General features: G+C 38.6%; 2 protein-coding genes and 2 non-coding genes across 4 annotated transcripts; 2 read left to right on the top strand and 2 right to left on the bottom strand.

The window, feature by feature from the left end:
- Positions 1-1,985: 1,985 nt before the first annotated feature.
- On the bottom strand, positions 1,986-2,092 carry LOC141616336 (small nucleolar RNA R71). Its single transcript, XR_012530691.1, has one exon. It is a non-coding gene; the product is annotated as a small nucleolar RNA R71 (small nucleolar RNA).
- Positions 2,093-14,955: 12,863 nt separating this feature from the next.
- Positions 14,956-15,838, top strand: LOC141613900 (uncharacterized). The gene is made up of 2 exons (XM_074432642.1): positions 14,956-15,076; positions 15,438-15,838. Exons 1-2 carry the CDS (start codon positions 14,956-14,958, stop codon positions 15,836-15,838), a joined length of 522 nt encoding a protein of 173 aa, XP_074288743.1.
- A 16,127-nt stretch (positions 15,839-31,965) lies between these two features.
- Positions 31,966-67,751, bottom strand: LOC141613899 (uncharacterized). Its single transcript, XM_074432641.1, has 4 exons — positions 67,561-67,751; positions 67,225-67,437; positions 36,527-37,007; positions 31,966-32,127 (listed from the first exon to the last, which is right to left on the bottom strand). Exons 1-4 carry the CDS (start codon positions 67,749-67,751, stop codon positions 31,966-31,968), a joined length of 1,047 nt encoding a protein of 348 aa, XP_074288742.1.
- On the top strand, positions 49,336-49,441 carry LOC141615993 (small nucleolar RNA R71). The gene has a single exon (XR_012530374.1). It is a non-coding gene; the product is annotated as a small nucleolar RNA R71 (small nucleolar RNA).
- Positions 67,752-72,089: the final 4,338 nt, after the last annotated feature.

The raw sequence follows: 72,089 nt of genomic DNA, 5'->3' as shown, positions 1-72,089 counted from the left end.
GAATCCGGCCATCCCGTGCCTAAGACGCACGGATTCCAAGACAGCAAGATTTCGTTTCTTCAAGCTTCAATGAAAGATGCCCATCCTTCGAAAAATACCGGCGTTTCCCTGCTCAAATCTCAAAAGTGTAATTACTAGTTTAGCCCTTAGTTAACCCTAATGCATCCACCTAATTTCCACTATAAATACCTCATTAGTCTAATTAGAAGAGGATGTTCTTCTTATCAATTCTTAGAGTAGTTAATACCAATCAAATCTCTCTTTAGTTTTGTAATCAACAATTAATCAAGTTTTAATACAAGTTTTATTTCCTTAAATCTCTCTTTTGTTCATCCTTTATTTTGGGTAATTGAAGATTATTTGGGTTATTATTGGGAGATTGACAACCTCTCAATCAAGCATCAAGTACTTCTTTTATTCTTTGCTTTATTATTGGAATCATTAGTAGGTATAATTCTCTTAATCCCTTTTTAATTATTGTTAATTACTTTAATTTGTTCATCATGTTTTACTTTGTTGGTATGATTGACAACCTTGATAGCATGATCAACATGATAATGAGTGAGTAGTCACCTAGCTAGGGTTAATGGGTAATTAGGAGAAACCAACATGGGGAATGATTCATGCTTAAATTAATATGCTTTCATGGTTTATTTGCTTGCTTGTTTTGATCTCAACTCATGCACATATTATGTTTGATGAAATGCGAGCCTATGAATCCTTGCATTTTTTACCCATCACCTATCTTTTCAATGAGACTTGTAAGACATAAACCAACTCGAGTCTCATTAGACCATGCATGTTGTTGAGTAGGGAAGACTAAGTCGACTTGTAGCTGTTGTACAATCTAATCGATTCGGCTCCGGGACCCAAACTTTCCTAGGATTGTAAGATATAACCCAACTCAATTCATCACAACAATAATTGCTTGCTTATAATTTGAGAACATGTTTGTATGATCAATTCCCATGAATCCCCTATGACCCCATGACACCCTAGTGCTTTTTATCAATTGCTTACAACCCTTTTAATTCATCTTGCTTGTATATTTTCATTGCTATTTAGTTTAGTGACCTTCTACATCAACCCAAATTATGACACCCCTAAGACACCACTAGTTTCAATAGAAATCTCATCTCAATTCCCGTCCCTTGGGATCCGACCTTTACTTGCCTCTTTACTAATTGTAGAGTTGTTTGTGAAGTTATAAATTGTGTTTTGGTCTAGGTGCTCCTAACGACAAGTTACAGAAAAGATTTAGTCCGACCAAAAATGGCGCCGTTGCCGGGGACGGTGTTATCTTGATTTAGATTTTCTTATATTGTTATTAGTTGTGTCTTTATTTGCCTTGAGGAAGTAAAACTCCTCAAGGTTTGTTCTAATTGTTTTCGAGTTGTTTGATATTTTGCATGTCTAGAAGGTCACAAGGCGATTTGTTACCTTTTGATCGTGAAATTGAAGGAACTTTGACAACCAATAGAAGACTTGCTAGGAGAAATTTTAGAGGTATTAGTGAGGTTGTAGATATTCAACCAACTATTGAGTTTATTAACCCTTTTGCAAGAGAAGGTGAGGAGAACCCAACACAAAATACAACACAAAATCAACCCACAATGCCTAAGTTTTCATCACATTCCGTACCCACCGAGGAGAACCTACCCAATGGTACTCCCACACCACAACATTTGACCGGAAATTTTATTGCCAAATCCTCCTTTATCCAATTAGTCGAAAGGAGCCAATTTGGGGGGATGCCTAGTGAAGACCCTCATTCTCATATGGAAACCTTTTGTGACTATTGTGATGCGATTTCTCAAACCGGTGTAACTCAAGACCAAATTCGATGGGTCTTATTTCCTTTTTCTCTAATTGGCACCCCGAAACAATGGTTGAAGGGCCTTGATAAGGCCACTCTCGGAATTGATTCTTGGAAGAAGTTGGCTCTAGCTTTCTACAAAAAATTCTACCCACCGGAAAAGACTAACATGCTAAGAGCTCAAATTACGGGTTTTAAGCAAAGGGATGAAGAATCTTTGTATGAAGCTTGGGAGCGGTTCAAGGGAATTTGTCGCTCATGTCCTCACCATGGACTTAGCGAGTGGTTCTTGGTACAACAATTTTGGAACGGTCTATATGAAGATTCAAGGAACATTCTCAACATGGGATCAAATGGAATGTTCACCGAATTTGATGACAATCAAACATGGAACAAAATTGAGGAAATGGCGGTCCATAACTCACAATATAGTAGACCTCGCAAGGCTAATAGAGGAGGAAAGTATGAAGTGGACTCCGTTACTCAATTGGGTGCTCAACTTAGTGCTCACATTGATACAATCAATTTGAAGTTTGAAAAAGCTATGGCTAGACTTGAAGAAGCCTCAAAATCACCAAAGCATCATGTTAATGCCATGACGGCATCTTCATCAATCCCAAGTGGGATATGTGAGAATTGTGGAACTTTGGGACATGACCAAAGTGAATGTAGGGGAACAAATGAACAAGTGAACGCTTTCCAAGCATACAAGAGTGGTACCCCTTATTCCAACTATTACAATGAGAACACCAAATTCCATCCAAATCTCTCATACAAAAGCCAAAATGTTCAAAACCCTCAAACAACATATACCCCACCTCCCATGAGAAACCAAAATCAAAGACCCTTTTACAACCAAAATCAAGGTTACCAAAATCAAAACCCATACAATCAACAAAACGACCAAGGTTTTGATGTTCAAAAAGCGGTCCTCCAAATGCAAAAGAATCAACAAGAATTTTTCACTCAAATGCAAAAAGATAGTCAAGCAAAGGAAACCACCATCAACAACATTCTAGCTCACACCAAAATGTTAGAAACCCAATTGACTCAACTAGCATCTTCAAGCTCACAAAGCCAAAAGGGGCAATTACCACCTCAAAGTAATCCCCCAAGACATGAAACGGTTAGTGCCATTCACTTAAGAAGTGGTACAAGGTATGAAGCACCAAAGAAGCAAGTTGAGGATGAGGTTGTGGAAGCTAGTGATAAGGAAGAAATTGTGCAAAACTCCAAGGATGGAGAATCATCAAAAGAAGAAATTTCAAAGAAAAATGAAGACAAGGTCAAGGAGAAGGAGCCCATCGTGATTAGACTTCCTTTTCCAATTCGTCAAGCCAAGCCCAAATTTGATGACCAACTTGGAAAGTTTATGGAAATTGTGAAGAATTTGGAAGTCTCAATTCCTTTCACGGAATTAATCAATCACGTGCCGGCCTATGCAAAATACATGAAAGACATCCTCACAAAGAAGAAGTCGATCCGGAAGCTTGAGACTATCCCCTTCACTAAGGTGAGTAGTGCAATACTTCAAGGGAGTTCACCTCCAAAACTAAAAGATTCGGGAAGCTTCTCAATACCGAGTACAATTGGCGACACCACGATCAACAAAGCCTTATGTGATCTAGGGGCTAGTGTGAGTGTTATGCCGTACTCGGTGAGTAAAAGGTTGGGGATGGGAGAGCTTAAATGCACCAATATCACACTCCAAATGGCCGATAGATCGACGAATACACCATTAGGGATATGGGAAGATGTTCCCATACGAATTGGGAAATTTTTCATCCCGGTGGACTTTGTCATTATTGATATGGAAGAAGATTCCAACATTCCAATCATTCTAGGAAGACCTTTCTTACACACCGCGGGTGCGGTGATTGATGTAAAACATGGAGAGCTCACTCTAGAAGTGGGAGATGAGAGTATAACTTTCAATCTTGACAAGACTATGAGAGCTCCCCGTTTACATGAACCGTGTTTTATGATCGATCATTATAGCCGGAAGGATGATAGGAAGAAGTCGGAACTCCAACGGAAGAAGAAAATTGAAGATGCTCCATTGAAAGAGCAAGTGAATTGTAACAAAGAGAGCTTGCAAAGCTCACCAAAGTCAAGCAATGAAGAAGATGGCCTTATTGGCCAAGAAAACAAAATGGGAAAGTTGTCTCCATCAAATCAACAGATTTTTAATGATCAACTTAATGAAGTTTGTGGTCTTTGGGACGACGAATTTGAAGGGATTTTCAATCCATACATTGGTAATGCCATCGATCAAGATCGACAACAAGGGCAAAGGTCTATTGAAGAACTTTATCATGACAATTAACAAGCTTTTGATTACTTTTTCAAGGTGTTGAGCAACATCAACAACACCTTGAACATGCCCCCTTGACATCTCATCAAGAATGAGAGTTTGGTGGAGTCCTCCCTAAACCACTATTTGTAAATATTTCTAACTCCCTAACTCGCATTTCAATTCTTAATTTGCATTTTTTGTCATCTTTGGATTTTTATACTTTGATCAAGATAATTATCATGTTTGAGAGAAGTGAGGGAGGGACTAATAATTTCAATTGATGTGTAGTGCTTTAGCTTAGTGTGGGGATAGCAATTGCCTAGGCTATCCATGCCTTAGTAGTGCCCACACAATGAAGAACACGAGACTTTGAAGAATGGAAAAATGACAAGGGATATGCAAGGTACACGGATGGAACTGAATCCGGGTAAAAGGGGTCGAATCCGAGTGGTTTCAGGAGAATCCGCCCGTCTTCAGACAATCCGGGCATATTGGGCAGAAGACGCCCGTCCTTCTAAGCTGAATTTTTGAAATTTTTTGACTGTTAACGAATCCGGGCGTCCTGCAGTAGAATCTGCCCATCTTCATAAAGACGCCGTCCTGAAGGGAATCCGCCCGTCTTTTCGGCTGAGGAAAAGAAGAAAAATACCTGGAGAGGAATCCGCCCGTCTTCTCTGAAAGACGCCCGTCCCGTGTTTTCAAATCCGCCCGTCTTTGTTCAAATCCGCCCGTCTTTAGGCGAGAATTCCGAAACCCAGAACAGGCAGAATCCGGGCGTCTTAAAGGAAATCCGCCCGTCTTCCCCCTGCATTTCAAATTTTTCGGGTTTATTATAAACCCCCTCCCACATTCATTTCTTCATTTCTTCATTCAAAACACTACCCATAAACCCCATAACTCCAAAACCCTCATCCTCTCCATCACAAAAACAAGATTCCTCAAAACCATTCACCAAAATCAAATCAAAACATCCTTTTAACAACAAATCAATCACCCCTCTTTCAACAAAAATCAAAACCAAGCACAAAATCTTCAACCTTTGAGTCGATTTTTGAATTTATAAAGGCAAAGCCTTTCATCTTTAAATTGATTTGGGTGCACTAGAAATTGAAGATTTTTCACTCTTTTCTTGGTTTATTCATCAATGGCAAGGACAAAGGGAGCAACAAAAGCAACAAAGGCACCAAAGGCAAAGGCACTCTCATCAAGACAAAAGAGTCTTCAAGCAAAGAAAGCATTGGCTATGGTGGTAGCTAGCCCAAACTTGGAAATACAACAATAACAACCTCCCATGGAAGCAACAACATCTACTACCCCGGAAATTGCCCAACTTTCGAATTATCCGGAGGTAATTTTCATTTCCAAATCCCATAGGGACACTTTTGCCAAGTTTGCTAGTAAATCATTTATATCCACCAACTTTATTTGTGAAGATGCCTTAGATAAGTTGGGTGTCCTTGAGCAAACTAGAGCCTTCTTTAAAGCCATGGGGTTGGAGAAATTGTTTACAACAAAAGAATTGACATACTCCTCCCTTAACTTAGAATTTTTGAGTTCTTTGAAAGTTAACAAGGTTGAGACTATGGAAAGCATTGAGTTTCGCCTAGCTAATGTTAGTAGGCGCATCTCCTTTGAGGAAATGGGTAAAGCTTTGGGTCTTAGCGATTCACCGAGTTATTTTAAGAATGTTGGCAAGTATGACCCCGACCCTCTTTGGGAGGCGATTTCCGGAAGGAAATTCGAGAGCTTTTATGCTAGTCGCGCTCTATTAGTCCACCATCCGGGCATTAGAGTGTGGCACAAGGTTATAGGGAACACCATCATTGCAAGAAAAGACACCAACCATTTCACCAAACTCGATTTTGTTCTTCTTGAGTCGGCCTTGAACATTGTAAGGGAATTCACCAAGCCTTTCAACTCTCTAAGGCTTTTGGTGGATAGATGGCTAAACATTGATTGTGGGAAGCAAGGCACTACCGTTATTGTTAATGGAGGTCTAGTCACTATCTTAGCTAAATACTTTGATCCGAACTTCAACAAGGATAACAAGTATGTGGCGAAGAAGGGTGGTCATTTCATTGATATTGATACTATGATGAACAAATACAAGTGGGTCTCTCATAACCCTCTTGACACCAACTATGGATGGCTTACTAGTGAGGCTAGATCTTTCACTTTGCCTTCGAAGATTTGTCGTTTAAGTGTCCACCGGACCAACTATCTCCTTCCCCTTTCAAAAGAGGCCGAATACATTATCCGACAACAAAAGGGTGAAATTGAAATGCCCTCCTCTTCCATTGTCACACCACCCTATCCTTTCGAGTACCAAGAGTTCAAACCCAAAGGTGTTGAAGCAAGCAATGATTATATGACTCTTCTTATGCAAGAGATGCACAAGCAAGCCTTCAAGGATCGGAAAGATGCTTACTTAGCCCAATATCCACTCCTCCTTCACTTAGCTAGGCAAGGACTACTTGACCCTTCATGTCCTTTGCCTAGTTGGGCGGATAGGGAAGTCTTCTTTCCGAGTGCATCTAGGGGTGAGTTTCCGGGTGATAATGAGGTTGTTGGTAATGAAGAGGTTGATGATAACATTGATGAAGAAGCTAGTGAAGAAGGAGAAGAGGATGATGAGCAAGGTGAACAAGAAAGTGAAGAAGAAAGTGGTGATGAGTCCATTTCTAGTGAGGATGATGATGATAGTGATGATATGATGGAAGATTAGCAAGCTTTGGAGGCTCCTACCCTCTTGAGGTTTGTCTATTTCTCTCTTTGCTTTGTTTTATTAATCTTGATCATTGTTGGAGTAGTCCTAGCACCATAGAGGACTAACACCTCGGCCCCATTGAGGTGTTCTCATTTTATTGTTCCCATCTTTTGAAAATCCAAAATGACAAATTTAGTTTCATGCATTGCATCGTGTGTGCATGAACTACACCCAACCTTAGGACATTAGCAATAATGTCTAAATCGGTTTGGGGAAGTACATGCATACACAACGGGAGGTAATCTAAATTATCCTCTCCGTCATAAACAAAAACCATGCATCATGTAGTGTAGATTAGTGTAGCTTGCATTTAGTGTAGAAATCATGCATCATTTTTGCATAATTTCCCATCATTTTGGCCATTGAGGACAATGCCCATATTAGTGTGGGGATGGGGAATTCTAACTTAACTTTTATTTAAAAATCCAAAAAAATTGAAAACTTTCGAAAAATCATAAAAATTTGAAAATTTGAAAAACCAAAAACATGTTCTTTTCTTTTGTAGTGTAGTCATGTATATATTATTGTATATATTGTGTTTGTTCTATCCTTGTTCACATTCATTGACTACGCCACATCCGAGACATGAGGATCATGAAGATCGCATGGTATGATCTTTCCAATCTCCTTTTTCCTCTTTATGTTAATGACTATGTGGCTTTATTTTGATTGATGCGGTATAACAATGTGAACTTAGGATTTGCATTTAGTTTATATGACATATTAGTTGGTAGAATCACTTGCATTAGGATGTATATAATAGTTGCATCATAGCATTTAGTTGCATTTAGATAAAATATTTTGAAAAGTGCCTAATTGGGAACTTTGACAAGAGCAACTAAGCCATTACAAATACTTTTTCAACTTAAGACTTCGCCTACTAGAATGGTTGTAAAACACCCTAGATTGTGTCATACTAGTGTCTTTCGACCCATGACCCAAAGCCTAGTCAAGGGTTTGCATGTGAGTCACCTATTCCAACCCCGTGATGCGATATGGACTTGGTTAACTTGTCTAGGTGACCTTGATTGACCTTGTGGTATGGCAACCCAAAATACTTTCTATCAATAAGTTTGAAGTGCTCATTTCAAAGATTTTGTACGTGGAAACGTTTTATTGCCAAAGAAACCTCAAATGTTATGAAATGTTGAAATGTTGAGAATTTTAGTTGTTTTGATGGAGGCGTACCACTTCGATGTGCTTTCGAGAGGGATCCATTGAATTGGGCCCCCACACGGTTGTGAATTCAACCGCCCAGAGACAGAGTGACTATCACCCCGAAAAGTTATTGTCTAGAGGTTAACCGGTTGCCTAATAAGCGATTGGCGAAAGCAAAGGACATTAGCACAGAAGGGACAAACCCCATCTCTAATTTTTGAAATGTGAAAGTTGAATGAGGTCAATTTTTGAATACTAGTCATATCTACCCTTGTTTACGACGATTTGAGCATTTCATTCCCAAAAAGACTTTTTGTCAAGCCACTTTGTCGAGCTTGGGACGATCCATGACCTTTACTTTTGTAGAGAACTTGAGACTTGTCATGTCATATGCTACTAGCATCATGGGGATCATCATTCCACACCATCCGATCGCTCTTGACGAAAGCATTTGGAAATTGAGGACGAAAGTAGTCTAGTTTAACACCATTTGGAGGTGATTTAGTGCCATCCTCTTAGCCTTAGTGATTTGTTGAACTAGTATTTGTGACGGATTATATGCTCTTAAATTTGTTCTCTTTTAGTTGCCTCCGCCACTTGATGAGGAAGTGGCTATTCCTTTTGTAGATGCATCCATTATTTGATTTTGTGTGCTTAATGTTTGGATATGTTGCCATTTTGGCAAGACCCACCTTGCCTTGCAAGAAGGCATCCTACCTCATGGTTGTCTTGTTGTGAGTTGAAGGGGCGGAGTGAGACCCGCTAATTATCTTATATCGGCTATGTTATTAGGTTAGTTTAAATAATGGTCCTAGTCTTTGTCACCACTTTACTCGGGACGAGCAAAGGTTCGGTTTAGGGATATTTGATGTGACCATAATTAGCGCATATTTAGTCCCCGAATTAGCCTTGTTCCCATGCTTTTTAGTGCATATTTGGGTCATTTATTGTCTTTAGTTCTTTGTTTTGCATATTCTTTGAGGTTTTGTGTCCTTGATAGGAAAGGAGTGCAAACCTTGCATTTTCATGGCAAAATGAGACTAAATTGATTGAATTCAATGACCAAGCATCAAGGAGAGACAAGATTAGAAGGCCTTTATACATATTATAGTAGTTGGGCAATGATGAGAAAGGATCCTTGCATCCCCGAGGAAATCCCCAAGGATTTTCTGAAGGAAAGGAAGAAAAGAAGAAAGAAGTGAAGTTGTCCAGCAATCCGTGCGGATTGACTGGAAGACGCCCGTCCTCCACCTCCACAATCCGGCCGTCTTCTCCCAAAGACGCCCGGGCAGCAAGCCCAGAAGACGCCCGGATTCCCTTGAAGACGCCCGGGCAGAGACTGCTGAATTCGGCCGTCCCGTTCCTAAGACGCACGGATTCCAAGACAACAAGATTTCATTTCTTCAAGCTTCAATGAAAGATGCCCATCCTTCGAAAAATACCGGCGTTTCCCTACTCAAATCTCAAAAGTGTAATTACTAGTTTAGCCCTTAGTTAACCCTAATGCATCCACCTAATCTCCACTATAAATACCACATTAGTCTAATTAGAAGAGGATGTTCTTATTATCAATTCTTAGAGTAGTTAATACCAATCAAATCTCTTTTTAGTTTTGTAATCAACAATTAATCAAGTTTTAATACAAGTTTTATTTCCTTAAATCTCTCTTTTGTTCATCCTTTATTTTGGGTAATTGAAGATTATTTGGGTTATTATTGGGAGATTGACAACCTCTCAATCAAGCATCAAGTACTTCTTTTATTCTTTGCTTTATTATTGGAATCATTAGTAGGTATAATTCTCTTAATCCCTTTTTAATTATTGTTAATTACTTTCATTTGTTCATCATGTTTTACTTTGTTGGTATGATTGACAACCTTGCTAGCATGATCAACATGATAATGAGTGAGTAGTCACCTAGCTAGGGTTAATGGGTAATTAGGGGAAACCAACATTGGGAATGATTCATGCATAAATTAATATGCTTTCATGGTTTATTTGCTTGCTTGTTTTGATCTCAACTCATGCACATATTATGTTTGATGAAATGCGAGCCTATGAATCCTTGCATTTTTTACCCATCACCTATCTTTTCAATGAGACTTGTAAGACATAAACCAACTCGAGTCTCATTAGACCATGCATGTTGTTGAGTAGGGAAGACTAAGCCGACTTGTAGCTGTTGTACAATCTAATCGATTCGGCTCCGGGACCCAAACTTTCCTAGGATTGTAAGATATAACCCAACTAAATCCATCACAACAATAATTGCTTGCTTATAATTTGAGAACATGTTTGTATGATCAATTACCATGAATCCCCTATGACCCCATGACACCCTAGTGCTTTTTATCAATTGTTTACAACCCTTTTAATTCATCTTGCTTGTTTATTTTCATTGCTATTTAGTTTAGTGACCTTCTACATCAACCCAAATTATGACACCCCTAAGACACCACTAGTTTCAATAGAAATCTCATCTCAATTCCCGTCCCTTGGGATCCGACCTTTACTTGCCTCTTTACTAATTGTAGAGTTGTTTGTGAAGTTATAAATTGTGTTTTGGTCTAGGTGCTCCTAACGACAAGTTACCGAAAAGATTTAGTCCGACCATATACAAGCCAGGAAAACCCTTTTGTGGCTTGCATAACATGAATGGGTCATAAGCCCTCCAGACAGGCAAGGGACATAAGCCCTCCAGACAGGCAATAACCCCACCCATGACATAAAGAGCTGGCAGATCCAAGTAAAATCGCCCAATCCGGTCGAATAATCGGCGATCCAAGACACATCCAACACTACAAATATACCTTATCAAAACACAAAAAGAAACAAAGACCAAATATTTATTCAAAACCGAAAGAAAATATCCATCCAAAAAAGCTAGCCTTACCACATACCTAATAAATATTCATTCCAGGGACATCCCCCCTGGATGGGCCAAAACAAAAAGGAAAAATAAAAATCTAAGCAGGCTTTGAGCCAGTAACCGACTCACAACCATCCACCATTTCCTGATCACCAGATTTCTCCTTGGAAGGAGGAGAATCCACTTCTTCTTCTTCTTGACCCATATTGGCCAAATCAGGATACTGGGTGTCCAGAGCTGTCTCATCCCGGTCCGGATCCCAATTAGCCCGATCAGATTCCGGATCCCTCATGGCATCAACCCGGCCTTTCCCAAAGAAGTACTGAGCGGCATCATCAAGCCGCGCCTCTACTAGTTCCTTTTCAGCACCAAGCTCTTCATTTTTTCTCAGTTGATCCTGCATTGCCTGCTTCTCGGCAGCTAGCTCTTCCTTGACAGTCCTCAGTTCTTCCCCTACAGCCTCCAACTCTTGCCTGACAACCTTCTCAGCGTTTTTTGCAGCCACCTCACAAACTATAGCAGCCCTGGTTGCCTCTCTAGCTGTCCCCAACTGAGATTGAAGTACTACCTCATTACCCCTGGATGTGTGAAGCTCACGGTTAACATTATCCACTTTCTCTTCCAAGCTAGAAACCCTAGCCTGGGCATCCCTGAGCTGACAAGCAGTGGCCAACCCGGCATCCAATCCCTACAAAAAACAAAAGAAAGTCAATCAGCTAAATATAAAGCAACACAAAGAACACATAACAATAAAAAAAATAAAAATCCCTTTACAACTAACCTCCTTAGCTTGAGAAGCAAGTTCAGCAGCCTTTGTCACAAGAGAAGACAAGATAGAAACCACTTTATTAGAAGACTCAAGGGTATTAGCAGATAAAAGCTGGTCGCTCATACTAGCATAAAATTCATTTATCCGTGTCCGGGCAGCATCCATATCGTCCATCCTAGCAGACACTTGCCTGATACTCCTGATTGGTTGAGCCTGAATAGGCTCTTTCTCTCCCCCTTCCTCTTCAGGAATAACATATTCCCTTCTCCTTTTAGAAGCCTGAACGACCTCTCAGTGATACTAGCACAGGCGGTTCTGGGGAGAGCCGGACATCATAAACCAAAATGTCAAGCGTCTTGTCACTCCCACTAGCCTCCTGGCTCTTGGACTGTTCAGCAATTCTAGCAACCCCTAGCCAACCTAGCAGAAGACCTGAATACTGAATATACAAAGAATATACATAAATATCAGAAGAGAAGTGATAAAAAGAAATCAATTGACATAAAGACATACAGAAGACATACAGGAAAGAGCAGTGGAGCTAGGCTTGCCTTTGGGTACTTTGACCACACTCAGCTTGGTCTTCATATACCGGGGCAATAAATTCCTGCCCAGACTAGCACGCCAGGCCCTCTCTTCCTCAGGAATAGAAAGGAAAGCCTCTATCCTCGAAATAGCTTCCTCGTCAAGAGGATCAAAGTTCCAATCAGGAGCTGCAAAAATCACCAAAAATATACAGGTGAAACTGAAACATCCTAATTTCGTTTAATATAAATTGCAAAATTAAGTGTACAGGAAACCTACCACTCTCCAAAGGCGGATATCTCAAGTAATCAAAGCGACCCCAGGACTCTCGGTCCGGATAAACAGGAAAGTTTTCGCCCAGCTTTTATCATCTCCAGAGTCCAGGTTAGTAATTAATGGAGACATTGTTTACTTAATTCTCAAATTAAAACGACCAGTAGAAGGATTTTTCATATGATATACTGCCTTGATATCATTAATATTAATTACAAGATTATGCTTAGCACATAAATTTTCAATAGAATGGACAAGTTTCCAAACCATTGGCATGATCTGGAAAGGTGATACTTCCATAGCACGAATAGTATCAATCATCAAAGGAGTAAAAGGTAACTTACAACCTGCCTTGAACGCCCATTCATAAATACAGAACCAACCAGGTGACACCCAACTAGCTCTGACTGGACAAGACTCAGGAATCCATACCTCAGTCGAATCAGGAATTAATTTTTTCTCTCTTAAAACCCTATCATAGTTCGTTTTCAATAAGTTTTCTTCAGGGAAATAAGGATCCAGAGATTGAAGAGCAGAAAAAATAGAATCTTGATATTTAAAAGCTATAGCACGAGCAGGAGGATCAACTTCAACCACCTCCTCCTCTTGGACATCTTTGGGTTCAGGCTCAGCAGCAGCTTTCTGGGGTGCATGACGCTTTTTAGCTCCCATATCCTTTATTATTTTGTTTATTGTGATGAATTTTATTTAATGGAAAATTATAAGTTAGCAGAATGAAACTCCTGGGAAATAGGGGAGAATTTTAGAGAAAATTTAGCAAGGTAAGTGGAAGAAATTTGGTGAAAAACAAACTCATCGCAAATACCATATTTATAGAAGGGGAGTAACGGTGCAAAAACCCTAGAAAATGCAATACTGTCAGCATGACATCATACAGTTAGCCGTTGTAGTATTTAACGGTAACTAGGAGTCTAAGAGTCATTGAGCAAATATAATTCTTTTTATTGTTTAACCCGGTAAAATTGACATCTCACCCCTGGCCTGATCCAGCACGGGTAAAATGTCAAGGGGCAATTGTTAGGCCCAGTTTAGCCTGGTCTGACTCTAACCTGGCTTGACCTTACTAGGCTGATTAAGGAAACCAGGGACCGGACAAATCTAACTACTATTTGGCAGATGAAGAGTATTACAGGATAAGCAGGTTACTAAATCCTGGAAGAAGAGCCTGATAGTAAGTACAGAATAGCCTGGCAGGGCATTTAAACAAACTGGATTAAGAAGATAAACAAGAAATGCAGTTGTATGAACTAATAATCACGTCCTATTCTCAAGGAAGACCAAGTCTAACTATAAGATTATATCATCCATGAATCAAGACGAGTAAAAGAAGAAAAGCTGAAGATTGGTTAAGAGTAGAACAAGTCAACCGGATTAATAGGGAGTGTGCCCTATTAATCCGGTAACAGCTCCGACAATGGGGAGGGACGTTGAGATCAATGCAACGTTAATATTTGTAGAACTATAAATAGCATTTGTAAATGGATTATTATTCATTGATTATTTCCTTAGTTATTTCACAATTTACCTCTCATTATTTCCCGAATATTCAATTATATACAAAAATTTGTACTCAGCTTATCCAAATAATACAAGCGATATTCTTTATACTTAGTCTTTCCTTATTATTTACTCATCATATTTTTCCAAGCTTATAGAACTAGATACCCAAATTACTCTTTAATCAAGCCGGATCCATTTTGGGAAAATCCTACTAAAACAATACTAATGATGGTAATTCTTGGAAGTTGATTGATCAAATAGTTACTCACACAGCTGAGTATGGTAACCCAAGAGGTAGTAAGAGATGAATTGGTTCAGATACTGTCGTCGCGGAACAATTGGAAGCCATACTTGCTCAGATAGCCAAGTTGAAGACTGCTCAGTCTTTGGGAAAGCAAGAAACAAGCCATATGGTTCAACTTTTTAAGAAGTGTCCTGCGAGGGATGTGGGACGGATGGCCACACTGCGGCCAACTATATGAGTACTATTGAACAAGTTCATGCCTTCCAATCTTTCAAGCAAGGTACTCCTTATTCTAATTTCTTCCCTGAAAGGAGTCAGAATGCTTTTGCTCAACCTCCGCCAGAAGGTGCTTATATTATTCCTCCACATCGTGGTAACCAACCACAAGGAAATTTTATTCGGCAAAATCAAGGTGGTTTTCAACAACTTCAACCTCCTCCTCAACCTCCTAATAATGAGATGGCCGAGTTGAAAGCTCTTTTACAACAAACTTTATCAATGCAACAAAAGCAAACGGCTAAAATATCCGAACTCGTGGCTCATAATAGAATATTGGATACTCAAGTTGCTTAAAAGGCGGCTCAAAATCCATCAAACCAGTCTGGTCTCCCTCCTCAAGGAAAAAAAGCTCATGAGCACGTTAATTCTATTTATGTAAGGAGCGGTACTTCCTATCAAGGTCCGGACGTGCCCATTAATGATGATGAAGTTCCCTACATGCAGCCTATGGGATTGGGAAATTTGGAACTAAGTGACGATGAAAAAGAAATTGACAAAACTGAAACACGGGAATTGAAGAAAAGCGAAAAGACGAAGCAAAGCATGGTTCCTCGATTGAGTAAGCATGGGCTCGACCGAGGATCACCCGTACTCGATCGAGTACACCCAGGCTCGATCGAGGCACCCCCCCCGACAGTGATTTTTCGCGTGTTTCAGCTATGGCATTGGACAAAAATAGGTTCCTCGATCGAGTGACTACTGGACTCAATTGAGTCACCACTAGAACTGACGATGATACTTATAAACGTACTTCTACAACTAAAGAAGCCCAACCAATCAAAATTCAATTACCTTTTCCTCAGAGATTGCAGAAATCTAAACTTGAACAACAATTTGGGAGGTTCATGGAGGTAGTAAAGAATCTTCAAGTGAAAGTGCCATTTAATGAATTGATAACTCAAGTGCTGGCTTATGCTAAGTTTTGAGAGAGATTTTGTCAAAGAAAAGGTCTTTTGATGAAGTGGAGACTGTCGCGTTCACTCATGAATGCTACGCCGCATTACAAGCCAATTCTCCACCTAAGCTTAAGGATCCAGGGAGTTTTTCTATTGCTTGTAATATAGGCCCTTTATCTATTGACAATGCTTTATGTGATTTAGGAGCAAGTGTCAGTGTCATGCCGTATAAAATTTGCAACCAATTAAACATGACTAAGCTTAAATGTACTAACATGACTATTCAATTGGCTGAGAAGTCTATTAAGCATCCTATGGGTATCTTAGAGGATGTGCCAGTTAAGATAAGGAAATTTTTCATTCCGGTCGACTTTGTAGTGATAGATATAGCTGAGAATTCTCGTGTTCCTATTATTCTAGGATGACCATTTTTGCATACTGCAGTGGCGGTTATAGATTTTAGACAAGGGAGTCTTATGTTCAACATTGGAGATGATACTATCACTTTTGGTCTTGACAAAGCATCACGTCCTTAAGATTTAAAAGCTTATTGTCATATGATTAATACTCTTGATCCTACTATTCACGATTCCCTTGCTTTATGTTTTGACAGGAATCCACCTGACGCCCCTGCTGTTGCGTCATATCCATGGAGCAAGGAAGTGGATGAAATAGAGAAGTTGATTTATGGAGATGAACCTCCTCCTGAGATGGTTTACAACTATGATGAGAATGTTGACATAGAAGCCGAGTTGGATGCTTTGGAGGCCGAGATTTTCAAAGCGGAGCCAGTCAAAGTTTTTGATGAAGCTCCTACGACGGATGAAATGCCCTATCTCCTACCAAGTGATGATGACTTGAAAAACAATGAACATTGCTCTTATTTTACATTAGACTTTGAGTTTGATGAGCATGAACTTTATTTGTCCTTTATTTTCTCTTGGACTATTTATTGGTGCTACTTATGCTTGTGTGTAGCACATGTAACACCCGCGAATTTTCCATTTTGGCAAATATAATTTAATTAACCGTTCTATTGTCTTATTTATATTTTAAATTATTTAATTTAATTGATTTCATTATTAAACATGATTTTTTATAAATATTATATTTTTAAAGCTTAAGTTATGTGAAATAAATATTTTGGTCGAATAATAATAATAATATTCCCCGTCTTGAGTTGTAGTGGGCTTGAGACGAAACTTCTAGTGTATACCGACTCAATTTGAGCTGTTGGGCTTTTTATAACTTATGGGCTTTTCCCTTCTCTTTTCCCTTCACAAAACCCCCAACTAAACCCTCACAACTCCATCTCCCTCACTCCTAAATTCTGAAATTTCCCAACAAACACACAACTACAACACCATTGTTACACAACCTCCACCTTCTTCACTAAATTGGCCATAAAACCTTCATTTCTCATCGGTTTTCAGTGATTTTCGCGTCTATCTCTTCCTCTCATCGCCCTCCTTCTTTCTAGGTAAGAAAAGAACTATCTTTCCTCCATTAATGGGGCTGTCGAGCCAATTTCTCATGGTACCCTTTTTTCTAGTTTCGATTTTTAGTCTTATTTGGTGTTTTCTTATGTTTAGGAGAAAGTTTAGTTGACCCGGAAGTGGATTCTTGCTTGTGAGACGATTACAATAGAGATTAAGAGCTAAAAGGTAACGGTGATGGGTTACTCGACTTACATGTCAAATTTGTGTGTTTTATGTGTGGTTGGATGCATACAAATGTTAAAGTTGGTAACTTTCATGTTTCATTCCATTGTTATGTTGAATGAAGTGGTTTTATGAGCATTTTCATATGTTTGGTTGACATGCTATCTTATTTTAAGGTTCATAATTGATGTCATATGTTTAAATTATCCTAACATGCTAAATTTACCGAGTATTCATCATATTAGAGAAGTATGAAATGATTGAATGAAAGATGGTTGAATTTGGAAGACTTTAGATGGATGTTTGATGAGTTTTTCGTGTTCAGTGATCCTCTGCCGGTGGGCCGGCAGCCGGCCTACTACCCAACCGGCAGCGCTTTTGCATTTCGACTCGTAAAAATAGAGAATTAAGCCTTTGTGATCCCCTGCCGGTGGGCCGGCAGCCGGCCTACCCAACCGGCAGCAAGTACATGGAATTTTGGTGTCTTTTATAATAGGGTGTATCCCCTGCCGGCGGGCCGGCAGCCGGTCAGCCGGCAGAGAATACACAATGTGAAATGTTGAACTTAATTGTTTATAGGGTGTACTCCTGCCCGTGGGCAAGCGGGCCGACAGTCAACCGGCGAGAGAATACATAATGTGCAAGTTGAGCTTATTTGGCTATAGGGTGTATTCCCTGGTGGTGGGCGGCAATGTCAGCGGCGGAGAGAATACACATTGAGCATATGTTGACCTTGTTTACCTTGACCTGTATTCCCTGCCGGTGGGCCGGCAGCCGGTGGACCGGCAGAGAATACACTTTCAGCCTTTTTGGCTTTGTTTTACCTTGGCTTGTATCCCCTGCCGGTGGGCCGGCAGCCGGTGGACCGGCAGAGAATACACCTACTTCTATTTTTGGCCTTGTTTCACCTAGCATGAATCCTCTGCCGGTGGGCCGGCAGCCGGTGCCCACGCCGGCAGAGAGCACCTGGTAATCATTATACTCTTATGTTCATACATGCTTCACATGAATTGTTTACGTTATGTTTGTGCAATCATTGTTACTCGTATTTGTGACCGGAGTGTGACGGTTTACATTGTGTGACTACTCGACATTCCTTATTTATTTGCCCTCGGACATTGGGTCACGATTATGTGCCATTGTTTCCGAGTTGGGCTATCTTCCTTCCGCCTCTTCGGACCTTGGGGTACGGATAGGTACCATGGTTCCGATTTGGGGTTACTCGACCTTGGGGCACGGCTAGGTGTCATGGATCGAGTCTTGGATACGATTTGGGATTGTATGTCGAATCGGGTGTCGTCCATCCCGAGAGTCTGGCCAGATTTAGACTAGGACCGTATTATGATCGTCGTCCTACCAGGAGGTTGGAGTCTACGGGTTTGTCTTGTTTTGAGTCAATCCTTTGTAAATGTCTTGCTTGTTACGGTCATTGGTGTGTTCTTATATACGAGAGTGCACGTCTTCTATGCTTGTTTGTGAGAGTCTTGGTCCTATCGGATACTAGTGGTGAGATGCAAGCCCCTAGTTGCGATATGATCGCCGGGATTGATGTTCCCATCCGTTCTTATGGTGAGATGTAAGCCATAAGTATGAATGTGACATTAGTAGCCACGTCCCGTGCTATGGTTGTTAAGAGGTTTTCAAAGGAATGGCTATTGGTTTCCATCCATGTATTTTCTATTTAATTGATCCGTTATTTACTTTCTTCATATGATTCGATGCCTATCTCATTAAGAATGCAACATGCCTATATCGTTATGATTATCGTTATATTCCCTTGTTCATATTATTCAAGTATGATGCATGATCGATATGTTTAATTAAGTTCTTGCTTATGTGCATTTTGACATATGGTGGCTGGGAGAACCCTGAGTTACTCCCCACTGACTGTGGCGTTCATGTTTACATGAATGACAGGTTTGTGATGCAGATTATGGGGAAGACGTGTGAGCTAGCGAGAACGTTGACCCTTGGACCTTAGTTATAGGTTGCTTAGACTCACCTATCGTTAGACTTGTGTTTATTCGTGGGATATCTTTTCCCCAACGCACTTGTTTTAAATTGTAAAACTTAATTATCTTTCTTTTCATTTTTGTTCGATCACTTATGGTGGATTTCGCACTTTAAGCTTTTAAAGGTTTTAAAAATCTCGTATTTTCCGCTTTAATTTTGATGCCCTATCGAGGGGTGTCACAGTTGGTATCAGAGCATATGTTGCTCCCGACGCACACACGTGTACCCCGAACTTAACCTTGAACTTGACCTTGAATAATGAATGAGAGATGGGTAGGACTAAGGACCTAAGTTGGTAGTCTCTTTGTGCATGCTATTTGTTAGGTGCTAACATGGTTGACTCTTTTGGTGTCTTGAGAAGATGGTACGACCAACCAAGGTGGAGAATACTATCATGGAAGCCCTTACTCTAATTCTTCGGAATCAACGGAATGCTAATGCTCAAGTTAATCGTCGCTCTAACCGCCGTGGCAAGAGGCCATCTGTGCCCTCATCCTCGTCATATCCTAGCAAGAAGAGGTTGGTGCCGAGAGTCCAAGGACAAGGAGTACAAGACCATGGAGGACAAGAGCCAATAGTGCAAGAGCCGAAAGGACAAGTACCTACATCTACTAATAGGCTTAAGGAGAACCGCAAGTGCTTCAAGTGTGGGCAAACTTATCACCCCGGGATTGGATGCTATGCTATGCCCTTGAAGTGTTACCATTGCAAGAAGCCCGGACATCTCTTCAGGAATTGCCCCGAGAAGAAGACTATCCCTCCTCCTCTCCCTCATGCTCCGGAAGCCGAGCCAAGAAGCGTCACTCTTGTCGAGAATCAAGTCGGAACCGCCGTTCCTCCCGACACCGTTATGGGTGTGTTTTCTATCATTGATCCACCTTTCCTTACTTTTATCCTGTGATGCTCATCCTTTCCTTCATAAGCTCTCTTTTGCTTAACCTTGGGAACTAGTTTAGTACTCACTCGACTTATCCTTCGTTTTTACTTCTCCTTCCATAACATCTTGCTTGTGGATCTCTTTATCTTGAAGGATTTCTTTACCGTCTTAAATATACCTCCCTCTCTTCGAGCACCTTGTCACATTCCCTTATCTTTGTGTTTCTATACCTTTCGCAACTCTTATCCCATATCCTGGAAGATGTCTTTGTACCTTTTCCTCTTATAAGAGCCCTCTTGTACCCCTTCATCTTTGCCTTATGGAATGTTAACTTTGGTCGGATAATTTAACTTTGTGGAGTTTGTTTGTGTTCGACCCTTAACCCCGGTTTTGAGAGGTCGTGATGTTAGAAAGACTTAGGTAATGTGATGAGACATACTTAGTGATTCTTATACCTAGTCCCTTGGACAAGTGAGTGTAATTGATTGGTGGATTCTCTGTGTTAGGAATGAGTTGCCTATGTGATTAAAATTATAGAACTTGGCTTCGTTGGTTATGTTTGGGATTTGAAAGCTTAGTAGGTTGAGTGTCGTTACCTTAGGAGTAAAAATGAGATAAGTTTAGGATATGAATTTGGAAGAAAACCCATTTTTGATGTTAATGATCCCGTATAGAATGGTGATGTGATTTGATATTAGTTGTCCCTTGAGGATTTTGTTGAGAAGTCTTTGTTAATTCGTTCTTTGGTTTTTAAAACATCGAGGTTGTGTCGAGAACTTGAGATAAAGAGACGTTGTTATACTTGAGTGGTAGACTTACTTTAGGGATATCCTAATACGTGATAGGATAGGTGAACAATGAGTCTAACCAATGTATCAACCCTTAAGCAAGCGTTTATTTTTACCTTGATCGACCATAGAGGTGTAACCCTTTAAGAGAGACTTGCATATAAGGAATGAGATGAATTGCCTTGACCCTCGTTTTGGAATTTGGTCGTTTTGTTATGAAGGCACAATATCCTAATAGGTGTGACCTTGTTAGAGAGAACCTTAAGTCTTAGAAAGTGTGTGGTTTAAGCCCTAAAATCCCCCTCGTACCTTTAATCATCTTCCTTCCCTTCGTTCATACTTGATTGGATTTATTTCTTAAGTATAAAAGTTTACTTGTCGTTTCCTTGCCTTGAATACCTCTCTAATTCTAATGTCTCTTACTGGTGTTAACTAGTTACCTTTACTATTGACTCCTTTAATCTCACACCTCGTCATGTTCATGTATCCCCTTGAAATTTCCTATCATTTCTTGACCTAGTTATTACTCTTTGCCTCTTTAGTGGAGTGATGGCATTGTTGGCTATGTTGTAGAGTGAGTGAGATGCTCTTTGAGGATTCTTTGTGAACCTTGATTTCGTCAAAATTGGATAAGTGGAACTTGAGTTGAGTTGGGTAGGAAAAATTGTATGACAAACCTATTTACTTTTGGTTGGTGGTCTTTATGATTTGGGGAATGCGATCATCTATGCTTGTGGACTCGGGTGTGAATAAGATTTTGGTTTGGAGTGTTAGAAAGTATGAAGACCTTAAGATTTTGACCTTTGATTGAGGATTTTACTATAGTGAGAACTCCTAGTGGTCGATAGTTGGTTAGGTGTGTAACTGTTTTAGTAGTTTTGATCTTTCGTGGAAATCGTTTATAGATGATTTATATTTGAGAGTTATGGAATCACAATTGTGGTGGAGTTACTTGACCCACGGGGTAGCATAAGAGTAAAGTGTGGGTATTTTGAGGAAATGCTTGGGAGTTATGTGGTTATGAGTTTTGTGGTTAGGAAGTTTTCGGGCCGTTCGGATGACTTTGTTGTTCGAGATTTAAGTATCTAGTGTTTCCTTGTTGCCTAATTTCCCGTCCTCTTTGACCATAAGTGTTTCCGTTCATACCTCTCTTCCTCGTTTATGCTTGCTCCTCCTTTAGAATTTGATGTTAACCTATGAAATTCAATCTTTGATATCCTTGTAGATTCGATTTCAACTCTTCTCCTAGGAAGTTCATCATATCTCTTTTGTTGGTTAAGTTTGAACCCTCTTAGCGTATCTTATTTTCATGATATCTAAGTTACTTTTCAATTCATAAAATTTCTAAACATTTCAAACTACCATTTTTGGTTCGTCGTTAAAAGTTTATGTTACTTTTACTAAACCCTACCTATTTTAAGAGTTCAAAAAATGAAAATTTGATTTAGTTATCCTTTTGTCCTACGAGTATAACTCCTTTTTATTGATTTTTAATTGCTAAACCCGAGTTACTTTTAACTTTGCTCAATTTCTAACTAGCTTTGATCTACTTATGATTTCGTTGTCAAAAGTTTAATATTATATTTTCAGGAATTTGACTTCCTTTTAAATTTAGAAATGAAACCTCTACTTCTATTTTGATCTTTGCAAAAGAAAATTTGAGTGAATTGCCTTCTCTTTTGATTTTGACGTTGATCGGATGTTAGAACTCGTTATTTGAAACGTTTAATAACTTGTTCTGCGCTTGTCGGCGAATGATTTTTGTTTTAAATTTGTCTTAGACTTGGAAAGTTAGCGTTCTTGTGTGCACGACAAGAGCAATTTCGTTCCATGAATGAGACTTATACTTTTGAAAATTCTTTATTAATGTTTTTGAAAGTATTTTGATTTTCGATTTATACAAATGATTTGCTTTTGACCATATCTTCGATTTGGAATGTGATGTTCTTGAATGCGCAACGAGAGCATTTTCGTTCCTTTGATGAGAATTTGGTTATGTCGGAAAATTTTATTTGGGATTTTTGAAAGGATTTCGATTCTTACGATAAGTAACCTTTTAATGTTTTGTTTACCGATTTCCAAAATTTCGGTTTTATTTTTTTATATTACTTTTCCTTTCTACTTTCAAGTTTCGAGGACGAAACTTTTTAAAAGTTGGGGTGATTGTAACACCCGCGAATTTTCCATTTTGGCAAATATAATTTAATTAACCGTTCTATTGTCTTATTTATATTTTAAATTATTTAATTTAATTGATTTCATTATTAAACATGATTTTTTATAAATATTATATTTTTAAAGCTTAAGTTATGTGAAATAAATATTTTGGTCGAATAATAATAATAATATTCCCCGTCTTGAGTTGTAGTGGGCTTGAGACGAAACTTCTAGTGTATACCGACTCAATTTGAGTCATTGGGCTTTTTATAACTTATGGGCTTTTCCCTTCTCTTTTCCCTTCACAAAACCCCCAACTAAACCCTCACAACTCCATCTCCCTCACTCCTAAATTCTGAAATTTCCCAACAAACACACAACTACAACACCATTGTTACACAACCTCCACCTTCTTCACTAAATTGGCCATAAAACCTTCATTTCTCATCGGTTTTCAGTGATTTTCGCGTCTATCTCTTCCTCTCATCGCCCTCCTTCTTTCTAGGTAAGAAAAGAACTATCTTTCCTCCATTAATGGGGCTGTCGAGCCAATTTCTCATGGTACCCTTTTTTCTAGTTTCGATTTTTAGTCTTATTTGGTGTTTTCTTATGTTTAGGAGAAAGTTTAGTTGACCCTAAGTGGATTCTTGCTTGTGAGACGATTACAATAGAGATTAAGAGCTAAAAGGTAACGGTGATGGGTTACTCGACTTACATGTCAAATTTGTGTGTTTTATGTGTGGTTGGATGCATACAAATGTTAAAGTTGGTAACTTTCATGTTTCATTCCATTGTTATGTTGAATGAAGTGGTTTTATGAGCATTTTCATATGTTTGGTTGACATGCTATCTTATTTTAAGGTTCATAATTGATGTCATATGTTTAAATTATCCTAACATGCTAAATTTACCGAGTATTCATCATATTAGAGAAGTATGAAATGATTGAATGAAAGATGGTTGAATTTGGAAGACTTTAGATGGATGTTTGATGAGTTTTTCGTGTTCAGTGATCCTCTGCCGGTGGGCCGGCAGCCGGCCTACCCAACCGGCAGCGTCTTTTGCATTTCTGACTCGTAAAAATAGAGAATTAAGCCTTTGTGATCCCCTAGGGTGGGCGGCAGCCGCCTACCCAACCGGCAGCAAGTACATGGAATTTTGGTGTCTTTTATAATAGGGTGTATCCCCTGCCGGCGGGCCGGCAGTCCGGGTCACCGGAGAGAATACACAATGTGAAATGTTGAACTTAATTGTTTATAGGGTGTACTCCTGCCGGTGGGCGGCGACAGGTCAACCGGCAGAGAATACATAATGTGCAAGTTGAGCTTATTTGGCTATAGGGTGTATTCCCTGCCGGTGGGCCGGCAGCCGGTCAGCCGGCAGAGAATACACATTGAGCATATGTTGACCTTGTTTAACTTGACCTGTATTCCCTGCCGGTGGGCCGGCAGCCGGTGGACCGGCAGAGAATACACTTTCAGCCTTTTTGGCTTTGTTTTACCTTGGCTTGTATCCCCTGCCGGTGGGCCGGCAACCGGTGGACCGGCAGAGAATACACCTACTTCTATTTTTGGCCTTGTTTCACCTAGCATGAATCCTCTGCCGGTGGGCCGGCAGCCGGTGCCCACGCCGGCACAGAGCACCTGGTAATCATTATACTCTTATGTTCATACATGCTTCACATGAATTGTTTACGTTATGTTTGTGCAATCATTGTTACTCGTATTTGTGACCGGAGTGTGACGGTTTACATTGTGTGACTACTCGACATTCCTTATTTATTTGCCCTCGGACATTGGGTCACGATTATGTGCCATTGTTTCCGAGTTGGGCTATCTTCCTTCCGCCTCTTCGGACCTTGGGGTACGGATAGGTACCATGGTTCCGATTTGGGGTTACTCGACCTTGGGGCACGGCTAGGTGTCATGGATCGAGTCTTGGATACGATTTGGGATTGTATGTCGAATCGGGTGTCGTCCATCCCGAGAGTCTGGCCAGATTTAGACTAGGACCGTATTATGATCGTCGTCCTACCAGGAGGTTGGAGTCTACGGGTTTGTCTTGTTTTGAGTCAATCCTTTGTAAATGTCTTGCTTGTTACGGTCATTGGTGTGTTCTTATATACGAGAGTGCACGTCTTCTATGCTTGTTTGTGAGAGTCTTGGTCCTATCGGATACTAGTGGTGAGATGCAAGCCCCTAGTTGCGATATGATCGCCGGGATTGATGTTCCCATCCGTTCTTATGGTGAGATGTAAGCCATAAGTATGAATGTGACATTAGTAGCCACGTCCCGTGCTATGGTTGTTAAGAGGTTTTCAAAGGAATGGCTATTGGTTTCCATCCATGTATTTTCTATTTAATTGATCCGTTATTTACTTTCTTCATATGATTCGATGCCTATCTCATTAAGAATGCAACATGCCTATATCGTTATGATTATCGTTATATTCCCTTGTTCATATTATTCAAGTATGATGCATGATCGATATGTTTAATTAAGTTCTTGCTTATGTGCATTTCGACATATGGTGGCTGGGAGAACCCTGAGTTACTCCCCACTGACTGTGGCGTTCATGTTTACATGAATGACAGGTTTGTGATGCAGATTATGGGGAAGACGTGTGAGCTAGCGAGAACGTTGACCCTTGGACCTTAGTTATAGGTTGCTTAGACTCACCTATCGTTAGACTTGTGTTTATTCGTGGGATATCTTTTCCCCAATGCACTTGTTTTAAATTGTAAAACTTAATTATCTTTCTTTTCATTTTTGTTCGATCACTTATGGTGGATTTCGCACTTTAAGCTTTTAAAGGTTTTAAAAATCTCGTATTTTCCGCTTTAATTTTGATGCCCTATCGAGGGGTGTCACAGCACATGTGTTACTTTTTAATTTACTATTACGCGCTTTGAGTTGTATTGATTGTGATTTTTTGAGCATTTATTTTTAATGCAGTAAATTTGCTCACCAGATGGTTCCTCGATCGAGTGCTGGCAGGCTCGATCGAGTAACCTTGCTCGAGGTTTATTTCGTAGCTGGCTTGGTTAGGAATCGCGCGGTTGATTATTTCCCCTATTTTTGCAGCTGGTTTGGGAGAATTCTTTGCTCTTACCCGGTATTCTTTTCCGTTGTACCTTATTTTATTGTATTATCTATTTCTTTTCCATTCCTTTTGTTAGTAGTGTCCTGTAGGTTGCTGGATTTGTTTGTGATTGATATGCTGTAGGCGTCACAATAAGGACACTGTGACATTTGGGTTTGGGCGAGAAGTTTAAATATTTAAAAAAAATTCAAAACACAAAAACAGGTTTTTCCTTTATTTTAGGTCGAGTCTTGGTGTATTAAATAACAATGATGTTAAATTGCATTTTTTTTTTGCATTTGAATCCCAAATAGTTATCCATGTATATTGTTTTGACCCGTTATCCATGAGAACAAAGCTCATAAATTAAAGTCTTAATCGTATTTGACATGCCTTATACTAATTAGATTTGACACAATTATGTTGGTAAACCACTTCAATTTCTGAGATCTATAGAGCTTCCTAGGCCAGGAACATCAATAAACTCGTCTCATTTGTCATTTTGGCTAAAAAGTGTGGTCTCCTTGTGGAATACATAATATCAAACTGCATATGCGTGTCATTGATTTCGTGATACTTTTATTGCTTTTATTTGACTAAGTACATGTGGATAGGCGGTTCTTACTATTCAAATAAGCCTTACATTACCTTTTGTTTAGCCCGTTTAAATTCATGTAGCCATTTCATATCCTAATATCATAGCTACAATCCAAGAATTTGCCTACCTTTTCGGGACAGTCGCAGTTACTTATTTATCATGTCTATTTTACTACTATGGTTGGGATTGGGACTATTATTGTCAATTGTGGGTGTAGTAGAATCATTTAGCAATTGTGTTGTATCCTTGTGTGATTGGAAAAAGAAAAATATGAAGCAAAAGAAAAAAGAAGAAAAAAAAAGAAAGAAAAACAAATCGAAAAAAAGAAAAAGAATTGAAAAGGAAAAGGAAAGGAAAAGAGAAATTGATTTCTTCATTTGGTTTTGTCAAGGATCAGAAGGATGGTTGTTAGAGTCTAATGCATATTTGGAGAGTACCTCCTTCACTCTCATGTGTTGTAAAGTTGAGATCATTTCTCTAAGTTGGGTTCATTTGTATCATTGATTTGGTTTTAGTTTTTATTTAGCGATGCAACAACCGTCTTAGCTCCACATATCCATAACGTGCTTTGGCACAAAACATTTCTATCCCTTTAACCCATTTGCCACCCTTACTGTCCTTGATACATGTATTTTTGTCTACATTGTGAATGCATATTAGTTGGGGAAATCTCTATCACATTAGATTGCATGCATGTTTCATAAGTCGAGTGAGTGTTTCTACTTCTTTCTATCTTCACATATAACTCACCCTTACATACTTATGAGTGCATGAGTGAATCCGCGAGAATCCAACTAATTTGTCTTGCAATATCGAAAGGTATTTGGCATTTGTATATAGTATGGTGACTTGAGACTTGAGCTACGTTTTCTATTTCCCGTACCTTTGAATTTGTTTTATTGGTACACCTTGGTCATTACTTTGTTAAAGATATGGATAGCTTGGGATTTGTATGTGCATCAACATTAGCTCTGAGTTGTTTATTCGCCATTTAGATGATTGCCTTTTGTAATTGTGTGATGCTTTGCTTGAGAACAAGAAAAGAGATGGTTTGGGGGAGTTTGATGAGTCATAATTATATACATATTTATGCCTCCCCTTAATTGCTTTTGATACGGTTTTCGTGCAAATTTATATTAAATACATGCCTTTTATGTTAGAACGATGACACTTCCGCTATTTGATGTTTAATGCGGGAATGATGTATTTGAGGAGAAAAGGAATGAAATGGGCATCGCGGAGTAGGCATGAAGGAATACACGAAGCATGGCACGGGAATCCATAATAATAAAGGAATGGAAGTTAAGAAGACAACACGAAGAAAGGAGATGAAAATGAATGGTGCCTCGATCAACTGGAGCTGGGCTCGGTCGAGGAAGCATGTACTCGATCGAGCACATTGGGGCTTGACAGGGTTGTCGTATACCTATCAAAAATAACTAACTAAACTAACTATATAGCTAGGGAAGTCAGGTCGATCTCCTGAGGGAGGCAAGATATCTGTAAGAGTCCGTCTATTTGGTCACAAATGGGGGGTGTTTATAATTGATTTTCTAAACTAATTAAGGCTTTAAAAGAAAGAGAAGCAAGGAAAGAGCAGTAAAGGCAGAAAAAGGGTAATAAACTATCAATAAAGAAGGGACATGTCAGGATTTCGGTTCACTACGGTAGTCCAGTGACTCAACTGTAAACAACTTAGATAAATTACTGCGGGACGGATATGGAAAGGTCCTTCCGGTCCACTTTCTATCCTAAACTTCCACTAACTTAACTTCCGTCCTCGTCAGGGTAGTCTACTGTTCATAGCAGGTCTATTTAGTCCAATCTTCCGATCCAGGATTAAATTTAACCAGATTAAAAGGGTGACTCAGAAGCGTGCACTCAACTAAGTCGGTAAATACAGTTATATTGCTATGGGGACATAATCTCACGAATAATTCATCTAACCTATTCACTACATCGTCACATTTCTACCGTAGATTCCCTAATCCTAACATGAAACAGATTAGCTACTCATGCTATTAATACTGTCAATACTAATAACAAATAAATAACTAATATTAAACATGATGAGATAATAATAAAATTGCAGAAAAGGTAATTAAGGCAGAAAATTAAATGAAGTAAAACAAACAATTAAGATGAATAAAAGAGAGATTAATATTAAAAGGGAGAAAGAGATTACAATCGCAAGAATCCGGCGTAAAGAACAAACAAATCCGAGCTAAATAACCCCGAAAGTAGAAGTTACAGTGAAAGGAAAAACAACGCAGTCTTTTACTGTGAAGATGAATGATAAGATAAAAACTTCGATGTTGATAACCTAGTTAACGTGCATTTAAATAAAAAAACTACTAAGTCCATTAACTAAAACAAGTTCGCAGGCTAATTAAAGCCCACGACAGCCAAAACCACTCGATCGAGTAGTCTGAAACCACTCGATCGAGCATTTCTCCAAATAATCTACTCGATCGAGTAGAATTGTTACTCGATCGAGTAACTCCCAATTCCAGCTCATCTTGATCGAGTAAAATATTACTCGATCGACCAACCAATGCCATAGACACCACTCGATCGAGTGATAAAACAGCTCGATCGACTATTCTTCTTCCAAAACAGCTCAAACTCGTGACCGACTGCCTCGTAGACCGTTCCTTCACGCATCCCAATGCAAGATTTCACTCTGGAAAATCTCGTCTCCTCAAAATGCATGCAAAAAGGATGAAAATGGTACGATTCCACTACTTTCGCGTTCATTTCTACAAAACGGACAAAGCGAACCAAAGTAGCCAATTCGGGGGCAAAATGCAATATAAAGAGTACGAAAGTACATAGAAATACGTGCTAAAATAGGCTAAAAAGACTATACAAAATGCACGTATCAGGGCTCGATCCAGGAACTCCCTATTTCCATCTTTTCCGCAATTTTCCTTAAGTCGGCTATGTTTTATTATAAAAACCTAATATCTTACCCTAGTTTAGGTACGCTTTTATTTTACTTCGAAAACCCTAAAAACTCCTAGTTTAATTTAGTTATTTTATTGTTCTTACTTCTGGATCTAGCATTCCTTTATTACGGTATCAATCCTTCTTTAATATTTATTCAATCATTATTGTTCATCTTATTATGTTCTTAATCATCCTTTCTTATATCGTTATTGTTGTTGTTGTTATTAATATGAGTAGCTAAACCTTTAATCTAAGGTGAAAGGGGATCTAGGTTGTTAGAAAAGGGGTTACTTATGAATTGATTTTTAAATTGCTTTTAATTGTTGTTTAATTATTGTCTTAAATCTAGTTGATTAATTACTGATCAGAATTGATTAATTAGTCTTGCATAAACTAGGATTATCACCGACAGGGTTAAGACTAGTATAGGCCACGATAATTGAATTAGACCGAGTTAATAATAGCGATTGCATGTTAAGTTAGATCTAAAAAGACATATTAGAAGCGACCGATCATATGACTTTCAATAATATAAATTGCTCAATCAATGAATTAAATCTTACCCTCTGATGACTACCTAGTGAACCCGATCCCTAGACTTTTTAATATTATTGTTATTCATCCTTTATTTACTTGGAACTAGCTGTTAGAAATCAAATCAAACAAACCCCCAAAATTGGTTACTTAAAAGACAGACTTAAATATTAACAAATTAGAATAATTACCTCGCCTCCCTGTGGATACGATACCCTACTTACCGCTAGCTATTTGTTAGTAGTATTATATGATTTATTTTGATTAAGGCCAAACGACTGAAAATAACCTTATCATTTTGTTGGTGACCTCAGTTTGGCCAACTGTTTGTGGGTGGTGGGAGGTAATGAACAAGAAATTTGTCTTCAGGAGCTTCCATAGGGTTTTCTAGAAGTAACTCATGAACTTGGTATCCCTATCAAAGACAATTGTTTTAGGAACCCCATGGAGTATCACAACTTCCCTGAGATATAACTCAGCAACACTGGCAGCATCCTCAGTTTTCTTGCAGGCTATAAAGTGAGCCATTTTACTGAACCTATCCACAACTACTGAAGTAAAATAAAGAGGTGATTCATAATCAGCCCAAAACAGTTTCAAAAACGCAGCAAGAACAACAACAATTGCAACATAATTTAAGACCGTCACAAATGACCCAAAAACAAGAATAAAAGAGACCTAAAATCGGGCTAAGGATAAGACGGTCCCGGACACCGCTTGGCTTTACCTCACCCTCGCATTACCATGAGTAAATGAGAAAGAGAGGAGCAGCCAGGACCAAGAACAAACCCATCTAAACAAACGGCACAAAAGAGGACCAAAATAACAAAACGAACAGTCAGGCGGGCTGTTTAATCACCATTGAAACAGGCTGTTTTCATGTGTTTTCATTGTTTCGGTTTGGGGGGCTGTTTTGGAGGTTTTATTTGTGTGAAAGATAGAAAGATATGACTTAAACAAGATCACAAAGCATGTTTAAGCCTAGGATAATACTCTTCCAAAGCACTAAGAAAATGGATAGAGTTCATCTCCAAACACTAAGTAATGGAGGTTGTTTAAGAACAAAGCAAAGAACTAAAGAAAGGGTTTTTAAAAACCTCTTAAATTCATTTCTCATAATTTTCCAATCTGGTTTTTAAAATTTGATAGGAGCTCTTTAAATAGAGGCTCAAGTTACATCTTGGCCATACATCTAACATTAAATCCTAGGGCCATAATCAAAAGAGAAACAGCTAAATCCTAGCCATCCAGCTAAAAGCTAATATAAAGGCTACAAATTAAAGAGGAACAAAACAAAATACAAGGTTGAAATAATGCAAAAATAAGACAAAATGGATAGCTTTGGACTATTTTAGGCGTGTCATTTGGCTGCCACTTTGTTGTTCAATGTTCCTTCCTTGCTTGGCATTTTGCTTGTACAAAAAGGGGACCATTTGTTGTCACTTTCTCTTCCAATTTTTGCAATTTGTGCTCATCTTTAACCTTTGCAAACCGGCTGTTTTAGCTCCAAAATATCGGCCTACCATATTTGCTTCAACTACCATGATTGAATCCTTGCCTCTCTGTATCCTAGGCAGACCTCAATGAAATCAAGGCTCACATCTTCCTAAGGTCTTTCAAGGACAGGCAATGGAGTGTGTGGTCCTGCTTGGAAGGAGCTCTTGGCTTTCTGGCAAGTTGAGCACCTTCTAAGGACTGCTTGGACATCACCTATCATTCTTCTAGGGTCTTCTGGACCCTAAAATGTCCACCTAATCCTTCTGAATTGACTTCTCTGATCAGTAAATCCATGTAGGACCCTCTTGGCACACACAGCTTGTTGCTATGAAACTGAAATCCCTCTTGTAGCAGATATTTCCTTCCCTGAACTGGTCCTTCTTCTGTGTGAGTGATCTACTCCTCAAAGAAATCAGGATCCTCCATATACATCTCCTTCATGAACTCAAACCCAAGGACCTTGTTGCTCATGAAAGTTAACAGGGAGTGCCTCCTAGATAGGGCATCGGCTACCACATTATGTTTTCCTTCCTTGTATTTGCTTGAAAAGGTGAATGTCTGCAGGAACTCCACCCATTTAGCATGCCTACGGCTTAATTTGTGTTGCCATTGATATATTTCAGGGCCTCATGATTTGAATGCAACACAAATGGTTTAGGTTTTAGGTAGTGACTCTAGTGTGTAAGGGCTCTAATGATTGCATAGAACTCCTTGTCATAAGTTGAATACTTCAACTTCGCTCCATTCAACTTCTCACTGAAGTATGTCACAGGTCTCTGGCTTTGGATCATGACTGTTGGAGTATGTGTCCTCAACAATAGTGCGATCACATGTTTAAATCTCAAGGTGAGAATACGTAAGGGATGATTCATTTATATAGTCAACTGATCAACATTAATCAGTAATGATTGGCTAACTAGAGTTTGACATTACTGTCGTTTGACGGGTGATCAGTTGATCCCTTAAGGTCACACCTAAAAGAGAGATTAATATTAAAAGGGAGAAAGAGATTACAATCGCAAGAATCCGGCGTAAAGAACAAACAAATCCGAGCTAAATAACCCCGAAAGTAGAAGTTACGGTGAAAGGAAAAACAATGCAGTCTTTTACTGTGAAGATGAATGATAAGATAAAAACTTCGATGCTGATAACCTAGTTAACGTGCATTTAAATAGAAAAACTACTAAGTCCATTAACTAAAACAAGTTCATGGGATAATTAAAGCCCACGACAGCCAAAACCACTCGATCAAGTAGTTTGAAACCACTCGATCGAGCATTTCTCCAAATAATCTACTCGATCCAGTAGAATTGTTACTCGATCGAGTAACTCCCAATTCCAGCTCTTCTTGATCGAGTAAAATATTACTCAATCGACCAACCAATGCCATAGAAACCACTCGATCGAGTGATAAAACAGCTCGATCGAGTATTCTTCTTCCAAAACAGCTCAAACTCGTGACCGACTGCCTCGTAGACCGTTCCATCACGCATCCCAATGCAAGATTTCACTCTGGAAAATCCCGTCTCCTCAAAATGCCTGCAAAAAGGACGAAAATGGTACGATTCCACTACTTTCGCGTTCATTTCTACAAAACGGATAAAGCGAACCAAAGTAGCCAATTCGGGGGCAAAATGCAATATAAATAGTACGAAAGTACATAGAATACGTGCTAAAATAGGCTAAAAAGACTATACAAAATGCACGTATCAAATCTCCCCAAACCGAACCTTTACTCATCCTCGAGTAAAGTAAAATGCAACTAATGGAACGGAAATGAAAACTCAGAGCCAACTTAACTTGTCTACTTGAACCAATTTAATGCAACAAAATTTAACAGTCATAGCTAAGCAGTCAATACGCAAACGAGTTATAAGCTGTTCAGAAATATAGCCAACCTATCGACCTTGCAAGACCAACAAAATCGGACTCTCACGTGGTCACTCTTCTCTCATGAAGCAAAGGGTGAATAATATATGTGAAAGAGAGAAAGAGGAACAGTCACTCACCTAACTGCGACCTACTTAGCATGCTTGCAACAAAAATGAAAGACGATTCAAGTACTAATGCACACAATCCAACCATTAATGTCCGTCACAGCCGAGGGCTTACAAATGATATGGGAATAGTGAGGTTCAGGTGAGAAAAGGCAAAACAAGTTATGTTAAAGTGGAGGAAAAGCGTCAAGCTAGTTCCTAAACAAGACCATATAAGACCATCCGAATCTCAACTGACTGAAAAATAATGTACAAGTGCCTTTCATTCGGCACATAGCTCACTAATCACATACACAATCTCCTCAAAAATATGGAATAAGAACGGAGGAATTAGACGGTCACAAACTTCCCTTTTTTAATACCGTCTAAATGAATCAACTGAAACAAATCAAATATTTTTTTCAACTCTTTTTTTTTTCTTTTCTCTTTCTATTTCACGTGAATCACACACTTTTTCCATTTTTTTTCTTTTCTTTTTTTCTTCTTTTCACGTTTTTCTCTTCTTTTTTTTCAATTCTTTTTTTTTTCTTTTCTTTTTCTATTTCACTTGAATCACACACTTTTTCCATTTTTTTTCTTTTTCTTTTTCTCCTTCCTCTATTTTCCACCAACTCCAATCATATACACACGGGCCAAACTGCAGACGAAAAAATATACCACAAAAGACATGCTAAACTAGCTTGACTAGGCAGACTCAATTTGGGATGTAGCTAGTGGGTCAAAAAGGCAGGTTTTGGCTTAAGTGGAGCTAAATGGGTGAAAAATATAAGAAAAAGGGAAAATTTGCAAGCACCTCCATGCATGTGACACCGACCACAGACCCGAATGTGTGCATTTGACAAGAAATCGAATGTCATAAAAGTGCAAAAATGATGAACATGCTATGCAAGGAGTACTACTCTCAAATCCTAATGAACTGGTCATGAAAGTCACCAGTTATGGGCTCTAAATCTCAGAAATTGTAAAGTAGGTTGCCAATTTATCAGGTCAAGTCTAAACAGTCAGCTATATTTGAACAAAAACTCGTAGAGTATGCGTATGATAAAGCTAATAACCATCAACAGAAGTGCAAGGCTCAAGTAAAATGACAAGTTATAGTGCAGTTTCATCACGGAAATCAACCGTTCCGACTCAACCTATATGCAAAAATAATCGTGAATATTTTGAATTTTCGAAATTTTCTAATTTTTTTGTTTTTTTGAATTTTTTGATTTTTGATGAAATAAATAAACAATGCAAGCTGAAATAAATAAACGTGAATGCAAAACAAATGCAAATGCAGACTCAAAAGGATGCAATACCCTCCCCAAACCAAAACGGAGAACGCCCACGTTGTCCTCCAGCATACATCAGCAGATATATACAGGGGAACGGGAATATACAACCAAAAAAGAATGAAAAACAATAAAATAAAAAGGAGACAAAATAAATAAAAGAGCGAGAATACATACAAAACACGAACTTCCCCAAACCAGCCAGAAAACTGAGGAAGTGAGTAGACCAGCAGCTACTCGTCAGCTTCCTCATCACTGTCACGCATGTCCTCCACCATCACCGTGAAGTCCGGATCTACCTCCTGCTCTCTCCTCCTCCTCTTCTCAGCTCGAGCTCTCTCCGTCGCCGCCGCCGCCGGGTCCTCGTCCTCCTCCTCCTCCTCACTAGCAGGCTCCGGGTACCCGTCAGCTGGGTACCGGTAAAAGGAAGAGTGTGGCCAACCCTCTGGGATCGGACGGTGTCACCTCATGTGATACTCGTATAGAGGGAACAAAGTCAAAGCTATGTCCCGCTCCATACGAGCCTGTCTCTCTGCAATCTCAACTAACAAACTGTCACGGCGCCCTTGGTCCATGACCGAGGACGCCTCAAAGGGTGGTGGAGGTACAAAATTAGCCGGTAAGACCGGCTGTGTCTGTGTCTGGTCGGCGGGTGTGGGAGTAGGAGTAGGAGTAGGGGTCGAGATGGGAGTAGCTGTGGAAGGCTAGACACTTTCAGAAGGTGTGGACCCCTCTCCGGTGTCAAGTCTACGCCGCTTCTTAGCAGCGGGTAAAGTAGTAGGTGGGCGGACCTGGAGGTGTTACTGAGGTAGAGGTGGTGGTCGGGCGCCCTGTGCAACAGTGGGCAAAGGGGCTAGACTAGGCAGGGTGTCACAAGGAAGGTCCACGGACAAGGAACCATCTATCTTCCATGTCCGGTAGTCTGTGGTCAGCCAAGTTTTAGAGTGCATGGCAGCTAGGCTCAGATACCTATCACCGTCTATGTAAGGTAAGTCACAAGGTAAGACGGTGAGGAGAGAACGGGTAAGAAAGGTGGCTATGCCACCGCAGACAATAGTGCCCATGAGCTTCTCTCCCTGATCCTGGAAGTACCTGGCGGTCAAATAAGTGATGTTGAGGGTAAAGGGACTCTCGTCGTCGTTGTTCAGGTAACCACCTAAGATGGAGAGCTCATTGTTGTTGATGTAGTTTGGCTCCTTTCGGCCAAAAATAGTGCTCCCCATCAGTCTAAGAAAGTAACGGGGGGGGGGGGGGTAGGTGGACCTGAGCGAGCTTTTGCTCGTGAAAAGGGGTATGTGCCAAAGCCTGCCAAAGAAGACTAATGACCTTCCTAGGGGCAACAGTGGTGCCCGTAAAGGAAAGGCCGAGTCGGGTACCAAACTCCTCAAGTGTCATAGAAAAGGTCCGGTTATACGACCGGAAGGACACAGAAAGACTAGTAGGGACATCGTCGTGTGCCCCTGAGGAGAAGGTAAAGGAGCTGAAGAACTCAAGGCTCAGCTCCCTAAAAGTGTGGCCACTCATAGTGATGAGTCCGGCCATCCCCGTGCCCCGTAGAAGCTCACAGACTGGCTTGTAGAAGACGAGCCTCTCTAGTGACGTACGGCAAAGAAAGCGCGTAGGGAGAAAGTCACAGTCAACTAAGTTTTAAAACCTCTCCCGATGAATACCATTGACGAAAGATACCTGGGGGAACTCAGGGTGTGAGTCGAGAGTGTCGTCCACTCGAATCGTGACCGCACCAGCAGACACGCTAGGAGAAGGTGTAGCACGACCATGACCGCGACCTCGGCCCCGGCATCTAGAACCTGAGGTAGAAGACCGTCCAGTGACGGTACGAGGAACTAGGGCCGCCCTAAAAGCAGCTGCGGCTGCAGGTGAGTCTGTCGTGGCTAAAGTAGAGGCTGTGGCTGCAGCTGTGACCGCCACTGAGGAACAAAGGCTAGCAGCAGTGCTAGCAGTAGTAGTGGCTGTGAATGAGGTGGTTGCTGAAACGGGGCTAGCAGCAGTGCTAGCAGGCCTAAAAACAGTACCAGCAGCAGAGACTAAGAACACAAGGGTGTTGGTAAGTGCGGAGACGGTAGTAGCAGCAGGGACTACCATCTCAGACAGAGACAAGGGCGGACTGGCAGCATAGCTCGAAGAAGGCATCGAGCTAAAATTCATCCTATACAAATTGGGCAGGGGAATTTGATAAGAAAACAGCATGAAAACAGCGTGAAAATTCCCAAAGACAGTCGAAAACTCGACTACAGCCCAAAAATTCCCAAATGTTCCTCAAAAATTTCAAATGATAACATGTAAACAGCGATAAGGGAAGGGTAGCAGATGACAAAAGCAACAATTTAAGCAACAATGGAGACAAATTGAGCTACTGGCAGCAGCAAAAGCTAGTTAACAGTCGAGAATTTTGACTGAATTTAACCCTAATCGCGAATTTCTCGCAAAAATTCGAATTAAACAAGTAAAAATCAACGAGGCATGGGAATTAAGCATCAAGTAAGACAAATTAGCCATTGAATCAAAATTATAGTCGAAAAATTCGACCTAAAATGAACATCGAAACCCTAATTCCTAATTCACTTCATAAAAAGCAAAATTAACGAAATTAAAATGCAAAGAAGTGTAGAAATTACTTACTTGATGATTAGGAACCTACAAATTGAGCAATTAATCGACTAACAAGCAAATTGGGCGATTTTTTTGACCGAAAAATCGCAAACCCTAATTCCTCTAATAGACCGAGTAAAACAGCACGAATCAAGGGGAAAATAAAGGGCTATGGACGATTAATTAACAATAAACAAAATGTAGGTGGCGGATTTGGTAAATGGGCAAGAAAATGGAGGATTTTGGGGGTAATTTTGATCGCAAATAAGGAAGGGGTCGAAAAATTGGGATAAAATGAATTGGAAGTGAAAAAGAGGGAAGTTAAGGAGACTCCCTGCGTGGTCTTTGCAATTTTACTCGATCGAGTGGTTTAGAACTGATCGATCGAAAACTTCTTGTATTCATCTACTCGATCGAGTAATAAGTTACTCGATCGAGAACTCCCCTTTTCAGCTTTAGTCGATCGAGTAACTGGAAACCATTCGATCGAACGAATTCCACTCGATCGAGTACAAAAAGTACTCGATCGAGCTCTTTTCCTCGTGTAAGCTCTTGAATTTGCTAATATTTCTTTGAGTTTGCGTGAAATTCCCCAAACCTGCATAAAAACACTCGCAAAAATATCCCAAAATACCAAATACGAAAAGTAACAGTCTATAGTCTTCTAATCTATAATAAAAATGTCTAAATTCTAATTGTCCTAATTAAAAGCAATAAACAAGTCTGACATAAATTAAAAATTGTTTATACAAATTGGTACACAGGGTATTTCCCCGCTCATTTCTCAAAGCAATTCAGTAGCCCCTTGGAGGGCTCCTGACTGGAGGACATAATCTCAGCAACATTAATCGTCCTCTTCAATTTCCACGAGCTTGAACTTGAATCGTTAGGAGGAGAATAGTTGACGTCCACATACGCGCGAACTTTTCTCGTCCTTACTCCTTTCTCACCAGCTTTAACGTCATCGCTCCCACTTTGACTGACATTAATTGCACAATACCCATTGACGGCTCCTTCATTATTTTCATCTGTACCTGCAGCAAGGAAAACAGACGAACTTTCCTCCTTTTTGCTCTCAACCTGAGGCGGAGGGGTCACGATAGCAGCACAATGTTCCAAATCTTCATTTGGAGTTTCAATAATAGGGTCAGTAGAAGAGAGGGCATTGCAAGGCTGAGCTTCCATAGGAGCCCTCCGGAACTTAGACTGATGGAATATAAATTCCTCGTCCCCAACCTGAAAAGTCAATGTCTTGCCCCCGACGTCTATTACTGCACGGGCAGTATGTTGGGGTTGGTGTCCTTAACAGTTAGTGCAAGGACTTATAAATCTCTAAAAGGATCAAAGGGCATACTTTTGGTATTATTATCAGTTGATCCACGTTTATCAATAACGGTTGGCTTGCTAGATAAGTTTGATGTTATTGTCATACAGATGGCGGTGATCAACTGGTCCCTAAAAGTCACACCTATAGGATACGTTTGAGAGATGTGACGGTATGAAAATACTGTCATGTAGATGCCAATTTTGACTAACCAGTTAGTCCGAGTTATTTGACTAGTAATTAGTCAAAATGTGATGTTGAGATATTATATTTAATACGGATTAAATATTATGGGCTAAGGCGAATTAAACAGTTAATTCGTAAATTAAATATAAACGATTATATTTAATTAATGTATATTGAATAAATTATACAATATCGTCTTTGTCGGACATGTATTAATAATTCAACTAACCCGTATTATTAGTTGATGTTTTAATAGCCGATAACCGATGACGATTTATAATAAACCGCGTCATATACATTTAGCATTTTTCGAGCCGGTCCACGAGGTAAAATTAAGAGGAAGTGGAAGCCCACTTCCCCATGCAAACCCACGGCTGGCCGAACCAAACAAAAGGAGAGACTCCCTCTCCTTTTGACCTACACAATTTCATTTGACAGAAAACTAGGGTTTTGGAGATAATTTCTCTCTGAAACCTAGATCTCACATCGGTAAAACCTCACAATAGCTCTCTCGATATTGCAAGTCAATTAGAGAGCAATTCTAGCACAAGGGCATAGTCTCAGACGGTCTTGGGTACAACAATTAGGAGGAAATCTCTGTTGATTTCTGTTCTTTACGCCGTGCATCAAAGGACCCGAGGTTGATTCTTTATCTTTGTCGTTTTTCATTGTTTTTCGTTTATGACAATATTTCACATGCTAAATTTACGTTATAGTCCTATGTTTAGCGGGTCTTATACGGATATTACCTCACAAGTGGTATCAGAGCGAGGCCACGTAAATTTTCATTGTGATTTTTCATAAAACGATTTTGAAACGGTTGTTTTTGTCTCGAAAACCGTGCCATGTATACACAGCTGAAATTTTTTTTTGAAACCGTGACATGTTTTACACGGTTGTATCATCTTACTTTCGATTTGTTTTTGTGCATATTGTTGTTTTATACGGAGATTATAACAATATGTCAAGTTTTGTCAAATTCTGAAATTGTTTTGATGCGGTTTTGATCAAAATTGCGTTTGTTTTGTTTCGTCAAAACTGTTTTCACGAGGGTTTTTGGTTTTCCAGAAATTTTATTCTCGATCGAGCATGTTTTAATCGATCGAGAGGTTTTTCTGTCTTGTTTTTTACTCGATCGAGTTCTTGTTGTACTCGATCAACCCTTTTTTAAAACCCTACTGCTCGATCGAGAAGTCCTCGTACTCGATCGAGCAGATTTGCTGATAAAAGTACTCGATCGACCACCAGTTTAGTCGATCGAGCACTTTCTGTTTGGCCATCCTCTCGATCGACTTGCAGTTCAGTCGATCGAGCCCTTTTGTTCCTCGATCGAGCACTAATGTCCCTGGATCGAGGGATTTGGTTTTGGCAGCTTTGAAAATTTTTCCTTTTTGTTTTAAATTTTCTTTTGGCCTTAATATGTACTTTATACGGATATTGTACACTCGCTATGATTGTGAAACGGTTCACACACGTACCATTAAGTTATTTTAAAGCGTATTTAAAGTAACGGACTGTATTAGATTAAAATTAAATTGATAGAAGCGGTTTTATCACATGAATTTTAATCATTAAAAGGTGGTTTGGATAAATTTAACATAATTACGGAATTATGTCACGAATGAATTTGTTTTTAGTTGATGCTTTCTTTTATCGTAAATTTTGAATGCTGTGAATGCTTTATATTACGTATTTATTTATTTTACAATCAGTTGTAACTTAGTGTGGCCTTAGTAGAACGTGTTACCGTAATGATGGAACACGGTCTTGGTTGTATTTTGAGATCTCGTATCTCTGTTTTGGATTTTTCACTTGTAATTACAGTTTTTAATTAGAATGTAAATAGGTTTATATTTGTAATTTTAAATTGTAATTTTTGAGAAGACCAAAGATGGAGACTGGATGCTCACTCCCGCTACATGGATCAAGATGGAACATCAAGACAAGCTTCTCGGGTCCAACGGTGGATTCCAAAGTTGTTTTATGTTTTTTTTATTAGGATAGGCCACACTAGGAATTTTATTTACGTATTGCATTCTTTTATTTATTTTTGTAACGATAATATGCATCATATTCCGCCTAAAAACCAAACCACCTAATTATTGCATGAAAACTGACACATTTAGAGGTCACGAGTTAGTTTTCTTTGACATTCTCATGTCACACGATCTATGCTAAGCCATCACCTAAATTAATTCATTCACGCAAACGCTAGTTATTCGTTCACTTAAAATGAATTATAATTAAGTTGATGGGATCTTCCTCGTATAAACCAAAATTGAGAACGGTCTTTATAGGTCAAACTCCAATGAGTCCCTTCTTCGTCGGTAGGCATAATATGACCCCTTCTACGTCGGGTAAGTTGGAACCGATTGACCTATTTTATCTCAACACTATGGTCACTCGTACGATCCTGTGACTATGGTGGACTATAGATAGGATTTACGGAAATCTATCGACCAAGAGTTCTTCCGGAAGAATTAGCTAAACAGTTGGCTTATCAATTTACAGAAATTGAGTCTTGGGATCACTTGTATCATTCTTGAGGGAGATCAATTATGCAAGTGCGAGAGTCTACATGTTAAAATGAATTTTAAAATAGACTTAAATCACCTCGATGAGTTGCTTATTTCGTTTTTGTTTTTCTTTCTTTTTCAAAGTAGATCACGAACTTTTAAACTCGCTAATAACAAATGGTCGGTTCTACCGATAACCCAATGCCAAGTGCCACATTGGACCGTGAGTCCTGGCTTCGGATCTTCATGAATCGGATGAATCGAGTCTACTAGATCAAGAATGATGGATCAAACTTCGCGGACGGGAGGCGGCATTACGGAATGCTGCCGCCGCCGACGGAAGCTCAAATATCTAATAGAGCCCATCCCGCAAAACCCAGGTCCCACGGCTAGAGTTCTTTGAAATCACCAAGTTTAATGATTTATGTATGGAAGCGGGTGCGATTAAAAACGTACTCATTTTTGCAATGGAACCCAATTTGCAGAAACGCTTCATAGCCCATGGTGCGAACAAGATTTTCACCACGCTCACCAAGGAATTCTCGAAAGCACCGAGAATCGTGACCTATGAGCATACCACTCGCTTCTTTGATGCGAGACTCCAGAAGGGCCAACCAGTTAGCCCACACATTCTCAGCATGATTGAGAATGTCGAGAAGCTGGAGACCTTTGATTGTAAGATCAGCGAGAACATTGTGATCGACCGCATGCTTCACTCACTCCACGATGGTTTTTCGCAATTTAGAGCGAATTACTATATGAATGATTTGAAGAAAACTCCCCATGAACTGCACTCCCTCCTCGTACAGACCGAGAAGGATATGAAGTTCAGTGGGAGCATGAAACAGGATGTTCTCGTTGTGTCAAACAAAGGCAAGGGCAAGGGCAAAGCTAAAGCGACCTAACAAGAGGTAAGGCGAAGTTCAAGAAGTCGGGTTCAGGTAAGAGTGGGCCTGGTGAGTCGAGCACCTCATCAGGCGCGACAAAGAGCAAGAATGAAAACATGGAGTGCCATCATTGCCACAAGACTGGGCATTGGAGGCGTACATGTCCTGTTTATCATGAGGACTTAAAGGCAGGTCGTGTTAAACCTGTTGGTATGTCTTCTCTCTCTTCTACTTTTATTCATATGATTGAGATTAACCACGCAAGTTACGGAACTTGGGTACTTGATACTGGTTGTGGTTCTCATCTGTGTAATCATGTGTAGGGGCTCCGAAACATCGAACCCCTCGTAAAGGGTGAGGTGGACTGCGTGTTGGGAATGGAGCAAGAGTGGTCATCGTCTCAAAGGGGACATATGTGATCCAGCTTCCTAGCGGATTTGAGTTGTCATTATATGACTCGCTATTATGTACCCAGTCTTTCTAAAAACATTATTTCAGTTTCTGCACTTGACAAACTTGGATTTTCATTTGTAATAGAGAATAATACTTGCATTTTCTCATTACACGATATGATTTATGGCAAGGCAGTCTCCATGAACGGAATTTATGTTTTAGATCAGACCACCGAAATATTACACGTAATGAATAAAAAGTTAAAGGTTGGTAACAAAGATCAAACGTATCTATGGCACTGCCGTATGGGACACATCAATGAGAAACGCGTAAAACAGCTCATCAAAAATGGAGCTATCTCGGCCTTTGATTTTCAATCATTTGGCACGTGTGAATCATGTCTCATCGGTAAGATGACTCGGATTTCCTTCAAAGGTGTTGGAATGCGCGCTGCTGACCTATTAGGACTCATACACACGGATGTATGTGGACCTATGTCAATCACCGCACGAGAAGGCTATAGGTATTTCATCACTTTCACGGATGATTTAAGTAGATATGGCTATGTCTACTTAATGAAACACAAAAGTGAATCCTTTGAGAAATTCAAGGAATACCAAAATAGGGTACAGAACCTATTAGGTAGAAAGATTAAAACACTACGTTCAGATCGTGGTGGCGAGTATCTTTCTCACGAGTTTGATCAACACCTAAAGGACTCGTGGGATTGCCTTACGCTTAACTCCACCTGGAACACCTCACCAATGGTGTGTCCGAACGGAGAAATCGAACACTACTTGATATGGTTCGATCCATGATGAGTCACACGATATTACCCGATTCATTATGGGGTTATGCTCTTCTGTCACCGCTCTAATACTTAACCGAAGTCCGTCTAAAGTCATTGACAAGACTCCATATGAACTATGGAAGGGAACGGTCCCTAACTTGTCCTTTATACGGGTTTGGGGCTGCGAGGCTTATGTCAAGTGGAGACACGAGGATAAGCTCGGCCCGCGATCGGTCAAGACGTACTTTATAGGTTATCCTAAAGGAACGCTTGGTCATTACTTTTATTCGCCAACCGAACAACGTGTTTTTGTTGCGGCTAGTGCGACATTCTTAGAGAAGGAATTTCTCGAGAATGCAAAGAGTGATAGAACCTTCGAACCGTCGGAGATTCCGAACCAAGTACCGAGCAACTATTGGAGGAACCTATTCCTTCAATCCCGGCCGCAGCTTAACATTCCCGAGGAACCTAGGAGGTCGGGAAGAGTCTCTATTCCTCCCACGATACATTGGTATGGTCGAGGAACATGACATAGATGACGTTCTACTCTTAACGAGTAGTGAGCCCGCAACCTATAAAGGTGCCATGACTAGTTATGACTCAAAGCTATGGCTTGAGGCCATGCAATCCGAGATGGACTCTATGTATGAGAACAACGTGTGGGATCTTGTTGACTTACCTGCTAAGGTTCGTCCCCTTCAATGCAAATGGCTTTACAAGATAAAGCATTCTGTGGAAGGTCAACAAGATATCTATAAAGCACGAATAGTTGCTAAAGGTTTCACCCAAGTGCCAGGTTTGCACTACGATGAAATTTTTGCACCCGTAGTCATGCTGCGTTCTATTCGGATTATCTTAGCGATCGCCGCCTTTCATGACTATGAAATTTGGCAAATGGATGTGAAAACCGCCTTCTTAAACGGCTTTTTGGAGGAAGAGTTGTACATGGTACAACCCGAAGGTTTCATCGATCCTTTACATCCTAAGAAAGTATGCAAGCTTAAGCGTTCCATTTATGGACTTAAGCAAGCATCTCGGAGTTGGAATCATCGCTTCGACCAAGTGATTAAAGAAAATGGATTTACTCGATCGGTCGAGGAACCATGTCTATATATCAAGTCGAGTGGGAGCAAGATTGTCTTCCTAATATTGTATGTCGATGACATACTCCTGATTGGGAATGACATACCTCTCTTAACTTCGGTGAAAGTATGGTTGAAAAACCATTTCCAGATGAAAGATCTGGGTGAGGCACAAAGAATTCTGGGCATCCGTATCTATCGAGATAGATCACGACGGATGCTATCTCTCGCCGAGTCTTACATAGACAAAGTCCTAGAGAGATTCAACATGACTAACTCCAAGAAGGGGTTCCTTCCTATGGCTCCAGGGGTGCATTTGAGCAAGTCTCGAGCACCGAGACACCGGAAGAGAAAGAGCGCATGACACGGATTCCCTATGCTTCGGCTATAGGATCAATCATGTATGCCATGATATGTACACGTCCCGACGTGGCATATGCATTGAGTATGACAAGTCGATTCCAACAAAGATCCAGGTGAACCACATTGGTTAGTCATCAAGAACATTCTTAAGTACCTCCGGAGGACTAAAGATTGGGCATTGACTTATGGAGGCGAACAAAAGCTATGCGCAACCTGATTCTGCACGAGATGCTAGCTTCTAAACGGATCGTGATGACTCGAAATCTCGATCGGATTCGTTTTTACTCTTAATGGCGCTGCATCACACCGGAAGAGTTCGAAACAAATCACATACAAGATTCTACGACCGAGTCCGAGTACTATGCCGCGTCTGAAGCTACAAAGGAAGCGATATGGATGCGTCAATTCTTACATGGACTATCTGTAGTGCCTAGTTCGAATGACCCGATCACCATCTATTATGACAATAGTGGTGCCATCTTCCAAGCTAAGGAGCCAAAGTCTAGCAACAAGTCTAGACATGTACAACGGAAAGCTCATCTAATCCGGGATTACGTGGAGCAAAAGGAAGTAGTGATAGAAAAGATTGCTACAGATGATAACATAGCAGATCCTCTCACTAAACCATTACGACAAGATAAGCATGAAGGGCACGTTACTTCCATGGGAATTAAACGTGTTCCTAAGTTGTAGTACTCTTTTATGGATTAGATTCATTCCCTTTTGTACTCTATACGACATCATCGTTTTGATATTTATATATTTTGTTTTTTCATGTGGAATTGTACGACAATTTTTGAACACCACAAAGTGAACTGAACGAACATTATATTTTTCAGTCCTTAATTGCCCATGAGTGATAACTCGGCAATTATTTTGTGACGTTGGTTGATGGTGGGTTCAACGAGCCATAAGTCAACCGGTTGACCGACCAATCACAGAGGCGATTTATACGGATATTTCGTAGGACACAATTGTGACATCGACGTGGAGTCCTAAATGTTTTATAACATTCGGTGCCCGGTCGTGGATAGGACTTTCATGGTGATCCTAAGAGTCGATTCTTTTGACTATCGACTGTCTCTTGAGACTAAGGCAGATTTTGGGTGACTTTGGTTTCTTTCTCACGGTCATCCGTAACAGGGGGCCAAGTAGATTTTTTTTTGGGTCATTTCATGTTGTGCTTAGATCGGAAGGAGTTCGAGTTGAAGGAAATATTCAGCCTTTATCGTGTACTCGATATTTCTCGGGGCCACTCGAGGAGTCAGAATCGAAATGCATGGCCATGCTCGGATACGGATTCGTTTTATCGGTTAAGTTACTCTCTAGTCTGGGAAACCACTCTTGATCCAGATCGATTGTAAAATACGACCTTTGTGGATCCGGATCTGCAAATTGTTTTACATTGAGTGGGAGAAATTTTAAATGAATATGAGAATCGGTTATCGCACATACACTTGTACGGACAAGTGGGAGTTTGTTGGAGCTTGTGTCCTCCAGTTAGTGCGGATAACGTCATTGCACATACACTTGTACGGACAAGTGGGAGCTTGTTGGGGTTGGTGTCCTTAACAGTTAGTGCAAGGACTTATAAACCTCTAAAAGGATCAAAGGGCATACTTTTGGTATTATTATCAGTTGATCCACGTTTATCAATAACGGTTGGCTTGCTAGATAAGTTTGACGTTATTGTCATACGGATGGCGGTGATCAATCGGTCCCTAAAAGTCACACCTATAGGATATGTTTGAGAGATGTGACGGTATGAAAATACTGTCATGTAGATGCCAATTTTGACTAACCAGTTAGTCCGAGTTATTTGACTAGTAATTAGTCAAAATGTGATGTTGAGATATTATATTTAATACGGATTAAATATTATGGGCTAAGGCGAATTAAACAGTTAATTCGTAAATTAAATATAAACGATTATATTTAATTAATGTATATTGAATAAATTATACAATATCGTCTTTGTCGGACATGTATTAATAATTCAACTAACCCGTATTATTAGTTGATGTTTTAATAGCCGATAACCGATGACGATTTATAATAAACCGCGTCATATACATTTAGCGTTTTTCGAGCCGGTCCACGAGGTAAAATTAAGAGGAAGTGGAAGCCCACTTCCCCATGCAAACCCACGGCTGGCCGAACCAAACAAAAGGAGAGACTCCCTCTCCTTTTGACCTACACAATTTCATTTGACAGAAAACTAGGGTTTTGGAGATAATTTCTCTCTGAAACCTAGATCTCACATTGGTAAAACCTCACAATAGCTCTCTCGATATTGCAAGTCAATTAGAGAGCAATTCTAGCACAAGGGCATAGTCTCAGACGGTCTTGGGTGCAACAATTAGGAGGAAATCTCTGTTGATTTCTGTTCTTTATGCCGTGCATCAAAGGACCCGAGGTTGATTCTTTATCTTTGTCGTTTTTCATTGTTTTTCGTTTATGACAATATTTCACATGCTAAATTTACGTTATAGTCCTATGTTTAGCGGGTCTTATACGGATATGTCCGTACAAGTGTATGTGCAATGACGTTATCCGCACTAACTGGAGGACACAAGCTCCAACACAGTAAATAAAAATGGTCTCCCTAAAATAATAGGGGTGTGGGCATCTTCGGGGATGTCAAGTACAACAAAGTCAACGGGAATAAAGAACCTCCCGATCTTAACAGGTATGTCTTCTATGACACCTAGTGGTCGTGATATGCTACGGTCGGCCATCTGAACAGTCATATTTGTGCAATTAAACTTTGTCAAACCAAGTCTCTTAGCCAGAGACAGCGGTAAGACACTCACGCTAGCGCCAAGATCGCATAATGCGTTATCAATCAAATGGGTACCAATATGACACGGAATCGAAAAACTACCTGGGTCTGACAGTTTGGGAGGTAACTTATTCTGAACTAGGGCCGTCCCTACCTCGGTCAAAGATACCGTCTCATGGTCATTAATGTGCCTCTTACGTGACAAAATTTCTTTCATAAATTTAAGGTAAGAGGGTACCTGTGTCAGCAGTTCGGCGAATGGCACAGTGACTTGCAAGCTTCTCAGGAGTTCGGCAAATTTGCTGAATTGTTGATTAGCCTTAGTACTCTGCAAACGCCTCGGGAAGGGCACCGTGATGGGTATCTCGCGCCCTTTGTTCCTCTCTTCCAATGTATCAGCCGGATCAAGCTCAAAATCCTTCGAACGAGACTTCTTTCCTCTCGAATGAGGTCTTTTAGGCGATATTTCACTCGATCGAGCACTAGCAGGCTCTCGATCGAGTTGTTCTTTATCTTCATTACTTGATCGACCAAAAATACCATTCGATCGAGCAGGTTCTTCAAAAAAATCACTCGATCGACCAAAAATTTCATTCGATCGAGTAAAATCTTTTTCCTGTTCACTCGATCGACCCCCAGAAATCAGTTGATCGAGTACTTTCCTTGTCGTCAGCTCCTTTTCTTCAACAGAACACTGTTCATCAGCAATAATTTCCTTCCCCGGGTCCGATTTCGGTCCTTCATATGAATAACCGCTCCTCAAATTGATTAAATTCACCATCTCATGTGGATTCTTATCGGCTTGTGACGGTAAATATCTCGGTTTCCATATGGACTGGTTCGCGGCTAACTGGGCAACTTGAGTTTCAAGTGCCTTGATAGATGCATCTTTTTGTTGATCACTCAACTGCCACTACTTTGTCAAAGACAGCAACATTGTGTTCAACTCACCTATCTCACTTACCCCACCAGAAGATGATGCACCTTGATTAGGTGTAGGAAAGGAAGGAGGCTTCTGAAAGCCTTGTTAAGCCTTATGAGGAGGGACATATGGTTGTTGCTGCTGCCGAGGAGGGGTAGGATTGAGCACATTTTGACTTGTCCACCTCAAATTGGGATGGACTGCCCCTTGGTTGTTATAATAGGAACCCCCTCCTTGCCTGTATTGTTGAAAAGCAAGGACCTGTTCCTTCTCTGTAAGACAGCCAACAGCAGTGTGACCGTCGTTGCTCCCACACCTCTCACATGTGAAAGTCTCCCCTCTAGTAAGCAAATGTACCGTCCCGAGGCTCCACAAAGAGAATGCGGCTCCAACTTATCAAACCTAGCATTCATGGCTTCCACCGAGCCACACCTTACTTATCGATCGCATGAACTGTTCTAATACCATCCCTCGGGTTTCCATACTCAAAGACAAAGGGGTCGCCATCTCTTCAGTAAGAGCCCATCCCTTATCATCGTCAGTGTTCTTTTGGAATCTTCCGTTGAATGATGCATCAAGTATGGCTCTGTGATCATCGTATAGCCCATTGTAGAACTGATTGGACAGGAACCGCGGATCAAAACCATGGTGAGGAATAGACCTCACCAACCTCTTGAAACGGCACCATGCTTCATAAAAAGTTTCATCAGGTGCTTGCTTGAAACTGGTAATCTTGGCCCTCAGCTGATTAGTGCGCTGCGGAGGAAAATATCTCTTATAAAAAGCAAGAGCAAGTGTCTCCCAGTCTGTGACCCCTGCGGCCGTACGGTCCAAATCAGTCAGCCACTCCCTGGCTGAGTCAGTCAAAGAAAAAGGACACAGAACCTCCTTAATCTTTTCTTGAGTTACCCCTTTTGTGGCGGGGATAGTAGAACAATAGTCCGTATAGACCTCCATATGCTTCCTTGGGTCTTCACCTGCCACACCTCTAAAGAGATTTCTCTCCACCAGATTGATATAGGATGGACGGATGTCAAATGTATTCCCATCCTCAGTCTGGAGATTGAAACCCTTTGGAATTGATGATGCTTTAGGCTCCGAATGACTAGCAATGTTCGGCATATTTACTGGTTGGTTTACAGAACTGAAAGTGTCTTCTTCAAAAGATGGATTTTCTGTAAAAATGAAATGCTGATGTTCGGGTTCGAAAGTACTCAAGTCTTCCTTTCGTGATTCTCTTTGCAGACGGAGTCTATGCCTGAACAGCCTCTCTGGTTCAGAATCAGCTGAAACTAACTCCAACCTAGGACCTGGGCATACACAACACTGAAAGAAAACGAATAAGAACTGCCTCAAGGAATAAAAATTCTCTGAGACGGATAAAATAAACGAAACAAAGACAGATAGAGCAATTGCCTCCCTGGCAACGGCGCCAAAATTTGACAGGGCAGTCGTATACCTATCAAAAATAACCAGCTGGCTCTAACTAATATAGCTAGGGAAGTCGGGTCGATCTCCACAGGGAGGCAAAAATGAGATTTATCTGTTTTAAGTTAGTCTAAGAGTAACGGGGGTTTGAGTACGATTTCTAAACTAAGAGAGGAGACATGAGAAATTGAGCGATAAAAATAAAGGGATTAACAATAAAGAGAGAGAACTAGGATTGTCGGGTTATCAATGAATGTCAAATAATTGCAGCTAAGGTCACAAATCAGTCACTTATATCGGTCTAAGAGGCAACGAATATCTCCTTCCGGTCTCAATTCGCCCTAAAATACTATTAGATTAGCTTCCGCCCTCACTAAAGCAACCTAATGTTCACTGCTGGTCTCACCCCTTCCAACCTTCCGGTCTAAGTCAAGGCTTACCAATATTAATTATCTAGTTGTGTCGACTCAAGTAGACAAGAACAATTATATGCACTGATTAACAATAAAGACATGATTTAAGCAACAGATCTGCAAACCTAATTAGCAACTAACATCAATTCATTGAATCCCCTAAATCCTAGCAAAAGAATTAGCTAAACATAATAATGATAAAGCAAAAGAAAAGGAAGAAGCAAGAACAAACATAATGAAGGAATAAGCAAAATAGAATTAATATAAAAAAGAGAAGAAAGGTTACAGAAGTTTAGAATCCGGCAAAAGAAAAAGGTAGCAGCAGTGATTAAGAGTAAAAACAGTGATTAAGAGTATATGAGATGTGATAATTCATGTTTATTAACCTAATGCCGACTTCCTTATATAGGGAACTGGAAATAAACAAAAGATAACCTAAACACGGATTAAAAATCCCGAGTATAATAGCTAAATACTCGATCGAGGACTTTTATATCACTCAATCGAGCAAATCCAAGCTAAAACCTCTCGATCGAGTACTTTAGGTACTCGATCGAACACTTATTAAATAGGCACTACTTGATCGAGTAGAAAAAGGAGTCGATCGAACACAATTGTACTCGATCGAGTACTTTCCAGCGCACAATTCCTGCTTTGCGCACTGAACTTCAAATGGCTGCCATTTCTTTGTTACTTGGGCAAACAGGGCGTTTTTGGTAGCGTTGGAAAGATAAGAGGACAAGATTTCATCTCCAATTAGAATAACCTGAAAATCAGTTGTAGAAATCGATATATGGCTCTTCAAAGTGGGCACTAGTAATTTGAAGTTCTTCCTTTACTCGCCTAGCTATCTTACTTCTTTGCGCATCACAATTAGTAGTTTCCAAGCTCCGACTCAACTCATCTCCTAAATGCATGCATAGGGACGTGTTTTAGGCTTGATTATGGTCCTTTCCGGTTCATACCTGTAAATAATACAAGAGAAACCAAAGTAGACAATTCGGGGAACATTTGTAGCTAAACACTACATAAAATGCATAGAAATGCGTGCAAATGAAGTACAAACTACTTATATAAAATACACGCATCAAATCTCCCCAAACCAAACCTTTGCTTGTCCCCAAGCAAACTATTTGCAAAACTAATGGAACAGAAAAGAAAACTCAGAGCTAGCTACAAATTGTCCACTTAAACCAATTTAATGCAACAAACTAACACTTATAGGAAAAATGTCAAATGCAAACGAGTTGTAGAATGTTTATAATAAAGCTGAACTATCGACCTTGCAAGACCATCAAAATCAAACTCTCACGGGTCACTCTTCTCTCATGAAGCAAAGGGTGAAACTATATGTGTAAGAGAAGAAGAAAAAAACAGTCACTCACCTAAACTGCGACCTACATAACATGCATGCAACAAAAATGATAGACGATTCTAGTACCATACATACATTCCAACCAACAATGTCTGTCACAGCCGAGGGCTTACAAAAGATATGGGAAAGTGAGGCTACAGGCGAGAATAGGCAAAATAAATTATGGAAATGTGGAGGTAAAGCGTCAAGCTAGCACCTAAACAGGACCATATAAAACCATCTGAATCTCAACTGTCTAGAAAACAAAGCTCAAGTGCCCTTCATTGGCACTCATCTCAGTACCCAATACAAAAAGATATGAATAAAACATAGGATTAAGACCGCCACAAGATAGAAATAAGCGAATACGATCTTCTATTTCTCAAACTAACTCAACATCTTTTTTTCATTTTTTCATTTTTTTTCTTTTCTTTCCCCTGTTCACGTTTTCTTTCTTTTTTTTCAATTTTTTTCTTTTTTTTTCTTTTTCACGTCTCTTCTTTTCCTCATTATTTCTTTTTCTACCAACTCCGCACAATGAAAATGAGCCAAACTCACAACGATGAATAATATACCACAATAGTCACACTAAACTAACTTGACTGGCAGGCTAAATTTTGGGTGTAGCAAATGGGTCAAAAAGGCTATATTTGGCTAAAGTGGAGCTAAATGGGTTTAAATGAAAGAAAGAGAAATTGTAAGCACCTCCCTGCAGGTGACACCGACCACAAACCCGAATGTATGCAATTGAAAAGAATCGAATTTTATAAATGTGCAAAAATGATAAACATGTTATGCAAGGAGTACTACTCTCAATTCCTATGTAAACTGGTCATGAATGTCACCAGTTTATACGGCTCTAAATCTTAGAAATTATAAGTAGCTTGCCAAAATTTTCAGGTCAAGTCTATTCGTTCAGCTTAATTTTAACATCAACTCGTAGATATGCAAAATGACAAAGCTAAAAAGATAATTAGTTTAATGCAAGGTTTAAGCAAAAAGACAATTACAGTGCAATTTCATCATTGAAATCTACTATTCCGACTCAACCTATATGATAAAATAAACGTGAAGTTTTTTTATTTATTTTTTTGAATTTTTTGTTTTTTATGAGATTTTTGAATTTTATGAAAATGAACAACAATGCATAGAGAAATTAAATGTGATAACAGGAATGCAATAAAAACATAAATGCAGACACATATATGGATGCATAACCTCCCCAAACCAAATCGTACAATGCCCTCATTGTACCCAAAAATAAGGAAAGGAAATGCAAACTAAAAAGGAGAAAGTGGAGATGCGGAAAACTCACAAGAATACGCGAAGAAGGGACCTCCCCAAACCAGCCAGCAACATGGGAGGTCACAAACAGCTTCACAGTGGCGTTACAGGAAGCGAATCAAAACGAAAGTACTCGATCGAAAGGGCACAATGATCGATCGAGTGAACTGTGCGTCTAAGCAGTTCGGTCGAGGAACTAGGGCTCTCGATCGAAAGACCTTCTTTTGCAGGCACTCGATCGAGGAGAAGGTATGTTCCATCGAGTGAAATCAGCAGCAAAAGGGTACGATCGAGTATAAAAAAACACTCGATCAAGCCATCCACGTTAGATTCCTGCAAAAATGCAATAAACAGCCCGCGAAACTAACAAAACAAGCTAAATGTTCCAGTCTATGGTTTAAAAACCAATTATTACACACGCAACAGAAGCTTAAAAGCAAATCAACTAAAAATTTAAACTCCGGGTTGCCTCCCGGACAGCGCTAGTTTCAGACAGGTCCCAGCTCGACCTTCTTTTCTTTCAGTCAGCTACTCCGATTGAGCCCAGTCAAAACAGCTCAAAGCACGCAGCAAGCGATCAAATAATTGCGCATGTGCTACACAAAAATGTAAGTAGCACCATAAAATAGCAATAGCATAGGAAATTAAAATGAAATAGCATTTAAGTCTAACAAATTTCCTATGATAGCTCCTAAAAACATCCACAAAATTATTCCTCCCTCCAGCTAAGGGCGGAATATAGAAGCTTAAATTAAGTGCGAGTGGAAAATAAGAGAGCTCATGAGCATTTGACTCAAAAATAACGCGAGTATAATCCAGATGCACTGACGGGTTTATATTGTGAGGTGGAGGAATCTGGTCTTCTAAAGGAGAAGGTGGGTATTCATCCCAAATGCAAGGGACGGTAAAGTCAATTGGGTCAATTGGGTCCTCAACAATAGGTCCATCCATAATATCGTCATAACTATCCCATTTAACCTCAAGACTGTCAAAAAGTTTCTCCTCACTCTCCTTAGGGCCGGACTCATCAGTAGGGAAGTTCTCAAAGAGACCTTCCCAGTCGTCCTCACTATCTGTGCAAGAATCATAGAGAGGTTCTAAATTATCCTTATAAAAGGGATTATCAACCACGCTAATGGTCTCCTCTATTTTTCCGTCAGTATTTCCTAAAACGGTTTCTAAGGTCTCACCCACCCCCTCATCTGAGTCAACATGAAGAGAGAAATTGGGTTTAAGAGTTTCAGTAGAAAACCATTCAAAAAATTCTAATACCTCTTTTACGGGGATTCCTTCGAAATCCCACTTACCATTAGCCTCGAGGTATGCTCGCGTAGGGGCATTAATTCCCCGGATGATAGACTGGCATATTTGGAGTCCCGAAAGCATTCCTCGTCTTGGTTCGAGCCACTCCTCCCACCTGTCTATATAAGAACCAAAACTTTCGTTCTCTCTCTGCGGAAAGTCAAGAACGAAAGACATGAGAACGGTCTCAAGGAACCGAGGTTCCTTGAGACAAGAAATAGACTAAATAAAAACAGATAAAACTACGTTGCCTCCCCGGCAACGTCGCCAAAATTTGTCACGGCTGTCGTATACCTATCAAAAATAACTAACTAAACTAACTATGTAGCTAGGGAACTCAGGTCGATCTCCTCAGGGAGGCAAGATATCTGTAAGAGTCCGTCTATTTGGTCACAAATGGGGGGTGTTTATAATTGATTTTCTAAACTAATTAAGGCTTTAAAAGAAAGAGAAGCAAGGAAAGATCAGTAAAGGCAGAAAAAGGGTAATAAACTATCAATAAAGAAGGGACATGTTAGGATTTCGGTTCACTACGGTAGTCCAGTGACTCAACTGTAAACAACTTAGATAAATTACTACGGGACGGATATGGAAATGTCCTTCCGGTCCACTTTCTATCCTAAACTTCCACTAACTTAACTTCCGTCCTCGTCAGGGTAGTCTATCGTTCATAGCAGGTCTATTTAGTCCAATCTTTCGATCCAGGATTAAATTTAACCATATTAAAAGGGTGACTCAGAAGCGTGCACTCAACTAATTCGGTAAATACAGTTATATTGCTATGGGGACAGAATCTCACGAATAATTCATCTAACCTATTCACTATATCGTCACATTTCTACCGTAGATTCCCTAATCCTAACATGAAATAGATTAGCTACTCATGCTATTAATACTGTCAATACTAATAACAAATAAATAACTAATATTAAACATGATGAGACAATAATAAAATTGCATAAAAGGTAATTAGGGCAGAAAATTAAATGAAGTAAAACAAACAATTAAGATGAATAAAAGAGAGATTAATATTAAAAGGGAGAAAGAGATTACAATCGCAAGAATCCGGCGTAAAGAACAAACAAATCCGAGCTAAATAACCCCGAAAGTAGAAGTTACAGTGAAAGGAAAAACAACGCAGTCTTTTACTGTGAAGATGAATGATAAAATAAAAACATCGATGCTGATAACCTAGTTAACGTGTATATAAATAGAAAAACTACTAAGTCCATTAACTAAAACAAGTTCACAGGCTAATTAAAGCCCACGACAGCCAAAACCACTCGAGCGAGTAGTCTGAAACCACTCGATCGAGCATTTCTCCAAATAATCTACTCGATCGAGTAGAATTGTTACTCGACCGAGTAACTCCCAATTCCAGCTCATCTTGATCGAGTAAAATATTACTCGATCGACCAACCAATGCCATAGACACCACTCGATCGAGTGATAAAACAGCTCGATCGACTATTCTTCTTCCAAAACAGCTCAAACTCGTGACCGACTGCCTCGTAGACCGTTCCTTCACGCATCCCAATGCAAGATTTCACTTTGGAAAATCCCGTCTCCTCAAAATGCATGCAAAAAGGATGAAAATGGTACGATTCCACTACTTTCGCGTTCATTTCTACAAAACGGACAAAGCGAACCAAAGTAGCCAATTCGGGGGCAAAATGCAATATAAATAGTACGAAAGTACATAGAAATACGTGCTAAAATAGGCTAAAAAGACTATACAAAATGCACGTATCAGGGCTCGATCCAGGAACTCCCTATTTCCAACTTTTCCGCAATTTTCCTTAAGTCGGCTATGTTTTATTATAAAAACCTAATATCTTACCCTAGTTTAGGTACGCTTTTATTTTACTTCGAAAACCCTAAAAACTCCTAGTTTAATTTAGTTATTTTATTGTTCTTACTTCTGGATCTAGCATTCCTTTATTACGGTATCAATCCTTCTTTAATATTTATTCAATCATTATTGTTCATCTTATTATGTTCTTAATCATGCTTTCTTATATCGTTATTGTTGTTGTTGTTATTAATATGAGTAGCTAAACCTTTAATCTAAGGTGAAAGGGGATCTAGGTTGTTAGAAAAGGGGTTACTTATGAATTGATTTTTAAATTGCTTTTAATTGTTGTTTAATTATTGTCTTAAATCTAGTTGATTAATTACTGATCAGAATTGATTAATTAGTCTTGCATAAACTAGGATTATCACCGAGCGGGTTAAGACTAGTATAGGCCACGATAATTGAATTAGACCGAGTTAATAATAGCGATTGCATGTTAAGTTAGATCTAAAAAGACATATTAGAAGCGACCGATCATATGACTTTCAATAATATAAATTGCTCAATCAATGAATTAAATCTTACCCTCTGATGACTACCTAGTGAACCCGATCTCTAGACTTTTTAATATTATTGTTATTCATCCTTTATTTACTTGGAATTAGCTGTTAGAAATCAAATCAAACAAACCCCCAAAATTGGTTACTTAAAAGACAGACTTAAATATTAACAAATTAGAATAATTACCTCGCCTCCCTGTGGATACGATACCCTACTTACCGCTAGCTATTTGTTAGTAGTATTATATGATTTATTTTGATTAAGGCCAAACGACTGAAAATAACCTTATCATTTTGTTGGTGACCTCAGTTTGGCCAACTGTTTGTGGGTGGTGGGAGGTAATGAACAAGAAATTTGTCTTCAGGAGCTTCCATAGGGTTTTCTAGAAGTAACTCATGAACTTGGTATCCCTATCAAAGATAATTATTTTAGGAACCCCATGGAGTATCACAACTTCCCTGAGATATAACTCAGCAACACTGGCAACATCCTCAGTTTTCTTGCAGGCTATAAAGTGAGCCATTTTACTTAACCTATCCACAACTACTGAAGTAAAATAAAGAGGTGATTCATAATCAGCCCAAAACAGTTTCAAAAACGCAGCAAGAACAACAACAATTCAACATAATTTAAGACCGTCACAAATGACCCAAAAACAAGAATAAAAGAGACCTAAAACCGGGCTAAGGATATGACGGTCCCGGACACCGCTTGGCTTTACCTCACCCTCGCATTACCATGAGTAAACGAGAAAGAGAGGAGCAGCCACGACCAAGAACAAACCCATCTAAACAAACGGCACAAAAGAGGACCAAAATAACAAAACGAACAGTCAGGCGGGCTGTTTAATCACCATTGAAACAGGTTGTTTTCATGTGTTTTTATTGTTTCGGTTTGAGGGGCTGTTTTGGAGGTTTTATTTGTGTGAAAGATAGAAAGATATGACTTAAACAAGATCACAAAGCATGTTTAAGCCTAGGATAATACTCTTCCAAAGCACTAAGAAAATGGATAGAGTTCATCTCCAAACACTAAGTAATGGAGGTTGTTTAAGAACAACGCAAAGAACTAAAGAAAGGGTTTTTAAAAACCTCTTAAATTCATTTCTCATAATTTTCCAATCTGGTTCTTAAAATTTGATAGGAGCTCTTTAAATAGAGGCTCAAGTTATATCTTGGCCATACATCTAACATTAAATCCTAGGGCCATAATCAAAAGAGAAACAACTAAATCCTAGCCATCCATCTAAAAAGCTAATATAAAGGCTACAAATTAAAGAGGAACAAAACAAAATACAAGGTTGAAATAATGCAAAAACAAGACAAAATGGACAGCTTTGGACTATTTTAGGCGTGTCATTTGGCTGCCACTTTGTTGTTCAATGTTCCTTCCTTGCTTGGCATTTTGCTTGTACAAAAAGGGGACCATTTGTTGTCACTTTCTCTTCCAATTTTTGCAATTTGTGCTCATCTTTAACCTTTGTAAACCGGTTGTTTTAGCTCCAAAATATCGGCCTACCATATTTGCTTCAACTACCATGATTGAATCCTTGCCTCTCTGTGTCCTAGGCAGACCTCAATGAAATCAAGGCTCACATCTTCCTAAGGTCTTTCAAGGACAGGCAATGGAGTGTGTGGTCCTTGCTTGGAAGGAGCTCTTGGCTTTCTGGCAAGTTGAGCACCTTCTAAGGACTGCTTGGACATCACCTATCATTCTTCTAGGGTCTTCTGGACCCTAAAATGTCCACCTAATCCTTCTGAATTGACTTCTCTGATCAGTAAATCCATGTAGGACCCTCTTGGCACACACAGCTTGTTGCCATGAAACTAAAATCCCTCTTGCAGCAGATATTTCCATCCCTGAACTGGTCCTCCTTCTGTGTGAGTGATCTACTCCTCAAACAAATCAGGATCCTCCATATACATCTCCTTCATGAACTTAAACCCAAGGACCTTGTTGCTCATGAAAGTTAACAGGGAGTGCCTCCTAGATAGGGCATCGGCTACCACATTTTGTTTACCTTCCTTGTATTTGCTTGAAAAGGTGAATGTCTGCAGGAACTCCACCCATTTAGCATGCCTACGGCTTAATTTGTGTTGGCCATTGATGTATTTCAGGGCCTCATGATTTGAATGCAACACAAATGGTTTAGGTTTTAGGTAGTGACTCTAGTGTGTAAGGGCTCTAATGATTGCATAGAAATCCTTGTCATAAGTTGAATACTTCAACTTGGCTCCATTCAACTTCTCACTGAAGTATGTCACAGCTCTCTGGCCTTGGATCATGACTGTTGGAGTATGTGTCCTTAACAATAGTGCAATCACATGTTTAAATCTCAAGATGAGAATACGTAAGGGATGATTCATTTATATAGTCAACTGATCAACATTAATCAGTAATGATTGGCTAACTAGATTTGATATTACTGTCGTTTAACAGTGGTGGTCAGTTGATCCCTTAAGGTCACACCTATAGGACATTCCCTTAATAGATAAGTTGATTAATTGTATAACGATACAAGTTAATCAATTCCTTAAATTTGAACAATTCATTTTGTGAGTGAGAATATTTATATCTTATTGTAATTTGATTAAATAAGATTTATTTTAGTAATTAAAAGATTTTATTACTAGAATTCGTTATTGTTTGTGAAACAATTAAATTAAGAATGATTGATTAATTATAATTGCAAAATGTTATGAATTATAATTATATGACCCATTTTATCTATGTGACCAAGAATTACTAGACAATTTGTTATATGTAATTTAATTAATGTATATAATGATATTTATTTGATAAATATGCATTAAATTAATTAATAACATGTTACATACTACATGTGACATATTGTATGACAAGTGACAAATTGACAAAATAAAATGGAAGTCCATTTTATCTATAATGACCGAAAAAATGGAGGGATTATAGGTTAGTGGGTGTTTTATTTAATAGATTAATAAAACAAAATCATAACCTATTTTAAAATAGCCTTGCATATATAATTCTTGTGAAGAACAAAAGCAAAAGCGAGAAGACCATGCATTGGCATTCCACCACCACCAAACCGACTCCCCCTTTCCTACATAGAGAATTGGTTCTCTATTTTTCATTCATATAATTTTCTATCATTCTTATCATATTCTCCCACTTCTCTCTAAAAATAGTTTTTAGATTATATTAAACTATTCATCCATATTCTAATATTTTAACATAATATTATTACTAGTGTAGTAATAAATATTATTAGAATCATTTAAGGATACTAGTATATTAATCTAGTTAGTTAATATATTAGTTTTAAGGGAAGTCTTGGGTGCAATTTTTAAGGAGTGTCTCTACACTTGAGGTTGGAGGATCATCCATTATTGTTAAGCTCAAGAACAAATAAGGAAGGTGTCCTTGTTTGTGCCCTAATTTTCGAACCAACAACAATGTAAGAACCATTGTTTTCTTGTTTTATATCTTATTTAGTTATGCATGCACTAGATCTTAATGAACTTATATTAAGATGTAAATTAGTTCACCATTATAAAAGTCTAATAATAGGTATATGAACCTAACAACTGGTATCAGAGTATAGGATGTTGCATGCATAATTAATTTATAGTTTTTTAGAGTTATTAGTAACTTAATTAAAACTAAAAATTTGTAATTTGTTAGATAAACCACGAAATCTTCATGCATGTTGTATATTCTAGTCCTAAAATGTATTTAGGTCATTTTTATGATTTATGGTATTTTATTGCTCATTTTAATGATTTTTAGTAATTTTATTACATTTTTATAATTAAAATGGTATTTAAAATGCTAAAAATAGTTAAAATTAGTTTCTGACCTTGAAATTTTATATGACCTCACATGCATATTTTATTTATTATATGTAAAATTTTGTATAAATTTGATTTATTTTGCATGATTAATGATTTTTATGAGATAAAAATGGATTAAATGGAGGTAAAATGGTTAAAAATAGTTAAACTTTGAAACAGGCCATGAAATAATAATATGTTGTCACATGCATATTTTATTAACTGTGTATAAAATTTAAGATAAACTTGATTCATTTTGCATGATTTATGAATTTTTATTGTAAAAATGACATAAATAGTGACTATTTTAGCATAAATAGCTAAAACAAATTACATGGCATGAGAAAATTATTTTAGATTGCATTTATATCCCACTTATCAGATCTAAAGGTGTAAAATTTATTAGATTAATTTTGTATGCTTTAGATGTTTTATTCGATAAAATCGATAAATCGCAACTACATTTTCTCGAAATAAATTTGAAAATTTTAACCATGATTTTTGATATTATGAGTATCATAGATATATTCCAGAATGTTCCAAAATTAAAAATTCAAATTTTGAAATTATTGTAATTTAATTTGGATTTATTTCATAAAAGTTATGATTTTAGGGTCAAAATGAGCATAAATATTATATCAAGTTAAATTATTGTCAAAAATTGAGTAATGACTGATTTTTGAGCCCTAAGAGAGTTAGGATGATTAACTTGGACTAAAATTAGATTTTAGTATTATTTAGCGATTTTAATAAGTTAAAAATCGTGAATTTCCATAAAACCGGGTTATATGAACGATATAAGTTAAATAGGGCGATTTGGCACATAATTTGGCATGTTAGATACATATTATAATACTGCATATTTCATTGTTGAATGTCATATTTTATTTATGTAATTTTGAATTATGTAATTTTGAATTATGTAATTTTATCTTAGTATGGCCTTAGTTTTAATCGATATTTCCCGTAATGTAAGGGGATATTGATTCGGTTGTAATTTAATGTGATCTCGTATCACTTTTATTTTTACTAGTTTTTCATATTACAAATGTATAATAGGAATAGCTTTGTATTTTATTATTATTTGTAATTCCGGAGTTTCTTCAAGACGGTGCCATTCGGAAAAGCGTTCCGACGAAGACTGTATTCTAGGGAGGCGTACCACTTGAAGATTCAAGGGACCAAAGGAGTTGGTTTTTGAATATGTAATAGATTATTTGATTTTCTATTTTAGGAAGGCCATACTAGGAATTTATTATTTGCTTTGCATTTTTTTAATATGTTGCATGCATTGCCAAATCGCCATAACAACACATGCATATCATATCGAGTCTTCGACCATGTGCAACTCCGTTTGGCCGCGGAAGGTGACGACAAGCTTCGTTACCTTACCGAAGCCGCTCCCACCACACCTACTACTAGGTCAACCTCCGCCGTAAGGGAAGCCTATGAGGCCTACCTTAAAGAGTCGGCTGCTATAAAGAACGTCTTGATTTTCTCTATGAAGCCCGATCTCCAAAGGAGTGCTATTAAGATGTGCACGGCCTATGAGATCTACACCAAGCTTGTGACCATGTTTTTGCAAGCTTTTAGGATCATGCAATATGAGGCGGCCTCCGCATTTTTCGAAATCAACATCAAAGAGGGCCAAAAGCTTATCCCTCATGTGCTCAAATTGATTGAGCTTGTTGAGACTCTTAAGATCCAAGGGGTTGACATTCCCAAACAACTCGTTATAGACCGAGTTTTACATTCCTTGAACAAAGTCAAAGCATATGTGCAGTTTAGGGTAAACTACAATATGAAAAATATGAAGACTTCTCTCCATGAATTGCACAAATTTCTTGTGCAAGCCGAGAGAGATATGGGTCTTAATGTTAGCTCAACTAAGGATGTGCTCGCAATTAACAACAAGAGCAAAGGGAAATTTAAGAGGAGTGCTAGTAAGAGCAAGAAACTCACTCCCTTCAAGGGAAAATAAAAGGCAATTGAGAAAAGCTCTTCTAAAAAGGGTGCTACTTCCGAAGACAAATCCCATTATTGTAATGGCGTAGGACATTGGAAGAGGAATTGCCCGAAGTATCTTGGTCATATCAAAGCTGGAAAGATAGTTCCAGTAGGTAATAAATAAAATTCTCTCCTATCATTTATGTTTTGATTTAAATCTCAACTTTGGTATTTTGATACAAGTTGTAATTCTTACCCTTTTTAATTTGTTTTTAAGGGCATCCGAGTAAAGACAAAGGCAAAGACAAGCAAGCCTAAGAAGGCTCTTCAAGGGAAGCTAGAGTAGCCGCCCATAGTAGAAGACCTATGGAAGCTTGGCCTTTATTTTGATAGTCTTCCTTTTATTGTTGTATTTTGAAGTTGTTGTTTTTAGAACTCTTTTAATTTTCTAGTTGGACATGGAAATTAGTTTATTTCCTTTTATTTTCAAGAACAGGAAGTTGTATTTGAATTTTAGTGGCTTGGTTTTCAACCCAAGTCACTCGGTTTATGGAAATTTTTCGTTTTAAAACTTGTCATTATACACCTTTCTATATAAAAACACAAATTATGTTGACTTAAATCAATCATAAAAGAATTACAACGATTGGATCATTGTAGTTAGTTCATAAGCCATGAATTTGATTCTCAGTTATGCTTTTGTGACTTCATATCACATCTTATTTGGAATAAGAAACAATGATTGTAAAGTCAAAGAGAGTTATTTGAACTTTAAAAAAGGAAATTTTATAAACCAATTGACAACACCACTTGTAACTAAGACTTGAGACCACTTATAAGACTCCATACGAGCTACGGGAGGGCTTAAGACCTTAAGATTATATATGACATGGATATGAGTCTAATCCTTTACACTATAAGGATTAATCTACCTTGAAACTAGATTATAATGTCTTTACAAAAGAGTGATCATTAAGGTCATAATAAACGATATTTTCTTCCTTCACAATCATAAGTCTGAAATTGTTTGTTGCTCATAAGGCTATATTTCGAGAAAAATAGATGTATTTTTCAAAAGATAGAGCGGGAGAAAAATAGCAACAAATATACGACTAGTTAGGAACTAGTGAGGAGACCAAAAGAAAGTGTTCTTAAGTGAAACTCGTGTCATGTGAGGAGACCAAAAGAGAGCTATCTTAGGTAAATCTTCAGACTTGTGAGGAGACCAAAAGAAAATGTTCTTTAGATAATTAGATTATAAAGTGGTTGTATCAAGTAAATTCAATTCTATTTTACATAAGAGCCGTATGAACCAAAGTAAAATCTGTGCAAAAAGGTAAATTTGTTTAAAAGTTGCATAGACAGATATAAGAGATGTCTACAAAGCTAAGTTAACATGTAACTATGCTAAGATCCATGTTATCGTTGCTACACCTCATAGTGTGTATGATCAAGTTAGTTGTTAAAACCAATTTCTAAATAGGTATTTAGAAAGGGGTGTGTGTGTGTGACATAAGCACAAGGTTTTAATTAACACTTAAGATTGCAATGATCTTTTCAATCATGTGAAAAGAAAATGGTTTCACTCGAGTTGTCGAGAAACCATGTGTATGCATGGATTTGAGTGGGAGTCTAAATTGCCACGTTTAGACATGAAATTCAGTGGGAGAAATTGTCTTCCATATTGATGTCATATTACTCATTGAGAATATCACGCTAACACTACCATTGATGAGTGAGTGTTTTGATTTTTAATTCTCAATGAAAGAAGACATATTGCATTCCAAAATTCCAAATCTATTATGACATAGGGAATTTTAAATTGGCACTTAGATAAGTATCCTATACTGATAATATTCTTTATCTATTTAATATCAACAAGGTTGAGTAGGTTATTCATATTGATGAAAGTGAAATTACTACGATAGAGTCATAGTCATTCACTGAACCTAATAAGTTGTTGATCACATGAAATCGATTGCTAATGTTTCCGCCATTAGAACGATTATGTATGCCATTAAATGCACATGTCGTGATGAATCATATGCTAGGAGCATAATAAGTCATAACAAGTTAATTCGAATGAAGGTCTTTTGAAAGCCTTAAAGAACATCCTTTAAAGATTCTTCAAGAGTATTGGGGATTCGTTCTTATGTTTGGATGATATACTAAGTTGTGTGTTGAAGGGTTGCACAAACTTTAGTTTCCAAACCTATAAGGATTTATCAAAATCCTAGGCTGATTTTATTGACTTAGGAGTAAGTGACTAAGAAAAATGTTTCAACCATTGCAAGTTCTACAAACAGAATCTGAGTACATTGTGATAAGATAGTCAACATAGGGAGTGAGAGTAGATCCCTCTACCAAAGACTTTAGCACAAGTTATATGATAACAGTGGGAGCATCTTCCAAGTATAAGAGCCCAAGTCTAGTAAGAAGACTAGACATCTACTTAGATAAATTCATGTCATTAGAAATAACATTGAATAGAAGAAAATAACAATTCGTTAAGTTGGACCGTATGGATACATGGTATATCCACTTACCAAGCTTTATTGTAATTTAACTAGTGTAAAATGTACACTATAGATTATAAGATATGAAATAGTAATAAGGTATTGACTATTCATATATGATAATCGCATTTATCGTTCGAGTTTCTTTAAACTCATTCATTACTTTGTTATATCCAAAAGGGTTGTAGAGACAATATTGAACCCCATTGAAGTGAACTGGATTGACATAGTATGCGCCCCTGGTTACTTATAGGAGGTGACGTCTCGAAGTGACTAGAGTGTGATGCGATTGATGGCAAGTTCAAGGGCCATAGGGTCATATGGGATGACTAGTCGATCACATAGACGACTGTATGAGACACTTTGTCGGGCAGTGACCGCTTATAGAGTTCTGGAAATTCATAAAGTCTGGTCGTGGCAAGAGCTACTATAGTATTCTTATAAGTCAATTCTTTTGACTAGAGACTATTCTCCCAAGTTGGCACAAGTTTCTGATTGGCTTTGATTTATACTCTACGACTGTCGTAACTGAAGTAAAATGAGTACATTTTGGGTCATGATAAACTGTGGCTATACGAAGGGAATAGTGCGATAGGAATTGTCCACCCCCTTGTCAGGGTTGTTGAAAATCTCAGGGCCACTCAAGGAGTAGTGAACTGAAAATGCGTGGCCACGCTCGGAAGGTATCTACGGTAGATAATTTCGGTCAGAAAGTTACTCTCCAGATCGAGGAAACCACTCAAGATATGATCAAATGTAAGTACGACCTGCAAGACACCTTGCATTGAGTGAGAGATTGTAATAGGACAAGAGAATTGGTGACGCACACTTGTCTCGGACAAGTGGGAGATTGTTGGAGTATGTGTCCTCAACAATAGTGTGATCACATGTTTAAATTTCAAGAATACGTAAGGGATGATTCATTTCTATAGTCAACTGATCAACATTAATCAGTGAAGATTGGCTAACTAGAGTTTGACATTACTGTCGTTTGACGGTGGTGATCAGTTGATCCCTTAAGGTCACACCTATAAGACATTCCCTTATTAGATAAGTTGATTAATTGTATAACGATACAACTTAATCAATTCCTTAAATTTGAACAATTCATTTTGTGAGTGAGAATATTTATATCTTATTATAATTTGATTAAATAAGATTTATTTTAGTAATTAAAAAATTTTATTACTAAAATTCGTTACTGTTTGTGAAACAATTAAATTAAGAATGGTTGATTAATTATAATTGCAAAATGTTGTAAATTATAATTATATGACCCATTTTATCTATGTGATCAAGAATTACTAGACAATTTGTTATATGTAATTTAATTAATGTATATAATGATATTTATTTGTTAATACGCAATAAATTAATTAATAACATGTTACATACTACATGTGACATATTGTGTGACAAATGACAAATTGACAAAATAAAATAAAAGTCCATTTTATCTATAATGACCGAGAAAATGGAGGGATTATAGGTTAGTGGGTGTTTTATTTAATAAATTAATAAAACACAATCATAACCTATTTTAAAGTAGCCTTGCATATATAATTCTTGTGAAGAACAAAAGCAAAAGCGAGAAGGCCATGCATTGGCCTTCCACCACCACCAAACCGACTCCCCCCTTCCTACATAGAGAATTGGTTCTCTATTTTTCATTCATATAATTTTCTATCATTCTTATCATATTCTCCCACTTCTCTCTAAAAATAGTTTTTAGATTATATTAAATTGTTCATCCATATTCTAATATTACAACATAATATTATTACTAGTGTAGTAATACATATTATTAGAATCATTTAAGGATACTAGTATTTTAATCTAGTTAGTTAATATATTAGTTTTAAGGAAAGTCTTGGGTGCAATTTTTAAGGAGTGTCTCTACACTTGATGTTGGAGGATCATCCATTATTGTTAAGCTCAAGAACAATTAAGGAAGGTGTCCTTGTTTGTGCCCTAATTTTCGAACCAACAACAATGTAAGAACCATTGTTTTCTTGTTTTATATCTTATTTAGTTATGCATGCACTAAATCTTAATGAACTTATATTAAGATGTAAATTAGTTCACCATTAGAAAAGTCTAATAATAGGTATATGAACCTAACAATGACAGCTCCTATCCTAACCCCACTGGCTTCACACTCCACTTCAAACAATTGATCAAAGTCTGGTGGATTTAGAATGGGAGTCTCACACATTAGCTTCTTGATTTTCTCAAAGGAATGTTGAGCAACATCAGTCCATTGGAAATCTTCTTTTCTTATGCACTCAGTGATTGGTGTAACAACTGAGCTAAAGTTCCTGATGAATCTCCTGTAAAAAAATGCTAGCCTATGGAATCGACTTACTTCTGTGATTGTTTGTGGGATTGGCCATGTCTGCATAGCTTTGATCTACTCCTGATCAACTGATATTCCTCTTCCCGATATAATATACCCCATAAATGCTACCTCATTGACCATAAAGGTACATTTCTCAAGCTTCCCATATAGCTTTTGTTCCCTAAGTATCTTAAAGACTGCTTCCAAGTGTGACAGATGCTCAAATTGATTGTTGTTGTAGATGAGTATGTCATCAAAGTATACGACAGCAAATTTTCCAAGGCAAGGCCTCAGAACTTCAGTCATTAGTCTCGGGAAGGTGCTTGGGGCATTAGATAGGCCAAGTGGCATGACAAGCCACTCATATAGGCCATGCTTAGTCTTAAAAGCTGGTTTTCACTCATCACCTTCTCTTATCCTCACTTGATGATACCCTTGCCTAAGATCAATTTTAGAAAAGATCTTGGCTCCACTGAGCTCATCCAACATATCATCCAATCTTGGAATGGGGAACCTATACTTGACTGTGATGTTGTTTATTGCCCTGCTATCAGTGCACATCCTCCAAGTTCCATCTTTCTTAGGCATCAGTAAAGCGGGCACTGCACATGGACTAAGTGACTCCCTCACAAAGCCCTTGGTCATCAAATTCTCAATTTGTTGCTGCAGTTCCTTAGTTGCTGTGGGATCACATCTGGAAGCTGGTCTGTTAGGCAACCCAGAACCAGGTACAAGGTCTATGTGATGCTCAATTCCTCTCAGAGGTGGCAATCCACTAGGCAACTCAACTAGAAAACTTCTTTGTACTTCTGAATTAGAGGTTCAACCTGTGCAGGCACACCAGTGCTCTCCTCAGTATTGATCTCTCTTGACAGCATAATTATCATAGGATGTTCTTGTTTTATCTCTTTGATCATGGCTACAACACCTCCATACCCCAAGGTGCCTTACCAAGACCACCTAATGCATGGAAATGCTACCATCTCGTTTATCCGAGACAATGTATATCAAATAGACCATTAAGAAACATACTTAAATAAATAAAATAGTTTAAGTTTAAGTGATTGTAATATCAAAATCCTAAATTGTAAAAGTAATACAAACGTTCCAAAAACCAATCAACTGAAAAACAAACTAAGTTCGAGACACAGCGGAAGACTCTAATGACATGTGACGACTCCATCCCAGCTATCCCTCGCGCAAGCCATCTCATACCTGCTCAATAACTGCTCACCATCCCTGAATGGATTACCACAGTTTTCATAACATTTAAAACGGGGTCAGTTACTAATTACACAAAACACAATATATAAAATATAACACACACACACACACACAAGTTCCCCAAACTCCGTCACAACTCCACACACCTGACTACACAATAAAGTGTGTAGTCCTACCAGAATACCCATCGCAACATGTATTCCATGCCGCCAGTGGGGGACCGCAGCCGTACCCACCAAATCCCCGCTCATCTACTCCGAGCAATAACCCATGTTCCTTAATCTGCACATCCCTTCCTGTGGCGGGTTCTACAAAGGGCCAATCAAGGGCGTGAAGCCACTACTGCAAGTGACTCCACTCAGCCGAGGACACACCTCGAGAACCACAGACAATTACACAATCAATTATACAACAATGGTGCCAACACAAAACTAACATGTTATAGATCAACAACCAACACATCCATCACCAACAATTATGTAACCAATAACCAAGTAGGGAAACCCTACCTGAAATAAGCAATTCACCACGATCGTCACAAAGTAGCTATTCAATATTGCTCATCTACGAAACCACCTCTTATAACCACATAATCATATAACTACCATCTAACATAACATTATACTCCCAAAACCCCCAATCTACCCAATTAGTGTTTTAAACAAAATAAACGAAATAATATAAAAATCACACAAGGATCTTACCCAGGACACGACGAACTCAACGGCGTAAAGAACACGATGATCCGATAACCTTAGCCTTTGGGATTTTATACAACGCGAATAACAAAAGCAACTTAACTTTTTTTTCTATCTTTAAAGGTTACTAGAAAAGATAAAAGTGATAAAGAAAGTGACGGGAGACTTTAAATACCAATCATACGTTACTAAAAAACCCGGCTAAAACAACCCGCAGAACCAACTTACTCGATCGAGTGATCCTTACTCGATCGAGTGCCACACTTACTCGATCGAGTACCCATCAGCAGAACACTGTTTCGTAAACCAAACTTACTTACTCGACAGAGTAAGTGAAAGGATTCTATAAACCTCTAATTAAACTATTTTAATTTTGGATCTAATTTACTCATTAAAACTAGATGTTGATCTTCTGCATGCACAACAAAATAAATAAAGATTTAAGAAGAATACTTCTTACATTACGGAAATCGGATTAGGGGCACAAGTAAGATCACCTTTCTTACTTGTTCTTGAGCTAAAAATAATGGATGATTCCTTTAGTCCCAATAGTATGAGAACCTCCTATTAGTTGCACCAAGACAATCCCCATAAAACTACTAAATAATTGACTAGATTACTTTAGTAGCCATCCTTTGAATATAATCTAATATTATTTTCTATTACTACTTCTAGTAACTTGAATATTAGATATTAGAACAATAATTTTCTCAAACTTATTTTAGAGAGAATAAGAGAGAAGAGTAAGAAGTGAATCATATAAGAATGAATTAATTTTAAAAATAAGAACAATTCTTATTCAATGAAGGAGGGAAAACCCGGTGGCCTCTACTGGGAGAGGAGAGCCAATGCATGCTATTGCCTTTTTAGAATTGTTCTTATCTAAATAAGCTAGGGTGTAGATTAGGTTAGAATCATAATCATAGTGTTTTCCACTAATTAAAATAATTCAACCAATAATTCTTCCCATTTCCCTCATAAAACCGATTTTCATGTAATATTGAGTCCATTTTATTTTTGTCATTTTGTCATATAATGTGTGACATGTGACATATAACATGTTATTAATAATATTAATGCATATTTAACAATTAAATATCATTACATATATTACTTTAATTATATACAACAATTGACTAGTAATTCACGATTACAAGTAAATAAAATGGTTCTTGTTAATATAATCTACAACATGTTGCAATTATTATTAACCGTTCATTCTTATTTTAGTTGTTTTATAAACAATATATTTTAGTAATATAACATCTTAATTGCTAAAACAATCTAATTTAATCAAATTATAATAAGATTCATATTCTTACTCACATTCGTGAATTGTTCCATTTTAAGAAATTAATTAATCTGTATCAAAATACAATTAATTAATTTTATCTATTAAGGAGATCATCACTCAAGTGTGATCTTTAGGGATCAACTGATCACCACCCTATAAACGACAGTAATGTCAAACTCTAGTCAGCCAATCATTACCAATTAATGTTGACCAGTTGACTTATAAAAAGAATCATCCCTTTTCGTATTCTTATTACGAGTTTCAATAATGTGATCGCACTATTGTTGAGGACACATACTCTAACAATCTCCCACTTATCCGAGACAAGTGTGCGTCACCAATTCTCTTGTCCTATTACAATCTCCCACTCAATGCAAGGTGTCTTGCAGGTCGTTCTTGCAAGTGATCATATCAAGAGTGGTTTCCTCGATCTGGAGAGTAACTGTCTGACCGGAACTATCTACCAAAGATACCTTCCGAGCATGGCCACGCATTTTCAGTTCACTACTCCTCGAGTGGCCCTGAGAATTTTAAATAACCCTGACAAGGGGGTGGACAATTCCTATCGCACTATTCCCTTTGTTTGGCCACAGCTCATCATGACCCAAGAGATGCCCATTTGACCTCGGTTACGAAAATCGTAGAGCATATATCAAGGTCACTTAGAAACTGTGCCACCTTGGGCGAACAGTCTCTAGTTAAAGAATTGACTCAAAAGAATACTATAGTAGCTCTTGCCACGACCAGGCTTTATAAATTACCAGAACTCTATAAGAGGTCACTGTCCGACAGAGTGTCCCATACAGTCTGCCTATGTGATCGACTAGTCATCTCTTATGACCCTATGGCACTTGAACTTTCCATCAATCGCATCACACTCTAGTCACTTGGAGACGTCACCTCATATAAGTGATTAGGGGCCAATACTATGTTAATCCAGTTCACTTTAAATAGGGTTCAATATTTTCTCGACAACCTATTTGGAAAACAAAGTATTATAAGAAAAGAGTTTTGAATAAAACTCAAACGATGAAATGTATTATCACATATGTAAAATTGATACTATATCAATTACTGCATAATCTATAATCCATACTTAATATTGTATACAACTATACATCTCAACTCAATTGAAATGGCATGACTTATCATGCTAAGCCCATGAGAAGGCTTTGGTTAGTAAGTCTTAGCAACACATTGCACTTTCCCTAACCTTATTATATACTTTTTCCCATGTTATGTATAATCTTTATTATAAAACTTTTGAGTATGTGTCTAAATCCAATCTAGAGATAGGCTTCTGAGCCTTGAATAGCTCCCACTGATCTCACAATGAGTAGGGATAGGACCTTCGGTTATTGGAACGAACTACCATAGTTCCTCCAATTCACAAAACCGAATCCTAACATCATCCCCTCCTTCTTGCAT

This window comes from Silene latifolia, chromosome 11, assembly GCF_048544455.1.
Source record: "Silene latifolia isolate original U9 population chromosome 11, ASM4854445v1, whole genome shotgun sequence".
In the NCBI taxonomy this organism is placed as follows: Eukaryota; Viridiplantae; Streptophyta; class Magnoliopsida; order Caryophyllales; family Caryophyllaceae; genus Silene; species Silene latifolia.
This window is presented reverse-complemented; position numbering and strand designations above follow the sequence as displayed.

Coding starts and splice junctions, on each gene's coding strand:
- LOC141613900 (XM_074432642.1), top strand. CDS start 14,956: ATGCAGCCTATGGGATTGGGAAATTTGGAACTAAGTGACGATGAAAAA. Junction 15,077..15,437: donor AAGCATGGTTCCTCGATTGA/GTAAGCATGGGC, acceptor GCTTATGCTAAG/TTTTGAGAGAGATTTTGTCA.
- LOC141613899 (XM_074432641.1), bottom strand. CDS start 67,751: ATGACTGAAGTTCTGAGGCCTTGCCTTGGAAAATTTGCTGTCGTATAC. Junction 37,008..67,224: donor ATAGGAGCTGTCATTGTTAG/GTTCATATACCT, acceptor CAATTTGTATAG/GATGAATTTTAGCTCGATGC. Junction 32,128..36,526: donor CACACCCTGAGTTCCCCCAG/GTATCTTTCGTC, acceptor GAGTTCCTGCAG/ACATTCACCTTTTCAAGCAA.